Here is a 72,089-nt window from a genome sequence, read left to right as displayed (position 1 = left end):
GACAGGCGGTTTATTTCTGTTGCTGCGAACGCTCTGCGTTACATATGCTTTTTAGATTAAAGTATCGTTGGGGAGAGGCATATTATCTGCACGAGATAAAGCTCTTCCATTGTTTATTAAAAATAACCCGATTCGCGATGATACAGCTCTAGATTCCTACCGTTCAGTGAGTGCCACTGCAACTGGAGAGGACCCGTTGAGTTTTCTCTCATCGTGAAAGAGGTCAAGATTTCGTTCGTAAAGTGAGTTTTTATTCAAATTTAAAATAGCACTAGTCTGAACCATCTGTGTTGCGTCATGTGGAGGGACAATGCACACATTTCGCGTAATGTAAATGCAAACGCGCATAACCACCGCTATAGGGCGACACGAGATTCTTCCGAGCTTGTACAAACTCTTTTAATCACACAGTGGTGACCGTGTCTCTGTTTAAAGCAATTTCAGTACATTGTTCATTGTTCCGGAGACGGCTTACTCACCTGAAGATGGCTGCTTGGTGGACGGCCGAAATATTGCCTCAAGATAGTGATATGTTCCGGCTGGAGACCGGTGTGAATACCATTAATTGCTACGCCGGGAAAGTTCACGGAGCGACATTTGGACGAGTGCTAGCAGCACTTCTGCATTAGCCGGACAGGTTAACAGGATCCAGTTTTACACCCTCTGCTACGAAGCGGGAGAGGCCACCGGGGTCATTAATACGGTGGATCTGATAACATTGGTTCTAAAACTACGAAAAGAAAAAATAAACCATAGAGATGAGGGTTACATTAATTAGTAGTTCGATTCATAGCGCGTCTAGTGAGCGTAGGTAATACAGAAACTATTTTAATTTCGTCTGAAATAGCAGCTCCAAACTTAAACATGCTTCTTGTTTATAATTCCGATACATTAATGACCACAACTAAAGGTGTAGATAATCGACTGTGAAATTTTACTGCTGCCGCAAATTGATCCTGAGTCGATATTTTACTAAAGTAATTAACGATAATCATACGGTAGCCTGTCCGGACCTAGTATTAACAAGTAAGATTATTTGAAATGACAACTCAAAACACCGAGTTTTGTTAAAACAATAAGCTTACTTACTAACTATGGCCAGCTGACAGAACATTGATGAACAAACACGAATTTCAGTGGTTCGCGTCCCATCATTACCATTTAAATATTACATTCATATATATGCTACTCACTGTGTTTTTGCCAGCAAAAATAAAAACGCATATGTAATTTGAATAATGCTAAGGGATCACAGTCGCTACGAAGAAATCATTGTGGCCATTCATGGCTTTATTCCATACCTTGAAAACCTTTGGATAGCAAGGAAAGAAACGTAGCACTATGTAGCACGAAACGAATTTCTCGAAATCATCGCCGCTCGGAGTGACCGCGCGGTTTGAGGCGCCAAGTCACGGATTGCGCGGCCCCTCCCACCGGAGGTTCGAGTCCTCCCTCTGGCATGGTGGTGTGTGTGTTGTTCTTAACATAAGTTAGTTTAAGTAGTGTGTAAGTCTAGGGACTGTTGACCTCAGCAATTTGGTCCCTTAGGAATTCCCACAAATTTGAACATTCGAAGCCATATGTTCACAAACGGACAGCGACTTTTTTAAATTTCTTCTTTTGCGACGATGCTACAAAACCAAAATTTTGTTTGTAACATTCAGAGTTTCAGTTTGCTGCGACATCCGTCTCTTGTCATGATTTAATCTAAACTGACTCCACCCCAGCCGCTAGCGGGAGTCATCACAGTAAAATGGAATTCAGAATGATGGTCGATCCCCGTGTTCCGTCACTTGGCTTTCCCAGAGGTGAGGGGCGTCTTTCGGGGCCTGTTCAACTTTGTGACTCAGGTGAAATCGAGCACGATACCTTCGGAATATTGTGCAACCACCAAGCCACCAGACTTACCCGTACCTACAGAAATGATCCGCAGAAATATAGACTTCGTTTATTTTTTGAAACTGCATTTCGTCTGCTGAAATAATGTCTGACAGAGCCGCAAAGATAATTTACTCAACTTTCGTACACGTCAGTGATGACACTGCCATCTGTTCTGAACAGAAAAACTGTTTGCTCGAGATTCCGTCTATGTGCAGTAATCGTTGGCCACCGACCACCAGATGCTTGATGCCGGTCGGTGTCGGTATAGCACTCACGTCATTTCGTAGCTCTACCTGGAAATTTTTCTGGGAGTTTTAAATATTCGACCTGCACCTTTGGTATTTTTACGTTGCCACGCCCAATAAGAGTTTTTTTTGACGGTATCTTCTTTCCGACTTGTTTTATGATAAAAATAGTTATGTAGTACATTAAACTTCTGTAAAAGAATAGTCATAGTGTACGAGCGCCCCAAATTCTACCCCAACATACGGTTTGACCAAAAAACTCATTTCCACATCGCCAATGAGGTGAAACAAATTACACTTTTTGTGGTATTACCAGTAGATGTAATACAGATGTAATGCACTATTACGATTTTAGTGCACTCTCCTTCGCTTACTTATCCTACACTGGAGCGCCAAAGAAACTGCCATAGGCATATGTATTCAAATACAGAGATATGTAAACAGGCAGAACACCGCAATGCGGTCGGCAACGCCCATACAGGGTGTTACAAAAAGGTACGGCCAAACTTTCAGGAAACATTCCTCACACACAAAGAAAAAAAATATGTTATGTGGACATGTGTCCGGAAACACTTACTTCCCATGTTAGAGCTCATTTTGTTACTTCACTTCTAATCACATTAATCATGGAATGGAAACACACAGCAACAGAATGTACCAGCGTGACTTCAAACACTTTGTTACAGGAAATGTTCAAAATGTCCTCCGTTAGCGAGGATACATGCATCCACCCTCCGTCGCACGGAATCCCTGATGCGCTGATGCAGCCCTGGAGAATGGCGTATTGTATCACAGCCGTCCACAATACGAGCACGAAGAGTCTCTACATTTGGTACCGGGCCTGCGTAGAGAAGAACTTTCAAATGCCCCCGTACATGAAAGTCAATAGGGTTGAGGTCAGGAGAGCGTGGAGGCCATGGAATTGGTCCGCCTCTACCAATCCATCGGTCACCGAATCTGTTGAGGAGCGTACGAACACTTCGACTGAAATGTGCAGGAGCTCCATCGTGCATGAACCACATGTTGTGTCGTATTTGTAAAGGCACATGTTCTAGCAGCACAGGTAGAGTATCCCGTATGAAATCATGATAACGTGCTCCATTGAGCGCAGGTGGAAGGACATGGGGCCCAATCAAGACATCACCAACAATGCCTGCCCAAACGTTCACAGAAAATCTGTGTTGATGACGTGATTGCACATTTGCGTGCGGATTCTCGTCAGCCCACATATGTTGATTGTGAAAATTTACAATTTGATCACGTTAGAATGAAGCCCCATCCGTAAAGAGAACATTTGCTCTGAAATTGACACATTGTTGGATGAACCATTCGCAGAAGTGTGCCCGTGGAGGCCAATCAGCTGCTGATAGTGCCTGCACAAGCTGTACATGGTACGGAAACAATTGGTTCTCCCGTAGCACTCTCCATACAGTGACGTGGTCAACGTTACCTTGTACAGCAGCAACTTCTCTGACGCTGACATTAGGGTTATCGTCAACTGCACGAAGAATTGCCTCATCCATTGCAGGTGTTCTCGTCGTTCTAGGTCTTCCCCAGTCGCGAGTCATAAGCTGGAATGTTCCGTGCTCCCTAAGACGCCGATCATTTGCTTCCAACGTCTTCCTGTCGGGACACCTTCGTTCTGGAAATCTGTCTCGATACAAACGTACCGCGCCACGGCTATTGCCCCGCGCTAATCCATACATCAAAATGGCATCTGCCAACTCCGCATTTGTAAACATTGCACTGACTGCAAAACCACGTTCGTGATGAACACTAACCTGTTGATGCTACGTACTGATGTGCTTGATGCTAGTACTGTAGAGCAATGAGTCGCATGTCAACACAAGCACCGAAGTCAACATTATCCTCCTTCAATTGGGCCAACTGGCAGTGAATCGAGGAAATTACAGTACATACTGACGAAACTAAAATGAGCTCTAACATGGAAATTAAGCGTTTCCTGACACGTGTCCACATAACATCTTTTCTTTATCTGTGTGTGAGGAATGTTTCCTGAAAGTTTGGCTGTACCTTTTTGTAACACCCTGTATAAGACTACAAGTGTCTCACGCAGATGTTAGATCGGTTACTGCTGCTAGAAAGACAGGTTATCAAGATTTAAGTGAGTTTGAACGCGGTGTTATAGTAGACGCACGAGCGATGGGACACATCTCCGACGAACTGGAGATTTTCCCGTACAACCATTTCACGAGTATACCGTGAATATCAAGAATCCGATAAAACATCAAATCGCCGACATCGCTGCAGCCGGAAAATATCCTGCAGGAACGGGACCAACGACGACTGAAGATAATCGTTCAACGTCACAGAAGTGCAATCCTTCTGCAAGTTGCTGCAGATTTCAGTGCTGGGCCATCAGCAAGTGTCAGCGTGCGGAACATCATCGATATCTGCTTTCGGAGCAGAAGGCCCACTCGTGCACCCTTGATGACTGCACGACAGAAAGCTTTACGCCTCGCCTAGGCCCATCAACATCGACATTGGACTGTTGATGACTGGAAACAAGTCGCCTGGTCGGAAGAGTCTCGTTCCAAATTGTATCGAACGGATGGACGTATACGGGTATGGAGACAACCTCATGAATCCATGGACCTTGCATACCAGCAGGAGACTGTTCCAGCTGGTGGAAGCTCTGTAATGCTATGGGCTTGTGCAGTTCGAGTGATATGGGTCCCATGATACATGTAGATACGCCTCAGACAGGTGAAGCGTGCTTAAGCATCCTGGCTGATCACCTGCATACATTCATGACCATTGTGCATTCCGACGGACTTGGACAATTCCGGCAGGACATGCGATACTCCACACGCTCAGAATTGCAACAGAGTGTCTCCAGGAACAAGTCTTCCGCTGGCCACCAAGCTCCCCAGACATGAACGCTATTGAGAATATCAGTGATGCTTTGTAACGTGGTGAGATTTGTAAAGAGGAGATTTCCACCCCCTCGTACGCTTACGAATTTATGGACAGCCCTGCAGGATTCATAGTGTCAGTTCCCTCCAGCACTACTTCAGACATTAGTCGAGTCCATGCCACGTCATGCTGCGATATTTTTGCGTGCTGGCGGTGACCTTACACGATATTAGGCAGGTGTACCAGTTTCTTTGTCACTTCAGTGTAGAGGGATACGGTTTTGAGAGTTGAGTGTGATCAGTACCGAGCGAAACCTCACACACAGAAATTTCTTCCACGTTATCTGCGGTAGGACTATCATCTTCGTTGTAAGCCTTTTGTTCCTCGATTTCGTTACGTGTCTGCTCGAAAACTGTCTCCGTTGCTTCCTCTACATCGCTATCTTGTAGTGAAACTTGTAAATTATCGCAGGTACCTTTGCAAAATTATTCAAATGGCTCTAAGCGCTATGGGACTTAACATCTGAGGTCATCAGTTCCCTACACTTAGAGTTTCTTAAGCCTAACACACCTAAGAACATCACACATCCATGCCCGAGGCAGGATTCGAACCTGCGACTGTAGCAGCAGCTCGGTTCCGGACTGAAGTGCCTGAATCCCCTCGGATACAGCGGAAGGCGCGGTACCTTTGCAGTTCATGCAAATAATGGGCCACTTTAATCCACCCTTCTTGCGACCACAAGTTCCCGGCATCTATCTGTGCATTTACAATAAATAAGTTTTAACATGTTTTCCAGATGTAATTCTTCAGGCTTTCCCGGCGATCCAATGACATCTTGGGTTGTCGGGTGTTCCGCCGGATATCAGCGTGGTATTTGCACGATAGTTCGGTAGCCTAACGAGTTACGCTACCTAAGTATCGTGCAAGTACAACGATATTAGGCAGAACACCCCACAACCCAAGATGTGAAGGTTTCCAGAGCTAGAGACTCGAGTGTGATGACAGGAACAAGCCCATTGCTTTTTTTTTTTTTTTTTTTTTTTTAAATCCGCCCATCCTCGTCTATCTGCAGTTCAGTCGCCCCCATACCACTGCTGAAACTGATGTTAGATTCGGAACGAATGTTGTCGTACTGCTTCTGCTGTCAATGAGAGCGACGTAATTTCAAATTTAGTTTTGTATACTCCTTTTGGGAAGCATGTGCATCTATAGTTGCTTAGCGCCATACTTTCCACACATCTGTAGCCGTATACTGCATAGAGTTAGTGTTCCCCAGCTTCAGCATTGGTCTCTGGGACAGCATTTTGGTTTCTGAATACCTGGATAAATCGTTTAAGTCTGGGTTTCGTCGGAGTATATTACCATATTAAATTTTTCTTGATTTCTGATGTGTCACAGCCACTGAAGGTGTGCAAATGTAACACATTACCTGCGATTGTTTTTTCCATGAAACTTTTAGTTGAATATACTTCTTGGGAAGTTTTTCATTTTCTTGGTTTGACAATATACACATCTCAACGCGCAGATAGCCGTCAAAGGAACAAGAAGATCTACATCTTCGATGACAGCTGTCCGTAGCGGTCGCGCGGTTCCAGACTGTAGCGCCTAGAACCGCTCGTCCACTCCGGCCGGCTCTGTTTTAGAGTCTGACCTGGCCAGATCTATTAGTATACCGGTTGTGCTGCCGGAGAACTATGAAATTTTCTGTGTTGGCACGCTTGGTTGTTGTAAGGCGAGATTCCTTATCTGGTGTGTCTGCGGGTCGTCTTCCACTATTTGACCTTCGTATTATTATTAGAACCAAGATTCGAACCCAAAAGAGAAGTTTAAAATTGTTATTTAAAACCAACTTAAAGTGTGTTTGTAGCTCGGTTATATTAACATATTTCTTCTTGGTTCTCGCCGGTGTTTAAAATGTACTATTCTTGAACTTCTTAGTTAAGTTTGTTAACCGCCGGATACCAGATGTTTCTGTATCTTATTCTGGATTGATTGGCGACTCCATGGAGTGTCCTGTGCACCACGACCATATAATGGGTATACTTGGAAGGAGAGACAGCATTGGTCGTATTTTTTTGTTTTATTAAACGCAAAATCGATTTTCGGTCACTTAGTGACCATCTTCAGTGCTGTAATATATAATTTAAATTGGTAGGCACTGGTGTCAACAAGCTTACAGCGATCACATAAACTCTGGATTGCTTGTTAGGGCACCTAGTTGCTGAAAATGTGCTATCGTACTAATTGACCTGTTGGTGTTTCGAGGCACCTTCTTGTCGCATAACGCTTATTTTACGAACACCCTGCCTTGCTTGACGAGTCAGCTACCGCTCCTGCATTCTGTGCTTGCAATTGGCTCCGGCTGACTAGGGTGAGCGCACCGGCGGCACGATATTACTACTGTGGCCGGCATGAAAATAGGGCTTCAAGGTCATCTCGCCGTCTTACAGCACTGCCAGTTCTTTTTATAGTGATAACTAAAAAAAAATTGGGCAACTCTATTTTAAGTCTAGAATATGATTGAAATGACTCTAAGCACTATGGGACTTAACATCTGAGGTCATCAGTTTCCTAGACTTAGAACCACTTAAACCTAACTAACCTAAGGGCATCACACACATCCATGCCCGGGGCAGGATTCGAACCTGCGACCGTAGCAGCAGCGCGTTTCCGGACTGAAGCAGCTAGAACCGCTCGGCCACACCGGGCGGCTCTAGAATATGATGGAGTACTTTCCAAAAGCAAATCCTCACTAACTGCTGGGAAAAGAAATGAAAACTAACGTTACAAGAAATTTTGGAGGAAAATAATTTTTGACTTCAATATGTGGTAGTAACAGAATCACTAATGTAATTGGACTGAAAAAATATATACGAACATCCTCAAAGTTTACACACGCATGTGATGCGTCTTTTATTCCGGAAACATTAAATATTCCGAGGTAAAAAATTAAATATTATAAGAGGCGTGAAATTGTGCCGAATGCGTAGCGAAAAATGTAGTCACTGATGAACTTTCTGTAGGACTGCGAAGAAACTTCCCGCGAGAAAGTTGTTAAGAAAATTACAAAATTATTTTTGATAACATTTCACACATCATTATTGTATCGTATCACGTACAGAGGCAAATTACTGCCGCGATATTCCATGCGCAGCAGCGCCTGAGTCGTTGTAGGCCGTCGCCAAGAGTTTTATTCGGACTGTTCTCTTTAATATGACCAAGAATATTCTCCACTTCTACATCTACGTCTACATCCGTACTCCGCAAGCCACCTGACGGCTTGTGGCGGAGGGTACCTTGAGTACCTCTATCGGTTCTCCCTTCTATTCCAGTCTCGTATAGTTCGTGGAAAGAAGGATTGTCGGTATGCCTCTGTGTGGGCTCTTAATCTCTCTGATTTTATCCTCATGGTCTCTACGCTAGATATACGGAGGAGGGAGCAATATACTGCTTGACTCCTCGGTGAAGGTATGTTCTCGAAACTTCAACAAAAGCCCGGACCGAGCTACTGAGCGTCTCTCCTGCAGAGTCTTCCACTGGAGTTTATCTATCATCTCCGTAACGCTTTCGCGATTACTAAATGATCCTGTAACGAAGCGCGCTGCTCTCCGTTGGATCTTCTGTATCCCTTCTATCAACCCTATCTGGTACGGGTCCCACACTTCTGAGCAGTATTCAAGCAGTGGTTGAACAAGCGTACTGTAACCTACTTCCTTTGTTTTCAGATTGCATTTCCTTAGGATTCTTCCAATGAATCTCAGTCTGGCATTTGCTTTACCGACGATCAACTTTATATTATCATTCCATTTTAAATCACTCCTAATGCCTACTCCCTGATAATTGATGGAATTAACTGCTTCCAGTTGCTGACCTGCTATATTGTAGATAAATGATAAGGGATCTTTCTTTCTATGTATTCGCAGCACATTACACTTGTCTACATGGAGATTCAATTGCCATTCCCTGCACCATGCGTCAATTCGCTGCAGATCCTCCTGCATTTCAGTACAATTTTCCATTGTTACAACCTCTCGATATACCACAGCATCATCTGCAAAAAGCCTCAGTGAACTTCCGATGTCATCCATAAGGTCATTTATGTATATTGTGAATAGCAACTGTCCTACGACACTCCAGTGCGGCACACCTGAAATCACTCTTACTTCGGAAGACTACTCTCCATTGAGAATGACATGCTGCGTTCTGTTATCTAGGAACCCTTCAGTCCAATTACACAATTAGTCTGATAGTCCATATGCTCTTACTTTGTTCATTAAACGATTGTGGGGAACTGTATCGAACGCCTTGCGGAAGTCAAGAAACACGGCATCTACCTGTGAACCCGTGTCTATGGCCCTCTGAGTCTCGTGGACGAATAGCGCGAGCTGGGTTTCACACGACCGTCTTTTTTGAAACCCATGCTGATTCCTGCAGAGTAGATTTCTAGTCTCCAGAAAAGTCATTCTACTCGAACATAATACGTGTTCCAAAATTCTACAACTGATCGACGTTAGCGATATAGGTCCATAGTTCTGCACATCTGTTCGACGTCCCTTCTTGAAAACGGGTATGACCTATGCCCTTTTCCAATCGTTTGAACCCCGCTACGCTCTTCTAGAGAAGGGGGGCTAGTTCCTTCGCGTACTCTGTGTAAAATCGAACTGGTATCCCATCAGGTCCAGCGGCCTTTCCTCTTTTGAGCGATTTTAATTGTTTCTCTATCCCTATGTCGTCTATTTCGATATCTACCATTTTGTCATCTGTGCGACAATCTAGAGAAGGAACTACAGTGCAGTCTTCCTCTGTGAAATAGCTTTGGAAAAAGACATTTAGTATTTCAGGCTTTAGTCTGTCATCCTCTGTTTCAGTACCATTTTGATCACAGAGTGTCTGGACATTTTGTTTTGATCCACCTACCGCTTTGACATGAGACCAAAATTTCTTAGGATTTTCTGCCAAGTCAGTACATAGAACTTTACTTTCGACTTCTCGAAAATATTTTACTGGCTGCTAACACATATCCTTCGTCATTGTATCCATCACTCAGAACGCCAACATACGCTACACAAAAGTAGTCGCATTTATTTTTAAGCCAATATTTTCATTGAAGTCGTGCAAAATATTTGTTCAGAAGGTTTTGTGAAACCAAAGTTTTATCTAAATTTGCTGTAAGCCTATTATTCTCAGCACGCAATACGTGCTTGGTAATACATAAACCTCGTTCTTACTACTGCAATATCCCTGTGCTGTGTTACGAATTTCGCTCAATATTACAGTTTCTGAATTAAAAACCAAGTGGGCGGAGAAGACAGTGCATTGAAGTGACTGGCCACAATAAACAATTTTATCACGGACATTACCCTGCATTTCTGTAGCCACCAGATACTATCCACTATCACTCTAAAGTAATACGGTTCTATGTTCCAGCTTTTTTAAAAGTCGTCAAATATCATAGATTTCTATGCTCTTCTCGGAGAATCAGAATAGGTGCTGGTACAGGTCTGATGTTACTGCACTGTTTGCGTATACTGTCGATACAGAGGCAACACAAAGTTTTGTCATTTTATGAACTGCATTACCCTTACTACGAAACAGCCAGTAAACCCTTCTATGAAAAAAAGGAGTTAAATTTCGAATGTACAGGTAAACCGAATGCAGTATGATTATGTCCGAATGTAAACAAATCGATACAGGTTTTCAGGAAAAACTGTTGTTAATTAATGCAAAATTAACAATCTTACTTTAATTGACATTTACTGTCGAGTAAACTAATCGCACCACTTGTAATAAATTTATCAGACGTCTACTGTAAGGGAAAAACATTCGCAGTATGTCCTCTATAACTGAAGTGAATAAACAAACATTTAAATCAAGTCAGCTTTTTACGTAGACGGCACTTACCTAAACTGAAGGATCTTCTGACTCTGTGTCTTCAGATTGATTGTCGCTTGTTTCAGCTAGATGTATCATTGCAGATTCCACTATGGTGTCTCTTAAATCAGGGTCAAGAAATCAGTTTCTTGCTATGCTTCTGCGTGTTTTACGCACCTCTGCCAGTCCCTCTGAGTAACACTGTCAAAAGCTTCGTGTGTTAGCTTCTCGACATCAGCAAGTTTGGAAGTAGTATTTCTTTTCGCTACTTCTCTCTTTACTTGGGCCCCTATCAATTCATTGGGACTTTACTGGCAGTGATACGGTGGTAAACGTACCACTTGATGTCCCATTTCGTTTGTCAGTTGATCTAATTGGCAAGTCGTTTTGGCACCTACGATGTCTTCCTTAGACAGGAGTTCAGCCCTCCTTTCATCGACTGAAAATGAAACATGCTTCCTCTTTAACCACCCCATAATATCTGGCTTGCGCCAATTTGAATGTGGCAGCTGTTCTATCTGAATGGAGTGGTAGCTGGCGTTATCTATCACGATAATTGACCCTTCTTCCAGCGCAGACAACAATCTAATAAACCTATTTTTAAAAACTTCTGCATTCGTTTCTGAAGCGTAATCGGATTGGCAAGAAGTTTTCCCACCACGAAAAACTAGTTTGGCTTCTGGTACAAAGCCTGTGCTTAACGAACCAGCGAGGGCGATGATTAATCGGACACTTCTACAAGTATGCACTTTCAAACCGCCGTTTACTTTGGAGTCGTGCGACATATACTTATTGGTGTGGTTCTGTGAAACCCGAGTTTCATTTAAGTACATTACTGGCCTGGTGTCTTCAGCATGCAAGAAGCATATTGTAAGCAAAAATTTCGCTCTTGCTGCTGCAATATCTCAGCGTCCCATTAAGAATTTCCGTCCGTCATTACGCTTCTTGAAGCGGAAACCAAGGGAGCGGAGAATACGAAGAACGGAAGTCTCTCAGCCCGAGTAATTAATTTTATCACGGAGGTCAGCCTGTAATTTTTTTAGCCATTGTACACTCTGTCGTGATATCCAAGTACAGTTCTACACACGAGGTCTTTGTTAAAATTGTCAAAGTCGGTTGAATTCCGTTCACGTTCGTATCCCGGCCTTCGAGAATCGAAACACTCATTCATAATTGGAGATTCTGCCAATGACACAAATTTGCTAATACAGCCTACAGTTGACCTGGAGACATTACACGCTTTAGCAGTAAGTTTATGAATTTGTGCAAAATTCTAAGTTATTCCTCGCCTCTTCACTGTCGGCCAGATCAGTAAAAACTTGAGTACATTCGATATGATAATTTTCGATTTTTTACGAAAGTCTTTCCGCCCTTCACGCACACTGACCGGAGGAGTACTACAAGCAGGCCGTTGCTCCTGCCTTGTTGTTCACCACCAAACACACGTCAAACCACGTTTCTAAAGACAGTAAGAGAGTGAGATCAGACATGAACATATGGCATGGTAACAGTGAGCCTTCAGCTGCTCTAACCTACCGCACTGCTAACTGTACCTACATGACAACAAAGCCGAGATGCGAGTGAATCACAGCCCGCAGCCCCTGCTTGCAGCAGATAACGCCAACGACCTTGAGCACTCCACTTTCCTGCTGGTCACTATAGCTGCCATTAGGGATTCGCCACTGCCGTTACCTTGTGCAAAGCTGCTATATGACATGGTTACTGCTGTGTAAGTCTTGTCTTCACTGGTTCACGTGGGCCTAAATCATTTCAGATTTTGTGTATTTTTTATCCTTTTGGCTTGGATATCTTTGGTGCCGAGACCTTTCAGTCTCAAGTTTTCACTAGTCGGCCAGACCATTTGCTGGCCCTTGTATTTGTTTAAATTAGTCAGTTGTCTCAAAGGACCATGTTAAATATTGCTGTGTAATTTAAAACCATTTTGTTAGCTTGCAACATTTAATTTTGTTGAAACATTCTTACTGAGTTCGTGCTAGTCATTGTTAGATTTGACTTTCAAAAACCTTGCTTTAAGTTTGTCAGGTCTCTCAAAGGACCGGATTTAATTTTGGTTTGCAATATAAAACCATTCTGTTAGTTTGCGGCATTTATATTTGTTTAGACATTATATCTGCTGCTAACTTTGTGCTAGCCATTGTTTCATTTGATCTTCAAAAACTTTGCTTTCAATTTATCAGACCTCTTAAAGGACTGTGTTATATCTTTGATCTGTAAGTTAAAACCATTGTATTTTCCTGGAACGTTTATGGCATCCCATTTGTTTAAATATTTTGCTTAGTTGTTAAATCACTGTTTTCCTTTGGATTTGAAGCATTCCACTCACTGTTTTAAGAACTGATGATTTCTAATACATTGTTTATATTTTACTTTCGCTGTTTTTGTAAAACTAAATTGTGTAATAAATCTAAATCACTTGGGAAATAATAAGTGATGTCATAATCTAGAGCCTAGCCCTTCCATGAATTCCTATTAACCTGACTAGCTGGCGCTCAATTGATGGGGGAGCTAAGTCCTGTTCATACAGAAGCAGAATAAAACACAATATATGATTTAGAAGCTCCCAAAAGAATCACACACAATAGAAGTGTCGCAAAAACGTGGAAAATATTGTTTTGCACAGGATACACACAGTACATAAACATTAAGTTCACAAATTCCGGCTTGAAATCCTGAATGCACTCTAACTTTTATAGAAGCATTCTCGTATACTTGTCATAGGCACATGTTATCTCCAGACCAAAACACTTTAAAAATGTATTTTTAAAATTCGTGCTACAGAACTTACAAAGTTTTGTCACGCCACAGAGCCAATAACCAGTGCGTACCGCACTACCACAGTTACGCAACTGCTTGTGGTGACATACTAAACGTTGCATATTTCAAAGTTATGAAGAGTGTTGTAGAAGCGTTAGAAAACGGAACATCAAGTAGAAAAAGTCTAATATTTATGATACTTGGTTCGCCCTTTATATTGATGGGGCAAAGAGGGTTGTGGGGATAGAATGCTGATACTGTTCGTGACATTCGTGCAGTCCCTAGCAGTTTCGATTTGACGCGAATTATTCGGCATATTCAGTGATCAATGTCCAGAAATTTCAGAAAAGGGAAGGTAAGAAAAACAGGGTTTAACTTTCTGTGAACAACGAGGTCGTCCCAGCATTTGCCTCAAACAACTTAGAAAAATCACGAAAAATCTAAATGAGTATGGGCAGAGGATAATTTGCAGCTCCGTACTCTAATTCAAAGAAACTCTAATAGAACAAAAATAAATGTGTGACCATATATTCATCTGCTTGAATGTTATCAGCAGCTTCATCGAGCATATCTGCCGAATATCTTGACTACTGACTAGATACGGCGCCTTTATGTTAGCTGCGTTTATAAAATTGAAATGACTAATAAAAAACATCTCAGTCAATGGTCTGTGTGACTCCACAACGATAATGTTATGCATCTCGTGGCACAAAGTTTTTGTCTAACATGGACTGCTTCCAGAATTTAGTCCATCGCAGGTGGCCTTTGCTGCCACAAACTGAGAAGCTTTGCGCAGGCATCATCAGGAAAACGGCCAAGAAGACTGCATCAGATATTGAAACTGCATATTGCTGTTTTCACAGAAGGAGCTCCTGATCGTGTACCCTCAAATGTTCATTTGTTTCGCTTTTTATCCAACAACGACCTGTAAAATGAGATTCAGACGTTGTTTCGCTACGTCTTTAACTCCAGGCATTTAATCGAGAAACTATCAGGGCTTTGTCAGACTGTTTCAGATAATGTGGGAGAATATACTGTCCATGATTAATTCCTCTTATTTTTTTAAGCTGTGTTCAATAACCTAACGAAAAAATGCTGTAAAGCACTAATACAAATTATGTAAGACTTATGACGATATCTTTACGATGGAAGTCTATTTTTATGAAATAAAGTAACCAAAATAGGATGCCCATAGCGTCACGGAGTAGCAATGTAACATGCATTGTTGCCCTTGAACGGTCTTTGTCTATGTTCAGTCGCAATAATAGTTAAGTAACATTGCAGGACTACAGCGAAACTACGCAAATGTAGCGGTGGGAGAAGAAACATAATGAAACCCACTTAATAAATTAATATCTGCCATAATTTAGTCAAACTTTTGTGTTCACAAAAAGCTAAAAATTATCTTTGCGTAAGGAGAAAAATGTAGAGATTAACAGCTGAGCAATTATGTAAGTTTTTCACCTTTGGACCTACAGCTCTGCCGCAGAAGAAGTAAACACTTCTTTCTCTTCTGTAGAACCACCACCTAACGCAGCCTTCACTCTGCAGCGTGGCAACACTGCTTCTACACCAGTGAACAGCTGCGGCATTCAGCACTCCTCCTTTGTTGCAGTGACGGGTAATATGGATAATTCGTAGCATAAAAGGCGACATTAGTGGTAGTTTCTGCTTTTAACGAGCTACCTGAAAAGTAAATTTACTAACTTAACTGACAAACATTCAGAATATTAAATCAAAATAACACGAAAATATCGTGTGAATACGGACGGAAAATTCCCAGCTACTCAAGGAAGCCGGCCAGAGTGGCCGAGCGGTTCTAGGCGCTACAGTCTGGAGCCGCGCGACCGCTACGGACGCAGGTTCGAAACCTGCCTCGGGCATGGATGTGTGTGATGTCCTTAGGTTAGTTAGGTTTAAGTAGTTCTAAGTTCTGGGGGACTGATGACCTCAGCAGTTAAGTCCCATAGTGCTCGGAGCCATTTTTTTACTCAAGGAAGTAAACTGACGACCACACAGATGCCAAACATATTCTAGGATACAGAATGAGATTTTCACTCTCCAGCGGAGTATGCACTGATATGAAACTTCCTGGCAGATTAAAACTGTGTGCCGGACCGAGACTCGAACTCGGGACCTTTGCCTTTCGCGGGCAAGTGCTCTAACAATTTTTTTTAATACTCATTTTTTTGGCTTTCGTTCGTTTCACATGCTCGGGGCGGACGTCGTAAGACATCCGTTTAAGTTCGGTGTTGATCGATTAACTCAGTTCTTTTATTACAGAGGGCTGCTAACACTCTGACCGAACACGCTGAGCTACCGTGCCGGCACCAACTGAGCTACCCAAGCACGACTCACGCCCTGTCCTCACAGCTTCACTTCTGCCAGTACTTCGTGTCCTAACTTTCAAAGTTCGCAGAATTGAAGCTGTGAGGACGGGTCGTGAGTCGAGCTTGGGTAGCTCAGATGGTAGAGCACTTGCCCGCGAAAGGCAAAGGTCCCGAGTTCGAGTCTCGGTCCGCCACACAGTTTTAATCTGTCCGGAAGTTTCATAGCAGCGCACACTCCGCTGCAGAGTGAAAATCTCATCCTGGAAACACCCCCCAGGCTGTGGCTAAGCCATGTCTAAGCAATAACCTTTCTTCCAGGAGTGCTAGTTCTGCAAGGTTCGCAGGAGAGCTTCTGTAAAGTTTGGAAGGTCGGAGACGAGATACTGGCAGAAGTGAGGGTGTGAGGACGGGGCGTGAGTCGTGCTTGGGTAGCTCAGTTGGTGGAGCATTTGCCCCCGAAAGGCAAAGGTCCCGATTTCGAGTCACGGTCCGGCACACAGTTTTAATCTGGCAGGAAGCTTCATATTCTAGGATGTTTTCATGTCTCAAGCCATCAAGAGGAATAATGTTTCCACAATTGTATATTCTTGACAGTCTCATATACCTCGTTTCGCAACAATTTCAGTAAAAGTGACATCATTTTGAAGTCAGACGCTACATCGAAGACCGCGTGATCGGCTATCGACTTTTTTAAGCGTTCTATACGGGTCTCTCACAAGATTTCATGTGTGTATACCGGAGGTTCACAAAAACGTTATTGGTATAATAAAACGTCACTTACAGATTTATCGACGGTTAATGCCTTCATATTAAAGTGCTCTCTTAGGAGCGAGTTATGGTCAATAATTTACAATCTGTTTGCGTCCGAGACACACTGGACCTACGCCTGGAGTTATGGTATAGAGTATGATTTCGTATGGCAGCAGCGGCACTCTCGTGGGTATCCCACGCAACCTGATGGCACATTTGTACGTCAGTAAAAGTAGACTGCCCCCAAGTGGTACACCCCGGGCAATGTCGAAAGGTAGCTAAAAGTCTACTACTATCGTGGCGCTGCACTATGAGTGTGAAATCTCGCGGCTTAAAAGTGCAAAAGGAAGCAAACAATATAATGAATGGGTCTTCTCAAAACCCAACGACAAGAGACCTCGGCCCATCAGTCCGAGTGCTGCAAATTAACATAGAAGGTATAAGTAAGACTAAATGTGATATCCTCTCAAGACTAGCACGGGATAACAATATACCTGTCATACTGGTCCAAGAAACACATGTAAACCACGAGGCAGATCTCATGAAAAGAGGTCTCATAAGTGGATACACCGTTGCTGGAGCTATTCACCATGAAAACTATGGATCTGCTACATACGTGCGTAGTGACATTGATAACTGGGCCCCAATAAAAATAAGTTCTTCGGATAACATATTTTTAATAGAAGCACTAGTAATTAACCTCACAATAGTCAATGTATATAAGCCTCCTAACATCCAATGGCCAAAAGAAGCACTCCCTGAAACAAAATACCCTACCCTCTTAATGGGCGATTTCAATAGCCACCACAGTTTATGGGGCTATAGTGAAAACGAAAATAATGGTCAAGCCCTACTTGAGTGGGCAGATATTGAAGACCTGCAACTAATATATGATGCTAAAGAGAGACACACCTTCTGGTCAGCTAGATGGCAACGCTGTTTCAACCCAGATCTGTGCTTTCTTAGTAGAGACCACAAGGGTAAAGGTTACCCATCAAGCAGGAAAGTATTAACTAACTTCTCACACAGCCAGCATAGACCTGTCATTGTCCGCATTGGAATACTAGTCCCTCTTATAAAATCAGCTCCAAAACCAAGATGGAATTTTGAAAAGGCTGATTGGGAGTCATACGCAAAACGTGCCGATGCCACTGTACGGTGGATAAAGCCAATCATTAACAACTATGAACGATTTATTGCATCAGCTAATAAAACTATACCACGCGGTTTCAGGAAAGAATATACACCTGCCTGGAATGAAACAACTGAACGCCTCTATAACGAGTTCAAAGAACCGGGAAACAGGGAAGTAGCAGAAGAACTTATCGAGTCACTTGACAGCGCCCGAAGAGAAAAGTGGAAAAAAACCGTGGAAGGTATAGACTTTAGAAAGTCCAGTCGAAAAGCGTGGGCCCTACTCAGGAAACTAGGATCTGGTGAATACAATCCCCGTGAAAGAGCAAAAGCCACTCCCAATGCAATTGCAGGCCGTATAGCCAATATGTCCAGGGCACCTCTTGACCAAGAAACCCCCAGAAACATTAAGAAACTAATTAAAACACGGTGGAGACAAGCTACTGAAAGATCACATCCTGCAGCACCTTTCACAGTGGAAGAACTGAAAACGGCTATTTCGAACATCAAAACTAGGAAGGCAGCTGGGCCAGATGAGTTATACCCAGAATTTATTAAGTATAGTGGTAAAAATGTTATCAACTGGCTCGTGAACTTCTATAATAACATCCTTGAAGAAGGCCGAGTGCCTAAGATATTCAAAAGATCTAAAGTATTGCCAATATTAAAACCTGGGAAAACACCAGACAAGCCTGAACATTTTAGACCAATCTCTCTCCCGAGCACCTGCTTCAATCTCCTGGAGAGACTCTTGTATAATCGTATTGGGACGACTTTGAATGAAAGAATCCCCACCGAGCAGGCTGGTTTTCGACCACAACGTAACTGTTGCCACCAAGTACTGGCATTAACAACACATATCGAGAGCGGTTATGAACGGAAACTTAAAACAGCTGTTGCATTTGTAGATTTAACCGCTGCATACGATACTGTGTGGAGGCATGGTCTTCTTAGCATGATACTTGAGATTATCCCTTGCCAGACCTTGTACAAATTACTAAGTGATATGCTCAGCAATGGAACCCTTGAAGTTCATCTAGAAGGAAAGAAGAGTCGAACAATTGTTTCAAACAACGGCTTACCACAAGGTTCTGTATTGGCACCATTACTTTTCAATGTGTACATAAGCGACATACCAACAACAAATGCGCGAAGTTCTGTTACGCAGATGACATGGCCCTGGCTGTGCAACATGAAAGTTTTGAACAGTGTGAAAACTCCATTAACCAAGACCTCGGAGTAATGGGTAAATATTTCAGATCTTGGAGATTAATTCCTAACCCAATAAAGTCAGAAGTTACAGTGTTTCATTTAAACAACCAACAGGCAATCCGATCCCTTGACGTTACCTTTGCTGGTAGAAAGTTAAAGCATAACCCAAACCCAAAATATCTTGGTATTAAATTGGATAGATCGCTTAAATTCAAACCACACCCAATAGATACTGTTGCTAATATACGTACAAGGAATAATATTATTCAAAAGCTTACCAATACTATCTGGGGAGCTGATGTACATACTCTGAAGATTTCTTCTGTAGTGCTGGTGTACTCTGTTGCGGAATATTGCAGCCCTGTTTGGCTTAACAGCAGCCACACGTCAAAAGTGGATACTCAACTAAACAATACCATGAGAACCATAACTGGGACCATTAAATCCACCCCACTACCTTGGCTTCCTGTTCTCTGCAGTATATCTCCACCACCGCAAACCGCCTTAGTTAATGAATGGCGTAAAATCTCCTCCAATACCAACCTTCCAATTCATCAGGACATTGCCCCAAATCTTTCCCGACTAAGATCTAGAAGACCACCATGGAGAACAGCTCAAAGCCTTATGGCTACGTCCTACGATGCTATGGATTCATGGAAAAATGAATGGTCTCAGACTGGACTATCCAAGAACTGCAATGAAATATCACCTGGTGGAAACCTACCTGGTACAGACCTGCGAAGAAGAACTTGGGATATACTCAATAGAATCAGAACTGGTCATGGCAGAAGTGGCGAGATGCTCTGTAGATGGGGCATACGAGATTCACCACAGTGCGATTGTGGACATCCAGAACAAACGATTCAGCACAACATTCAGGAATGCCCTAAACGTGCGTTCAAAGGATCCATTCGAGAACTTTATGCAGCCTCCCCTGCAGCCGTCGTGTCGATGGAAAACGTAGACATAGAACTTTAAATAGACTCTATAGATTCCATATATGTGATTGCTGAATGACTTATAGCAACTATATGATAATTTTGTCTTACCTATGACAAGATACCTTATTGTAACAAACTGTGTATGCCTACTTTATCCTTAATTGAATGACCATAAGACGAGACATTATTTATGTGTTATAACGTATGTTGATTTATCTTTATCTATCTGTATGTATTTAAACATGAAACCATTTGTACTTGAAAGCCACATACGCTAAATAAATAAATAAATGTACGTCAGCCTCGTGATTCGAGCTGTTGTGCAGCCACTCACGAACAGCGTTCCAGGGAGTGTTTTCCAACCGGATAATGCTCGCCCACACGCTGATATAATCAAACGTGCTCTACAGATTGTCGACATGCTGGCCTGGCCTGATCGATCACCGGACTTATCTCCAATCGAGCAATTATGGGACATCACCGGACGACATCTCTAGCGTCATCCACTTAACAGGAATAACCGTCTCTGTATTGAGCGACAGGCGTAGAATTCCATCCCGCAAATTGATATCGCGCACCTGTACAACACAGTGCATGCACATTTGAATGCTTGCACTGAACATTCTGGCGGTAGCACCGGTTATTACTTCACCAGTATTTCACATGTGCTTGGCTTGGCTCTGAGCACTACTCAAACCTAACTAACCTAAGGACATCACACACGTCCATGCCCGAGGCAGGATTCGAACCTGCGACCGTAGCGGTCGCGCGGTTCCAAACTGAAGCGCCTAGAACCGCTCGGCCACACCGGCCGGCCACATGGGCAATGGCTTATCTCGCATTTACATTAACCTGTGAACATGCAACGCTAATCGCTTAAATATGTGCCGTGGACAAATGTATCCTCGAATTTATGTTATTCTACATTAATTATTTTTTCGTGATACAATTTTTTTCCATCAGTATATATTTTAGTGCTTGAAGGTTTTCCAGTGTGTTAGGAGACCTTACCGTATTTTCTGGTTCTTGCAATTGAGTTGATATTAGGTAGACGGCGTAGTCACGCAGGGGCGTCGCTAGTTGGCGGCTGTGTTGGATCACAATCTAACAGGGCCTTCACGTGTTAAAGTGGCGTCCATGTTGGCACGTGGCACTGGTTTTTAATGACTTGAAGAACCGGCCTTTGGAAGGTGTGCGTAAACGATTGTGTTATGGCATTTATCTTTTGAAAGTTTATAAAGAATTTTCAAGAGTTTTATTCTATCTGAACCAGCTTAAATTACTTTAAATTGAATGTTTCAGTGTCTTCATTTTTTTAAAAAAAAAAAGAAGTAAAAGGTAAACGAGGTTGCACTGAATTGTTGTTCGAAGGAGGTGCTCAGGAAATGTCAGACGGTACTCCACTGCCCGGGTGTTAACTGTGGAACAAATATTTAATTCAAAATAATTACATAATCCCAGCACCTTTCCTATTCCAGAAGCCTAGGCTCTGCATACCGTGGCCAATAAATATATTATTTTACTTAAAGAGAGATTTGACCGTTTCAGTCCAGTTGCGGACTAGTTTACTGAAAGTTACCTGTTACAATAAGTATTATTCAGTTACTCCAGTCCTCTATATTCCACTGAGTGTTCTGATAAATGCGGTTATTTTGCTTGGGTTATTTATCTGTCTAGTTGTCTCCGACACTACATTGGCGCAGCCGTTAATTGATGTTCCCACTATTAACCTATAGTTTAGCCTACAATAAAAAGACTGGCAGGTTATATCGGTGGCAGTTGGTCGTCGTGACAGACATGTCAACAAACACAGCAGTACAGTCGACAATTGTACAACATATGCATTGCTCACTTCAGGTGCGTCATTTATAACTTGTGTTTAACGATTTGGCACGTTGTATTCTATGACATGACTGCAAGTCATCTGCAAAATAACAACAAATAGCTGCTGGTAAATCTTTCTGGTTGTGTGGTCGTGTCCATGAAATAACAACATGGATTTAACGAAGTGCCATAGTGCTATGTTTTATGTCGTGTCTGCACGCTATCTGCGAAACAACGACAAATAATTGCTGATAAATCTTCCAGGTTGTATTATCGTGGTCCATAAAATAACCACGATCATGCGATGAGGAAGATTTACCAGCAGCGAAGACATTTGATTGTGAAAGCCTTCATTGTATAAAGACAAACAGCAGGGTTTTTCTTTTGCTTTTTTTTCACAAACAGTCACTTTCATTTTAAGGTACAACATCTACCGGGTACCAAGTTTCTTGGAAGATGAACATTCATTATAGTGCGATGTTTTATTATATGAGTGCTCGTGTGTTTGGAATTCGAGTGGGAGTAAGTGGGGCAATAGGATGCGTTGCGAGTGGAGGTAAGCAAGATCTGGAGCGGAACAGTGTAGTCATTGTGAGGACTGAAAGTCACGTAAATGTCTTCGGTAAGTAAGTAATGGAAATGTGTTATGACGAAGGACAAGTAATTCAAATTCAAAGACAGTAATGAGAAGTCATTTAGGTTATTGTATTCCAGTTTAAGTGGCTTAAGTGCATAGTGTTAACAAATGTGTGCGCATTATGAGAAAGACTAATTGTCCTATACTAGGTTTCATCTAAACTTTAGTAATTTTCGTGGCGGAAATTTCCAGAGTTACCAAACTGAGAATAGTAGTATAAAGCCTTGTCAAGTGCGGGAGCAGGCTCTTGTCACCGAGCGGTTCTAGGCGCTTCAGTCTCGAACCGTGCGACCGCAACGGTCGCAGGTTCGTATCCTGCCTCGGGCAGGGATGTGTGTGATGTCCTTAGGTTAGTTCGGTTTAAGTACTTCTCAGTTCTAGGGGACTGATGACAAACAGATGTTAAGTGCCATAGTGCTCAAAGCTATTTCAAGCGTTTTGTTTTTTTTGTTTTTTTTTCTGTGGGAGCGCAATGCAGCTTATTAGGGTTGAAAATTTTGACTACTAAACGGTGTTTATAATTACAAGTGCAACTCCTTAATTATTAATTATAAATCACTCCTTGTTATTATTTATAAAAACGAGCAGGTCATCAAACTGTAACAGAAATATGGAAACAGGGAGATGTGATGTTTGCAGGGCACACTACTGCCCACAGCTCTTAACCTTGCCCTATTTACCTGTATGTCAGTTTTGTACCTTCAATTAAACAATTTCATATGGTCTTTAATAGAATTTATGACTAATAATAACCATCGAATTACAGAGAAAGGGGTGGACGTTTACGTTGCTGTTGTTGTTGTTGGCTTTAGTTTGAAGACTGGTTTGATGCAGCTTTCCTTGCTACTCTGTCCTGCAAAAGCCTCTTCATTCCTGTAAAACTACTGCAACCGCAGTCTGCTTACTCTATTCACCTCTTGGTCTCCCTCTATTAATTTTACCCCCCACTCTTCTCTCTAATACTAAATTGGTGATCCCTTGATGTGTGAGAATGTGTGCTACCATCCGCTCTCTTCTTCTAATCAGATTGAGCTACAAATTTCTTCTCTGACCAGTTCTGTTCAGTACATCTTCATTAGGTACATAATCTTCAGCGTTCTTCTGTAGCTCCACATTTCAAATGCTTCCATCGTCTTCTCGACTAAGCTGTTTTATCGCCCATACAAATACTTGCAGAAAAGACTTCGTAACACTTAAACTTTCATTCGGTGCTAACAAATTTCTCTTCTTCAGAAATGCTTTTCTTGCCATTGCCAGTCTACATTTTATAGCCTCTGTATTCTGGCCATCATCAGTTATTTTGCTTTCCAAATAGCAAAACTCATCTCTTACTTTAAGTGTCTCGTACCCTAATCTAATTACCTCAGCGTCACCTAGTTTAATTGGACTACAATCAATTATCCCTGATTTGCTTTTGTTGATGTTCATCTTATGTCCTATTTTTAAGACGCTGTCCATTCCGCTCAACTGGTCTTCCAAGTCCTTTACTGTCTCAGACAGTATTACGAGTACAATGTCATCAGATATCTGCACCCAGAACTTTAATTCCAACTCCAAATTTTTTTGTTTCCTTTACTTCTTGGTTAATGTGCAGACTGAATAACATCTGGGATAAGCTACTACCGTGTCTCACTCCCTGGGCTGTCTTGCATATCTTCCTCGCCAGAAGGAAGAGTTTTATCATGGCTGGCTCTCGCAAGGCTGTCAGTAGCAGCTAGGATGGATTGCTTTCTACTTCTGCTCTCAAAACGTACTCGCAGTGTCACATCTCCCATCCGATCTTTATCTACGTCCTCTTCCAGTACTATAATACTACCTTCAAGTTCATTTCCCTTGTATAGACCCTCTGTATACTCTTACACTTTTCAGCTATCTCTCTTTGCTTGGGACTTGTTTCCCGTCTGAGCTCTTGATATTCATGTAGCTGTTTCTCTTTTTTCCAAAGGTCTATGATATTTCATGTAGGGGGTGTCTATCTTTCCCATAGCGATGTAAGCTTCTAAATCCTTATATATATTTGGCCTCTAGTCATTCCTGCTAAGCCATTTTGCACTTCCTATCAGTCTCATTTTTTAGACGTTTGTACTCCCTTTCGCCTGCTTCATTTGCAACATTTTTTATATTTTCTTCTTTCATCAGTAACATTCAGTATATCTTGTGTTATCCAAGGATACTAGGCCTTGTCTTTTTACCTATTTGATGCTCTGCTGCCTTCACCGTCTCTCGAAGCTACCCATTCGTCTTCTACTGGAATCCTTTCCCCTGTTCTAGTCAATCGTTGCCTAATGCTCCCTCTGAAACTTTCAACAACCTTTGATTCTTTCAGATTATCCATTACCCATCTCCTCAATTTCCTACCTTTTTGAAATTTATTCAGTTTTAATCTACAGTTCAAAACCAATAAATTGGGGTCAGAGTCTACATCCGCCCTTTGAAATCTCTTTTCTAAATTTTTGTCTCACCATTATATAATCAATCTGAAACTTTCCGGTGTCTCCAACCTTCCTTCGTGATCCTTAAACAAAGTGTTAGTGATGATTAAATTATGATCTGTGCAAAATTCTACTAGGCGGCTGCCTCTTTCATTCCTTTCCCTCATTTCATATTCACTTGTTGTTTTTCCTTTCCTTCCTTTCCCTACTGTCGAATTCCAGTCCCCCAATCACAATTAAATTTTGGTCTTCCTTAACTGTCTGCATAATTTTATCTCATCATACATTTTTCAATCTCTCTATCATCTGCAGAGCTAGTTGACAAATAAACTTGTACTACTGTGGTAGTGTGGGCTTCCTGTCTATCTTGGCTACGGTGATGTGTTCACTATGCAGTTCCTGTTTACTTATTCATTATTAAACCTATCCCCGCATTACTCTTATGTTTACACCGTGGAGATAATTTTCAATAGTAACTTCGTTTTTTTTTTACCATTTTGTGCCACTTGTTGGGTTATTTTATGTGTTCATAGACACAAGTATCAACACACCGTCTCGTGTTGTCAGTTTGCGACTCGAAAATAAATAGTAAAAGACAGCGACGATCTCAAATGGAGATTATATCACGGCTAAGGCACACTTATTCACCTTGTTGCTTTTGTCTAGTGTGATCCTAATTTTTAAGTTTGGTTTGAGTGTATGGATTCATTTCACGAACTTGGAAAAATCTATGTAAGAGTTTCAAAACTCAACAAGATGACTAGACATAGTAAAGCAGTTTCTTTTTTCTCTAGACATCCTCGTTCGCTGGTTATATTAATTACCTTGGTAGTACCCTAATGTATTAGCCTCGAGAGCAAAAATTTTGGATGATCAGATTCCTGAATTACAGATACTGTTTCTTTCACCAATTATGAAATATCACAGCAATAAAATGTATTTATTTAACTCATGGTAAAAGCAGTACAGATTTTGAGAGATTATGGACATAAATATTGGAAGTAAATCTTCGCACTGTGACGTTTAGACAGCCTTGTAAAATCTCTTGGCAACGACGTCACCAAGGGTCAGCGTCTGGAACAAAAAATAAGATTTTAACATCTAGTAATCATGCCTTCAAAGAAATTATTAAGGTAAGTAAAGTATTATAAGTTAGTGAGTAATTAGAATACGTTTCAGGACGTAGGTAAGTTTAAAGATTTATTCGAAAACAGGGCAAAATTAATTGCGCCAGAAATGCGTATGTCTCATGTTTTTTCCTTTTTTTTTTTTAATTTTGTCTACAGGAAAATCATAAATGACATGGATGTGGCTCAGTGCGATTGGTATTAGAAATGGAACTGATCGAGGTCTTTTTGAACGTAATATTCTAGTACTCAACTATTATGAAATGTGAAAAATACAGAGAACCTATATCATGGTCAACAGACCGGCAATGAAGCAGTTTTTTGCGAGCATAGTTTGTTGTTTCGCTTGACAAGGCCCCCGTAGACAATCAAACAACTTGTTTAACTCCACGTGTTTGTCAAATTACTTGGAAGTGTGCTCCCTGATTTGAAGTGTTTGTCAAATATCGACGGTGTTTGACGGCCGATTTCACAAGTTGGCAGCTTACGCAACAACAATAGCCAGTCGCTTCACGGACTATTATCAGTGACTTTGAGATATCTGTCGACTGAAACAGATTTCGAAGATTTACAGTTTGTATCGCGCATTGCACCTCGTACATTGTCAATAGTGTCAAAAATACTTCGTGCACGATATGCACGGCGTGACAGCTACGTCAAAATCGAGCTGGTACGTCTACGCCTTAGGCTGATAAACACGTAGATAGCAAGCAACAAATTCGATGAACAAATCATCATTTTCAAGGGCCTTCACACTCCAAGGAAGGCCTTGATGATTCGTTCGCTGAACACTTCCATTTAAACATGTGGCTCAATGTACTGTGTTATTTAAAGTGTGATTACAAGATACACATGCCTTACGTTACGCAATTTTTCTGCTAGTGCTCTGTAGATCATGTCCAAATCTGAAAAGACATGCATGAAAAAATAAATTCAGGAAAGCTTATAAATAGTGGCATTTAAGAAATATTAAAATTGCAGAAATTCAGATGAAATCAGTGTATATTATGACTGCTTTGGAATTTTTCTGTGTGTTTCGTGAAACGACCAGGGTGCTTACTTGGATTAAATAATGATTTTGCGCATGCAGTGACGCCTGTGGGCTGAGGATGACACGGCGGCCGGTCGGTACCGTTGGGCCTTCATGGTCTGTTCGGACGGAGTTTTTTTCCCGGAACCTGTATGAATTACGTTGTTTAAAGGTGCAGCGTCTTGACAGGACATGTATCAAGTGCTCTACAACTTAGTATAAGCAAGTTGTGAGGCGGAAGTCTAACAAATTTTGTTGGCAGTTACGTCAAGGGATTTTTTAATGCTTCAACTAAAGTGTTCACAGGCGTCTGCATGGACTATATGTACTAGTGATTAAGTTGCTGACTTTCGTATCGGGAACTTCAGTTCAGTTACCTGCTATGCAGGAGAGATGGCGACTCTTGCCTCGCCTTGCGTGACTCGTTACGATGACAGCGCCAGACTGTTCAATGACTGATACTCAAGAATACGAAATTCAGGCTGTTTAAGAAAAGATCAGGCAATTGCTTATCTGACTAGTAGCATTAAAATAGTTGCCCACGGCAGCACGTCGCAGTAAATGCGGGTACATGCTACCCAGTATAGTGCTGGTATTTCTAAAAGTAGGTTTCACTTCATGTCGGTGTTGTTATCTTCGTGTCATCAATGAGTAGATGTGATGAAACAGGAACAGCGGCAAGTATACAACCGTTCCTCACAAGAAATCGATAAAAGAGAGTTGTTTTGGACTGGGCTGATAAAAAAAATTCCCTCGGCCTATGGGGGAATCGGGAAGATTCTTTTCGTGGATTATAGGGGGCGTTGAAACACCTGGTGTGGCTGGAAAAGCCCGAAATATTCAAACGGTCGAATAGTCAAACAAAATGCGAGGGCTATTCGGAAAGTAAGTTCCGATAGGTCGCGAAATGGAAACCATTGTGAAAATAAAAAAAGTTTAATTTCCAATCGTTAGCTACACCTTCCAGCTACCCCTATACATAGTCGCCGCTCCGACTTAGATATTTGTCGTAGCGTTGTACAAACTTCCCAAGACCCTCGTCATTGAAGGCAGCCGCCTGTGCTTTCCTCCAATTCTCTAAGCTCGTCTACAGCTCGCTATCTGAGCCAAAACGTTGTCTTCATAGACAGCGGTTCATGTGGGCAGAGATGAAACGCAATACGAACCAACTACGTGCTGTGTTGTAGTTGATCAAACATTTCCCATCGAAAACGCTGCAGGAGCATCTTCGTTGGCCCTGCAGAGTGCGGCCGAGAATTGTCATGAAGAAGGGAACGCACGGCAGTTATGTTATGTGCGCTGCGCTACATCAGGCAAAACCTCTCAAAAGACACCTATACTTGGCGGGAGACACAATTTTCTAGGCTTCCTTACGTGCTCACTGTGAGCTCAGAATTTAAAAAAGTGAAGTGCCGCGATCGACGGGTATATTAACGACACTATCCAACACAGCTGTGCAAAACTTTTCGGACTTTCACGGTGGTTTCGATTTGGCGACCGATTGGAAGTTACTTTCCGAACAGCCCTCGTAATTACATTCTCAAAAAACTCGTTTCGGGACGGACCACTGCAATATATTAATTTATCGTTTTTGTATTCCTTTCCAGGTAGTACTGATGGAGAAGAAAGATGAGAGAAGTGCAGCTGATTATGGTTCAAATGGCTCCGAGCACTATGGGACTTAACAGCTGAGGTCATCAGTCCCCTAGAACTTAGAACTACTTAAACCTAGCTAACCAAGGACATCACACACATCCATGCCCGAGGCAGGATTCGAACCTGTGACCGTAGCGGTCGCGCAGTTCCAGCCTGACGCGCCTAGAACCGTTCGGCCACACCCGCCGGCAGCTGATTATGGCATGGGTTCGTTTAGAAAATGCTAATGTGTCGCGGAAGAGAGGGCCGTAGTGGCCGAGCGGTTCTAGGCGCTACAGTCTGGAACCGCGCGACCGCTACGGTCGCAGGTTCGAATCCTGCCTCGGGCATGGGTGTGTGTGTGATGCCCTTAGGTTTGTTAGGTTTAAGTAGTGCTAAGTTCTAGGGGACTGATGACCTCAGAAGTTAAGCCCCATAGTGCTCAGAGCCATTTGAACCATTTTTGTCGCGGAAGTTAAATTGCATCAACGATGTCTGATCTTACAAGAGAGGCATTTTGTGGATTACTATTAAAATTCCGTGAGTGTATGCTCGTACAAAAATCAGTTAACGTACTCTTCTTGCTACATATAGACTGTCTGAGGACAAAGGAGAAGCACCCATAGGGTACGGTCGGAATTCAGTGTAGCTTCGTACACCTACAGATCATCGGCAGTTATTTAAATGATTCGATCTTAAGTTTTCCTTGACAAGTGAACCGCCACCAGTGTACTTTAGTGTTCCTCATATTTAGTGTTGTTGCCACGACTGGTAGGGTGTATAATGGGTGTGAACAGCGTTACGTTGAGTGATAGCTGTGAGGAACGAGGAGTCTCCATTTGGCAGCCTGATCGAATTGTGAAACATCCAGATTTGTGGGAGACAATGACTCGATGTTGAACTGCATGGGAACGTGAGGGAAGGCAGAGTGGGTGTCGGGGTTCTAGTCGACCACATTTGACCACCACAAGGTACGATCCTGTATTGTGCCTCAACCACTTCGCAACACCTTCAACTCTGAGCCTGCCATCCGAGAACAAGTAAAGGACTCACTGAAACATTGTTTCGTCCCACACCGTCATTCGCAAACTGGCAGCAGTCGGTCTAGGGAATTACCGTTGACATCGCAGCACAAACGGCTGCGTCTGGATTGGTACCGTGACCGAGGAATCTCGGACTGCTCATAAATGGCATCGCATCGTATTCAGCCATGAATCGCGGTTCTCCACTATCCCGAATGACCAACGTAGATTATTATGGCTGCGATCTAGGCAGAGGTCCTTTTCTTTCAGTTTTTTGGGGAGTTACTCCTGGTGTCGTGAAGAGGGGAGCCGTCTTCTATGACTTCATGTCATGGCTGGCATTTATTGAGGGAAGCCTGACTGCATAACGTTACGTCACAGCCGTTCTACATCCTCAGTTGTTACCTCCCATGCGTTAGTATTACGGTGCCATTTTCCAGTAGGCCAATGCTCGTACACATATGACTCGGGCGTCTATAAACTGTGTGCGTGATGTTGAGCTGTGTCCTCAATAGAAGACGTGTGTGATCATCTCGAATGCCAACAGTCCCAATGCCAGTATCCGAGGTCACAACAGTTGTGGAGCAGCTTGCCTCAGGAAAGGCTACGACGACTTCATGACGCGATTCCCAACCGAATGAGTGCATGCATCCAGGGCAGAGAGGGTATAGCGCCATACCGACAAGTGGGCCCATACTCCCAATTTCTTTCTAAATTTGACTCCATTTTATAATCACCGAAATAATATCACGTGACGAGTCAATCCGTGAAGTTTCATCATTACCTCCTCCCCTCCTGGGCGTTTCACTTTTTTTGTCAGGTAGTATACATGTGCGAAAGAAGTGTGTTTGGTTAAGGAGTAATCCTCTTCCCAAAACATATTTATTTCAAAGGAAACGTGGGCAAAAAAAGCGAGCTTTAACCTCAAGATGACGTTCCCTGAAAATGTAGGGAGAAGATGACGTGACTATCCCGTTTATGCGATGCGACAGCGACTTCTCTTCTTCTAGGTGTGCCATAAGGGAAGTCTTCTCCACAAGCCACTCTACAGCGCCTGGAAGAGGGTACATTGTACCAATATTATGGACTTTCTCTGCTGTTCCAGCCGCTTATTGAGCGAGGGAAAAATGACTGTACGCCTCCGTATGCACCTTAATAGCTCTCATCATATTCGCATGATCGTTACGCGAGACATGCGCTGTTGGCAGCATAGTGGTCGCATAGTAATCTTCGTACTGGTTCTCTCAAAATTTACTCAACAGGGTTTCGCGAAAATTACCTCATCTTTCTTTCAAGGATTCCCACTTTTGTCTCCCTAGGATTTCTGTTGCAATTTGGTATCGACCACACGACCTGTCCCGTAACTGAAGTGCGATGTCTGCTGTGGTGACTACTTGATATGGACTCCAAACACTGGAACAGTATTCCAGAGTAAGTCACAGATGCCACGACTGAAGAGGAATTCTTGAGAGAAATGTCGTTATCTGTGACGTTGCTCAAACAACGGCAGATGTTGTTCGAACTGGAATAAAAGAACTTTGTGCGACGGTGTCGCTCTGAGCTTGTGTTGTGAAGGTAAGCCTTATGCAAGTTTCGTGGACGAATGAAATTACTACACGCATGTGTTTACTTGCATTTTTTATTACATTCGACTCAGTAGTTTACCGACACCAGCTCCCTATCTCGAAGTGATACATTTCCCTGTCTGCTACATCGTTGCAAGCTTGTATCAACATTACACTGAACATGAAATGAGGATTCATTTATAAGTGACGTCATACTGTACATTCCGGTATGCTGCGTATTGTGCATATGCCCCAGAATTGCATACAGTTACCAACAAAGCTGCGCCAAACGTTACCAAAATTCGTCCAAGTGAAATAACGCAACCGAGGCTGTATTAATCACACGATTCATCAGCACATTTGTAAGAAGTGCCTCTAAAAGTAGGACACATCGGACGAAGACATACTGGCTGATAGACAACTCCCTGAGAGGGTACAAGATAAACAGCATTTTACCCCTAATATTTACAGAAGGATTATCTCGTACAAACATAAAATGTTGACAGACGTCTTGAGCAGAACACTGCCGGATGCTGTCGTAATAAACAGCATTTTATCTCGCGCACAGAGTGTTACATAACGCAACGGCAGTGAGTAATTGTTCAATGCAAACAGAAAGTTACGCTGAGTGATTTTCCTAAGAATTACCGTGTGATGGAAAGTATGGAGCGGACGTTTCTTAACCTCTTTTGTGTTCTTTGCAAGCAATACAAATACAAATACAATACAAATTCCTTTTATTAATAATAATTTCCTCTCGAGTTGCAGCGCTGGATCAATTAAAATGATAGTCTTCTTCCCCCTTACTTCACCGCCTAGGAGAAGCTTAATGGTGCGTAATTATTTCACTTCTTACTCCACAGATCAAGGAGGTACGCTACTCGGTAATGACCGAAAGTTCAGATTCACTTGCTTTGCAGCTCTGAAGATAACGCAGATAATTGTTGGGATGGCGGCCAGTTTCCGCTACAAATTACGGTAATTACAAGATGAACAATGGGACACTGGACACATACACAGCCAAATCGGTCGTCATTAATTTTAACGTAATTAGACTCAGGGAATAAGCTAATGCGCTCAGTGGCGTCCATAAAAGACAGCATCAAAGGTTGTACTTCATTGGCAGAGTTTTAAAAAGACATTATCATATATATATGAATCACTGAAAGTAGAACAAAACTAATGGAATGTAGTCGAGTTAAACGAAATTATGCTAAAGGAATTAGATTAGAGAACGAGACACTAAATGTAGTAGGCGAGATTTGTTATTTGGCCAGAGAAATAGCTGACACTCTCATAACTAAAGAGGATGTAAAATATAGGCTGCAAAAAGCAAGAACTTTCGTACTGATAGCATGCTTGACAAGCAAACCCAATACTTTTCCCGCTTTGTATTACCTGATACGCTAAACGGTATCTACGGAGACGATCGTTGTACATCGTGTAAACAAGTGAATCACCTATGAACAATTGGGTAAAATTTCTTTACCCCATACACTTCTAAGAGAACCTAATTTTGAAATTAAGACTATAGCATGATCCGCTTTTTGCTCCGTATAGACGTTGAGTGGAAGGATAATCTCAAAAGAACTATCTATGGACTTTTTTTAAATGGTTGAAGCCACAGATTTTTCGGATGTTATAATATTGTACAACTAATGGGAGATAAACCTATGAAAATATATGTGGCTTTTCAGTGGTTATGATTATAGTTGCGGTTATATTGGCTGTCCTTCTGCCGCTTCGATGAAATTTATTTGTATTGTACAGTCGTTTCATGACATGCTGCTGTTAGTATGAGACAAATGTTATTTCTAAGTTCAAGCATTGATTAGTGAGTTTGTCCTGGCCTGCTTTGAAGCACTTCTAAATTTAAAATCTTTTACACGTTGGTTAATTAAAGACGGTTTGAATAAGGATCGAATAGGAAATGCCATGTCGCCTATGGTCGCTAATATCCAGCATCGTTTTCTGGGAACTTGGATAAAATCAGTATGAACAGCCGAGAATTTAAATAGCGTTCCACTCCAAAACGAGTTCAGCGCCTTAATCACTCACTTCTGTTTCGTAGTCATCAAGGTGAAGTACATCTTTTTGTTTTTTCAAAATCCCGATGTGGTTCAACTGCATGCTATGGTCGTTTCCACTGTATTGTTAGTAGGAAACAGTTACTTCCTTTTAAGTGAAAATATCAGTGGATGACCTTAGAAAGAAACCTAGAATTAATATTCCGTCTGCGACGAGGTAATTACAGACTGTGTACAAGTTTGTTTTGGATAACGCTGGTTTGGCAATCGGTCGTAAATTATCAAAGAAACAATCTGGACATCATCCGGAACTGAGCTTTGGGGATTAGCAATGCAGGATGTTCATCTGAACGCCGCTCCTGTTTCGTAACCGCTGAATCAACTCTCTCATTGTCTTTACCCATTGCTTTCGGACAGTGCATACGCATGTAATTCAGGTAAGTAATATTTGACGATGTATCTAACACCAAAACATGCCGACTGTATTTCTCGCACTGAAAAAAATTAATGTTCCTGTTGCGAATTAAAAGAAAAAAATTTTCTTCTGTGTTATAGAACCAAACGAAGCGATTATAGTGAGAGCTGCACGAAAAGTTGTATTCACGTCTGGGCAGCCTGCATTGGATTTCCCGTGCCTTTCTTAAACCCCATTAGCAAAAAGTGGGGATGGACCAAAGATCCCGTAACAAGTTGGGAGAAACACGTTTGCTTAAAATTAATTAAAGAATGTGAGGGGTCGTTCTAGATGTTTAATTATCACCTTGAGAAAAACAATGTAAGTAAGTAATTTTTTCGTATTTGCAGCCTGCCGCGGTGGCCGTGCGGTTCTACGCGATACAGTCCGGAACCGCAGGACTGCTACGGTCGCAGGTTCGAATCCTGCCTCGGGCATGGATGTGTGTGATGTCCTTAGGTTAGTTAGGTTGAAGTAGTTCTAAGTTCTAGGGGACTGATGACCTAAGATGTTAAGTCCCATAGTGCTCAGAGCCATTTGAACCATTTTTTTTTTTCGTATTTGCAGGTACACGTATGCAGTCCTGGTACACATCATAAACTCTGCGCCACAGTTCCGCAGCACGCCGAAAGGGGACCGAAACGAAACATCGCAGCTAACTGGAATATCGTGCAGTAATTTGGCGGAGCTGTCATTTCCACTCAGGTGATTCAGACGTGATTGTAGCCGCACGATGGGAATTGAACACTAAATGGTAGTTGGAGCTAGACGCATGGAATATTCCGTTTCCGGAAATAGGGAATTCAATGGTCCGAGATCCATAGTGTCAAGATTGTGCCGAGAATACCGAATGTCAGATATTACCTCTCACCAGTGACAACTCAGAGGCAGATGACCTTCTCTTAACGACCGGTAGCATTGGCGTTTGTGTGGAGTTGATATTGCTAACAGACAAGCAACACTGCGTCACCTAACAACAGAAATCAACGTGGGACTGTATCTGCTAGGACATAGCGACGAAATTTGGCGTTAAATCGGCTACCTCAGCAGACGACCGACGCTTGTACCTTTGCTAACAGCACATCACCTGCAGCGTCTCTCCTGTGTTCGTAGCCAAATCGGATGGACCCTAGACGAATCGTAAACAATGGCCTGATCAGATGAGTCTCAATTTCAGTTGGTAAGAGCTATTGGTAGAGTTTGAGTATGGCGCATGTCCAACGAGGCCGTGGACCCAAGTTGTCGACAAGGTAATGCGCAATCTGGTGGTGGCTCCATAATGGTGAGGAATGTGTTTACATGGAAGGGACTGGGTCCTCTGGTCCATCTGAACCGATAATTCACTGGTTTGAAGAGCGTTCTGGACGATTCTAGCGGATGGTTGGCCGTCCTGGTCGCTCGACATGAATCCCATCGAACGTTTTGAGACACAATCGAGTGGTCAAGTCGTGCACAAAATCCTGTACAATCAACACTTTCGCAATTATGGACGGCTATAGAGACACCACGGCTCAATATTTTTGCAAAGAATTGCCAAAGACTTATTGTTTTCATGCTACGTCGAGTAACTGAGTTAATCAGGGCAAAAGGAGGTCTCACACGATGTTAAGAGGTTTCCCACGACTTCTGTCACATTAGTATTTGATATAGTTGTTAGGCGGTGCAGCCGCTTCATGTGTGGTCAAGCAAGTCTGAACGACGAAGAATGAAGTTCCAAGATGCTACTCCAAGCGGGTGTAAAATGAATGTGCGCAACGGAGAATAATAAAAGCTAAAATGAAGATTGGGCCCTTTCTGACTACCCCCTGAAGCAGATCTTAGGATCTCTTAATTCTATAAATTACAGTATAAACATAAATGAATGATGGAGGCAACTAATCCTACTAAATGATAAAAGTTGTTCCTGCTTATATATTTATTGTAGATTAAAAAAAAACTTTATATTACACAGTTTACATTTCCTAAGTAAAATTACTAATCAGTTGCCCAACTCTGCCCCTTATTATGACTGCGCGGTCTAAAATCAATAACGTGAAATGACTGACATCATCTACGTACCAAACACTAGAAGACACTACTTTCAAAGATGATCTACGGTGGTGTGGAACCTCAGTGGAAATAAACTAACGTGATCACAGCTGTTTAGCTTTTTTAGCCCTAATAAGCCGAAGCAATTTGCGATATCATCGTATGTACTGCGTCCGGTGCGTCGAAGTGATGGTTCTCGTACGCGTCTGCGACGATGGAAGAACTCCTGCCACAAATAAACTCTTTGAAACACTAGGGCGGCAGAAGGCGGTCCTCTGACTAATATGCTCTAATACTGTCTTCTCCTCTCTGTGTTCTACAGACGAGAAACGTGAACTCCCAGCCACAAAGACGGAATCCAGATAACGTCTCAACGCAAGTATAGGCAGAGGAAGTGCTCTCAGTTACTGAACGCTGCGTTCTCAGCGACGCCTTCCAACCCGGAGGTGAAGTCCAGAATCGTATAGCTTCGCAACAGTACAGTACCTAACTGTTCTAACGGTAAACCCTCCTCAGAGCAGAAACAGCAAATCCGCCTGTACCAACAAAGAAGATACCGAGCGACCGTCACACACGGGAGCTCACATCGGGAGACCACGTCTCTCCAACGCTGGCTTCGCAGCAAGGCTTGGCTCCCCAACGTTGTAATTCCGAAAACGAATCATGTTCCCGAAACCACGGAATATTCTCCCTCTCTACAGAGAAAAACCTATACTTGTACAATGGTACGCTTCTGAGTAAAAATCCTTGGAAACAACCCAGCCTGCGTGGTTTCCGAGGTGCCGCTTCTTCATTCCCCTCACCTGCGTCCAAGATTTTCAGCGTTCGGAAGTATTATCCGGTTATCCTTCAGGCCCCTACTACAATAGCGTGTGGACGTCGCCTTATTGTGCTCCAGAGCTCAGGTGCCACGACGTCTGTCTAGCTACTTCCTGTGTTTAAGCAGGACCAACACCTGCGCGGGCTTTCCACCCAGAGCTTGAGTTCCGCCTGCCGTTTCATCTCCACTGCCGTTCCAACCTCTACTAGTACAGGCAATCATTCATTACGCCGTTTTTATAATAAAGCCACTCAGTCACCTTTCATGCAATAAGAGTTAACAATTATTTATAAGACGTACGTGTCAATGTCAGTCTCCTTTATATATTCATATATACGATGTACAACCTGTCACATGATACCTAACTGTGTTTGTAGATCACGGCAAAGTATGGGGATGAGTTCTTGTAAGGTGCGAAATTACAGACACCTTACAAACTGGCTGGTCGTTTCCCTTTGAACAACCGGAAATCGCAAGGGAAGTGGAGATTATGGTGCTCGAAAACGGGCGTGGCACAATGGAGGCGATAGTGTAAAAAAGGTAAAAATCACTCTGGGATGATTTGTCAACATCTTTCACGACATTTTGAATACATCAATTAGCCGACCACTGGCTATTGCGACTGCTTACACCCATTCAAAACTCCCTCAAGTGGCTCTGAGCACTATGCGACTTAACTTCTGAGGTCATCAGTCGCCTAGAACTTAGAACTAATTAAACCTAACTAACCTAAGGTCATCACACACATCCATGCCCGAGGCAGGATTCGAACCTGCGACCGTAGCGGTCGCTCGGCTCCAGACTGTAGCGCCAAGAACCGCACGGTCACTCCGGCCGGCTCAAAACTCCCTCCAAACCGAGGTAGCAGTGGGGATGTTGCAGCCGTGTCAGGCCGATTCAGACGACTTCTTTAGCCGCCTAACCACCACCGACGAGTGGTGGGTGTACCACCATGCTCCGGCAGAAAGGAGCAAAGCAAGCAATGGTAACGTTAGACTTACTACTGTCGAAAAAGGTAACGACCTAACCATCATCTGGCTAGGTGGCGCTGTGCGTTTTTTGGGATACCATGATGTGCTGCTAACATATTTTGCACTTAAGGGGCAAACCGTTTCAGGAGCATAGTGCCGCAAAGTCCTGCCAAGGTTATGGGAGTTTGTCAAGGGAGACCGTAGTGGGAAGGCGTGTATTTGCTCCACGAGAGTGCTTCAGTCATTTTGAACAGGACACGGACACACATGTTGCCTCTCTGGGCAATCAAATTTTGCTTGGACCCTGATATTCTCCTCACTCAGTACTTAGAGACTTCTTCCTCTTTCCTTTGATGAAGGAACCACTGTGGGGCAGGCATTTCCTGTATGACGCTGAATTGACTATAGAGATCGAATATTTCCTTAACGGCCTAGAAGGAAGGTTTCCGTCTAGTGACCCATCGTTGGAGAAATGTGTCGCATTGAAAGTAGAATATGTACAGAAGTGCTAACACCAGCACCAAGTTAAATAGTGACACTCTGATGTTTCTAAAGGTGATAAAAATTGTAGAAGACCAATGAAATACAAAAATGTTTATATGTTATTATTAAAAATGTTTCATTCATGAATTGTACTTTATGTTTCTATCCTACAGTATGCGAACGCTTGTGTTTACAGTTTCGTGTTACGTCATTGTTGACTGTGTAGGTTTCCCCTAAAGCTAATTCTGTTATATATAGTATGGCACACATCTGTTAATGTATGTAATATATTGTGTCATCGCTACGTCACAAAAGTTTCCACGTTCTATCTGATGACGTAGGCACCTACCCGTGACACTTAACAGCATGGCTTGCCTCCTTTATATAAAATTTGTGTAAATTTTGCACGTTATGATTGCTTGGTGTATATTCCTTTGATGGTTACATTTCTTCTGATAATTTCCATGTTAAACAAATGTGTGGCCTTGATACATTAACTAATGAGCCCATCCAGTGCAGACTGCCATCTGGTGGTACCTCTCGGCGCTACCTTCCGTTGTACTCCAAATCCAGTGGTCAGTTACTCTATGGGAGCCCATATGGCATTCCACCACGAAGAGGCAAGATGTGGCTTGTATTTGTCTCGTTCATGCCACTAGTACTCAAAGTTGTACATACATCATGGTAGTACCCCTGTTATATCATTGTATTGCATCGAATTCCTTACGGTATATTTTTATTTAATGTTTGTTTATTAGATGTTTTCAATATTATGTTTTGACTCCGGACTGTATACGTCCACATTGGACGAATTTTATGAGGGAAATTATTTTACAGCATATTGCATGTTTCTAATGTGACAGAGTGGTTCAAGCCAAGGGAGCCCGTACCAAAGAGCAAGGGTGGCCATAACTCCTGTCAACACCCCCTCCCACTAGGTGTCAGAGAAAGGAAAAAATATAGAGTAGTTATGTGTTTTTCTTTCAGTGAAATGACTCAAAAGTCGATATTACGAAGGTTTTTAACAGAGTTGGAACTGAAACTTTTTGTGCCTACTTACAAGTCGCCATTCGTCTTCCAAAATATTAAAAATACTTCATATCCTCATTTTGAGCTTCCCCCCACCCTTCTCCCACACACTAGAAACTATCGTATGGGCGCCCTTTGTTTAAGCTTTGTGTGATGTAACTGCCGCCACCCAGTCTTATGGGGCATATTTTCTTTTCATAGAGCTGAAGATGGCAAAACGTGTTACCGAAACTAGTAATAATTTAATTTTGGTAACATAGAAATCTTGGGAAATAAACTGATTTTCACGAGAACATTACAGTACAAATGTAGAGATTGACCACAACCTCGAACATCTTGAAAACAGCTGAATATTGATGTTCTTCAGCTCTACATCGAATATACGGTTATGGAAGACACACTTGTAAGTGTGTGGCTGGCCTTACCGCGATCATCTGGGTGTCGCTGAACTTCCTCTCGGTGGTGACGGTGGGGCCGGCTGCGAGCTTCTGCACCTGCACCAGAACGTCGTCGCCCTTCAAGGTGAACGTCGTCTGCGCTTTGCGGCCGTCCAGCGTCGTCTCTTCGAACTCTGTGTTCAGCTTGAATGGGATCTCCGTCTTCCTCGAGCCGATGTCGAGGATGATCTTGTACTGGTCGCCGTCCACGGTCAGCGTCGTCTTGGTCGTCTGCTTGAGGGCTGCCTCCCGGTGGCCGGCGTCACTCACGCCTGCACATAAAAAAAAAGAAAGTTGTCACTAGCAAGTGTCGAACATGGAGGAACCTTAGGTTTCGTATAGGAGTATACGATACACAGTGTATTAACCAATAAACTGTATCTAGTATTATGTTACCACACAATTATGATTCAGCTTAATCCTTTCACATTCATTATTCATTATTTAAAACTATCTGGAATAACTGCAGATCGTCTGATTATCAAAGTTAGATACACCATTTCACTATCGAGACTGTAAACCTGGACAACTTGAAACGTCAGGCATACGCATTCCCATCCAGTTACAAAAACAATTTCAAATCCTGAAATGCAATAGCTCAGTTATGTAACGCAGTTTTTGAATAAAATACTGGAAAATTATGGAACAGAAAGTTCTAGAAAATCACTGTGTGCAACTGAGACCAATTATTGAAATTGCAAACAAACCTGTAGTTAAGTAACTTTAACATGATTTACAAGGTAGTTGATTGTGTCAGGTAGTGTAACATCAGAGTTTAAACGTGCATAAAGTAATCAAAATATTTGAGTGATTCAGAAGAAATTTGTGTATTAAAACAGTAATTGCTTAACGTTCAAAGTTTACGGAATTTTGCATAAAAAATTCCTGTCAAAAACAACCAGTACGAAATAATTGCTTCATTATTGTAAAATTTAGTGGTACACTTTAATTATTGTCAAAAATTATTCTTTTATTACAGATTTGAAAAGGTAGTGATTTCAGTAATGAATTTTTCATAATGTACTATAACGTTTTTATGAAAGAGCTGGTGCAAGGCCAAGTGAGTCAGCTCTTGTTAGTTAGACTCAGTATGCAGTTAGTTATAGTTATTTGTCAAAGCAGTATGCAATATGCAAGCCTGAAACAGAGATAGGTAGAAATTTCTATGAAGATGGTCTTTAAAAATTTGTGCAATAAAGAATTTCGTGACCTAAAAATCAGTGTTTCATCGATAGCTTCGGAATACGATTTTGATTTCTTGCAAACCCTAGACGTGGAACCAGTTCCGTAAGTAACTTTTCACTAGTAATTCAGTATATTCCTCTTGTCGTAATATTAAGTGTTTAATAAGTTAACTTCAGTAAAACTCGAACATTTCTGGCGTTACGCATGTGATTGTAAGAAGAAGGGAATATTTTAGAACACATACTGCGTTTTAGTCCATGGCTTTGCTTGGCTTCATCGTATTAGTTGACCGCAATACTATTACAGCTGGGAGTGAGAGCATGTCGGTCGGCTTATCGTGAGGTCACGCTGAATTGCTTAATAATATATGCACAACTATGCTAAATGCATTCATAGTGCGATTTGTTTTTCTTAGTCACACCTGTACTTGTTTACTCTAAAGTTACCGCATTTTCCCGATAACGGCCGCGGAAGGGCAAGAGAAATATTACAGTGGTCGGGTAGTATTGTGCTGATGTTTTCACCCCTTAAGACCTGCTTACACCCACACCCTCGATAAAATTGTTTTAGTAAATGTAAATCAACAAGGATTCCGCAAGCAACGTGCGTATAGAAAATAGTTCACTCTTTTCACCCACGAGACGTAGAAGGTGTTAAACACCAGCGTCCAGGGTTATGTCGTTTCCTTGATTTCTGGAAGTCATTCGGTACAGTTCTGGACTGTCATATAATGAACAAAGTACGTTGGTATGGAATATCACACTAACTTTTTGATTGGGCTAAAGAGTTTTTTGCAAATAGAACACTACACCTCATTCTTAACATAGGGAAATTTTGGGATGTAAAAGTGACTTCGGGCACACACCAAGCGAATGTTATATAGGACCATTAATTTTCAATACATATATATATATATATATATAAATGATCTGGTAGATGACGTCGGAAGCACCACGAGACTGTTAGTGTGTGATGCTCTTCTATTTATGGGACTTAACTGCTAAGGTCATCAGTCCCTAAGCTTACACACTATTTAACCTAAATTATCCTAAGGACAAACATACACATCCATGCCCGAGGGAGGACTCGAACCTCTGCCGGGAGTAGCCGCACAGGAGAAGCTAGCTTAAGGAGATATGGAAGTAAACTTGTCTATCGCTTTGTCTATTTACAACTAAAGTGTGTACAAGTTTACGCGTACGGTGCTGTTTATTTACATGTACACTCTTTGTCTCCTGCAAGGAAACAAGCAGGACGTGCCTGATTACTAACAAGACATGATGCAGGTTTTGTTTACTTTACTTGCCCACAAGGTAGCCCTGTTGGATCGAATTTAGATTGTGCCATGACAGAACGTGTTATGTACCAACGAGAGGCCCATTCACTACTCAAAGCTATTCAGTGACGTACAATACAATACGATAGAGCGGTATAGGTACAGTTTCGCAGAACTCACCGACATGCACCTTGAGCACGGGGAAGTACGTTGCTATACTCTCCCTGCTGAAGAACTGTACAGGAGACGATTTCCTAATAGGCACCGTACGTCACGGCGAGTGTTTATTTCTCTCGATCGACGAATGTCAGAATTGTAGCTGCCTGTGATGTGACTCGAAACACATCAGGGATATTTGACAGGATGCGTCATAATCTTGTTCGCCAATGTCATGCTTGCACTGAGGTTGACGGCCGTCAGTTTCAGGACATTTTGATGCAGGGATTGGCAGTTGACCCTTAGCATAAACGGATGCGACTTATTCCAGACAAACAGGGGAAACACAAGCTATTGTATGATTATACTGCTGTAGAATAATTATTGTGAGCAGTAAAACCCGCTAAATATCTGAGACTATGGACACGGGGCAATTTAAAGTGGAGTGATCGCATGACACTAATCGTAGGAAAGACAGAGGCCACACATTCATTTTCAGAGTCCACTGGAAGTGTAGTCCACCCACGAAGAAGTAGCTTACGGAACCATCGTTGCGCCGATACTTGAATATTGCTCGTCAGTCTTAACGCTCACCACACACGATGGTCAGGTGAAACACAGAAGAGCCAGAGGAGAGAAGCGCGTTTCGTCACTGGTTCCTTTAGTAACCGTGACACGGAAATACTTAGCCAGTTCCAAAGGCGGACGCCTCAAAAAAGGTGTTGTGTAACACAGTTCTGTTTATTGTAAATACACTCCTGGAAATCGAAAAAAGAACACATTGACACCGGTGTGTCACACCCACCATACTTGCTCCGGACACTGCGAGAGGGCTGTACAAGCAATGATCACACGCACGGCACAGCGGACACACCAGGAACCGCGGTGTTGGCCGTCGAATGGCGCTAGCTGCGCAGCATTTGTGCACCGCCGCCGTCAGTGTCAGCCAGTTTGCCGTGGCATACGGAGCTCCATCGCAGTCTTTAACACTGGTAGCATGCCGCGACAGCGTGGACGTGAACCGTATGTGCAGTTGACGGACTTTGAGCGAGGGCGTATAGTGGGCATGCGGGAGGCCGGGTGGACGTACCGCCGAATTGCTCAACACGTGGGGCGTGAGGTCTCCACAGTACATCGATGTTGTCGCCAGTGGTCGGCGGAAGGTGCACGTGCCCGTCGACCTGGGACCGGACCGCAGCGACGCACGGATGCACGCCAAGACCGTAGGATCCTACGCAGTGCCGTAGGGGACCGCACCGCCACTTCCCAGCAAATTAGGGACACTGTTGCTCCTGGGGTATCGGCGAGGACCATTCGCAACCGTCTCCATGAAGCTGGGCTACGGTCCCGCACACCGTTAGGCCGTCTTCCGCTCACGCCCCAACATCGTGCAGCCCGCCTCCAGTGGTGTCGCGACAGGCGTGAATGGAGGGACGAATGGAGACGTGTCGTCTTCAGCGATGAGAGTCGCTTCTGCCTTGGTGCCAATGATGGTCGTATGCGTGTTCGGCGCCGTGCAGGTGAGCTCCACAATCAGGACTGCATACGACCGAGGCACACAGGGCCAACACCCGGCATCATGGTGTGGGGAGCGATCTCCTACACTGGCCGTACACCACTGGTGATCGTCGAGGGGACACTGAATAGTGCACGGTACATCGAAACCGTCATCGAACCCATCGTTCTACCATTCCTAGACCGGCAAGGGAACTTGCTGTTCCAACAGGACAATGCACGTCCGCATGTATCCCGTGCCACCCAACGTGCTCTAGAAGGTGTAAGTCAACTACCCTGGCCAGCAAGATCTCCGGATCTGTCCCCCATTGAGCATGTTTGGGACTGGATGAAGCGTCGTCTCACGCGGTCTGCACGTCCAGCACGAACGCTGGTCCAACTGAGGCGCCAGGTGGAAATGGCATGGCAAGCCGTTCCACAGGACTACATCCAGCATCTCTAAGATCGTCTCCATGGGAGAATAGCAGCCTGCATTGCTGCGAAAGGTGGATATACACTGTACTAGTGCCGACATTGTGCATGCTCTGTTGCCTGTGTCTATGTGCCTGTGGTTCTGTCAGTGTGATCATGTGATGTATCTGACCCCAGGAATGTGTCAATAAAGTTTCCCCTTCCTGGGACAATGAATTCACGGTGTTCTTATTTCAATTTCCAGGAGTGTATTTTCAGAGCGTACGTTTCTAAAAGTGTCAACCGATCTATTACTTCGTCCTACGTAATCTTATATCTCGCTAAAAGGCCAAGAAGGTAAGATTACAGAGATTGGAGCTCTTGTGGAAGCTTACCGACAATCAACCTTCCCGTGCACCATTCTGCGAGGTACGCATCTACGTATACACGACTACTCCGCAGTTCACACGTAGGTGCTGGACAGAGGCTTCATAGAACCACTATCACACTATTTCTCCACCGTAGCACTCTCTAATACCAAGTGCGAAAAACCGACATCTAAATCTTTGGGTGCGAGCTCTGATTCCTCTTATTTTATTACAATGGTCATTTCTCCCTATGTAGAGAGGAGTCAGCAAAATATTTTCCCATTTGGAGGAGAAAGTTGGTGGCTGAAATTTAACGAAAAGTTCTCGTGCAACGAGAAACAACTTAGTTTCAGTGATTTCCACATCAAATGGCGATAATACAAAACGAGCTGCACTTATTTGAACTCGATGACCGACGTCAATCTCGTCTCGCAAGAATCGCAGCACAATACCGCGCAGCAACAGACAAGTGCAGTGCAAGCAGCCTATATCGTAGACCTGTTGCATCTTCTGAGCTTTGTACCGGTAAAGCGCAGTCTTTGGTTTGCTTTTCCCACAACAGTCCCTTTGTGATCGTTCCACTTTAGGTTGTTCGATATTTTAATACCTAGCTATTTAGTTGACCCGACAACCTTTTATTTGTTTGATTTATCGTGTAAGCGAGATTTCACTGATTCAGATGCGTATTCGTGTGGAGGACTCCACACATACTGTTGTTTACAGTCAACAGCCGCTTTTCGCACCATGCAGATATCCTGTCAACATATTTTTTCAATTGGTTTTAATTACTGATGATTTTACTAGAGGGTACAAGAGAATGGAAAAACTGAGAGAAGTCGACCTTGGGGAAGATCTGTTTGGATTCCGTAGAAATATTAGAACACGTGAGGCAATACTGACCCTACGACTTATCTTAGAAGCTAGATTAAGGAAAGACAAACCCACGTTTCTAGAATTTGTAGACTTAGAAAAAGCTTTTGGCAATGTTGCCTGGAATACTCTCTTTCAAATTCTGAAGGTGGCAGGGGCAAAATACAGGGAGCGAAAGGCTATTTACAATTTGTACAGAAACTAGATGGCATGAAAGGGAAGCAGTGGTTGGGAAGGGAGTGAGACAGGGCTGTAGCCTCTCCCCGATGTTATTCAATCTGTATATTCAGCAAGCAGTGAAGGAAACAAAAGAAAAATTCGGAGTAGGTATTAAAATCCATGGAGAAGAAATAAAACATTTGAGGTTCGTCGATGACATTGTAATTCTGTCAGAGACAGCAAAGGACTTGGAAGAGCAGTTGAACGGAATGGATAGTGTCTTGAAAGGAGGATATAAGATGAACATCAACAAAAACAAAACGAGGATAACGGAATGTAGTCGAATTAAGTCGGGTGATGCTGAGGGAATTAGATTAGGAAATGAGACGCTTAAAGTAGTAAAGGAGTTTTGCTATTTGGGAAGCAAAATAACTGATGATGGTCGAAGTAGAGAGGATATAAAATGTAGACTGGCAATGGCAAGGAAAGCGTTTCTGAAGAAGAGAAATTTGTTAACATCGAGTATAGATTTAAGTGTCAGGAAGTCATTTCTGAAAGTATTTGTATGGAGCGTAGCCATGTATGGAAGTGAAACATTGACGATAACTAGTTTGGACAAGAAGAGAATAGAAGCTCTCGAAATGTGGTGCTACAGGAGAATGCTGAAGATTAGATGGGTAGATCATATAATTAATGAGGAGGTATTGATTAGGATTGGGGAGAAGAGAAGTTTTTGGCACAACTTGACTAGAAGAAGGGATCGGTTGGTAGGACATGTTCTGAGGCATCAAGGGATCACCAATTTAGTATTGGAGGGAAGCGTGGAGGGTAAAAATTGTAGAGGGAGACCAAGAGATGAATACACTAAACAGATTCAGAAGGATGTAGGCTGCAGCAGGTACTGGGAGATGAAGATGCTTGCACAGGATAGAGTAGCATGGAGAGCTGCATCAAACCAGTCTCAGGACTGAAGACCACAACAACAACAAAAGAGAATATCATCTATAAACAATCTAAGGAGGCTGCTCTGATTGTCTCCTAAGTCGTTTACACAGATTAGAAACAGTAGAGGCCCTATAACACTTGCTTGCGGAACGCCAGATACTCCAATAACCCAAAACATTACGACAAATGCCCGCTGCGGCGCTGGATGCAGCCTGGTGGCCCTGAGAGCGCGTGAGTCGATATCAAAACCATGTAAGCGGAGCAGACACGGACGGGAGATCAACCTAGAGAAGATTATTATTACATAGCGACTGCGAACGACTATCTCGAAACCGGCGAAGCAAGATCGGGAGCCATGACCCCGTACTCAAATCAGCGATCCGTTATTTACAGGAATTACATGACCTGTGCGTAGACATTTAATGCCACATACCTCCACAAATGTACCAACAAACTGGTAAATCCCTGATAAGCATAAACTGTGATGTATTTCGTTCCAAAGACGGACAAAGAAGCTATTAACCAGCCTGATGCCCTTCTGATTATGCTATTCATTTGATCTGTTGCTTTAATTCCTTACAGAAACTAAAACTCTTCCTAAAACGGATCGCTGTTGTAGGCCTCCTATGACAACATCCTGGGGGATAGGAGTCATCTGACGACTTCATAGTCTAGTTCTTCTGTAGGCTAGCCTCAAAGCAGTGGCTCTGAGCACTATAGGACTTAACATCTGTGGTCATCAGTCCCCTAGAACTTAGAACTACTTAAACCTAACTAACCTAAGGACATCACACACACCCATGCCCGAGGCAGGAGTCGAACCTGCGACCGTAGCAGTCGCGCGGTTCCGGACTGAGCGCCTAGAACCGCTAGACCACCGCGGCCGGCTCAAAGCAGTTATTGACGAATTAAGCACGTTACTTCCTGCACATACCATGCAATCATTTCCAAACAAAGGTATTCCTGTTCTCGTATGTTAGGTTACACATAATTAAGGTGCATATCTCCGAAACTCCATTTCTTTCGGCGAAACATGTTGTGGCAGTACCAAAGAAGGTCGTCAGAAGCTAAATGGGGCTGTTCGCGGGATGATGCCGAGGTATACAGAGAAGTGGCAACGCTATAAAATCGTTGGATAATACAGGAAGACCGGCAGAGGTTCGACGTTTGGTGCAGGGACTGGAGCTCGACTAAAACAAATGTAACACGTTGCGCCTAAATAGATGTAAACTCCTGTTGTTGTTCGAATACCTCATTGCGAACAATCATGAAAACTGTAACATGCGTCACATATCTGACACTTTGTGCACGGAGCTATTTACCATGGAAAGACCAGATAAAACTGTTGGTAGAAGACAGATGCAGTTTGAAATTCATCTGCTGATTCTCAAGAAGTAGAGGTCCACCAACGAAGAAGGTAGCTTACAAAAGACATTACTTCGATCTATATGTGGTTATTGCTGCTCAGTTGGCTATCCACAGCCTGAGGAAGTGACAGAGGAGATAGGGAAGATCTAAAGAAGAGCAACGGGCTTCGTCACAGGTTCATTTAGTAGGTGCGAAAGCATCATCGCGAGGCCCATTCAGCTTCATAGTCAAAAGCTTAAAGAGGGATGTGGTGTTGTTTAGTAGTGAAATTTCGAGAGCGTTCGTTCCTAGAAGAGGCGCGAAAGGACAGTGAAGGCAAATTTATAGAGAATCGTCCTCATACGGAGACAGAAACAGTTCGTTTTCCCACGCATCATCGGGACTGCGTCAGGAAAAGGGAGAAGCAACAGCAGTGCACACACCATAATGTGATCTTCGTGGCCGGCTGGAGTGACGGCACTGTTCCAGGAGTTACAGTCTGGAACCGAGCGACCGCCACGGTCGCAGGTTCGAATCCTGCCTCGGGCATCGATGTGTGTGATGTCCTTAGGTTAGTTAGGTTTAAGTAGTTCTAAGTTCTAGGCGACTGATGACATCAGAAGTTAAGTCGCATAGTGCTCATAGCCATTTGAACCATTTGATCATCGTGATACACGGTAGATGCGGATGCAGAATTTCTGATGAGAATAAACTAGTCACGTGTAAAATAAGCCCCTGCGAGATAAGGTTGAAAGAGTACTAAATGGACAAGGATATCAGCGAGGAATATTAGTAGTAACTGAAAGCTCCTAAGAAACGTATTATGGAATGCAGTAACGAATCAGCAATAAAATGGTAGTAAAATTGAAGTGATTGACAAAAAGTCAAATTATCGAGCTGTGTGTGTGGGTGTGGATGGAGCGACACTGAGGCCTTATCGAAATAAATTTTCAGTGTTTTTTAAATCTGTTTTGATCTTCTGGTCTATTCAGCTATTTAGTGCATTTCTTGTGCGAGTACTAACCGTAAGCGATGAGGTAGTTGTCCATGTTCTCCATTTTCTCGATCTGGTAGGTCTTTCCTGCGTATTTCTTCACCATGGTGGCGGCTAAAAGTCTTCTGGAACGAGACGGCGAGAGCAGCTTGTTCAAACCTAGCTAAACAAGAGCATTAACGGCCGTCTTTATATATTTCCCCTGTGTGAAGAAAACCGGCCACGTACTGCGTGATTATCTGTAAGCAGATATCACAATCTCTGCCTCATATCTGGCAACGAGGTCAATTTACAGTGAACTGACAGCTCATTATTCGCTATATTTCCGTTTTTGGACAATAAAATCATTTGCTTCTTCAGCATTAAACGAAGTTGTATAACAAAAACGAATGGTTTCTTAAAGTTCAAGTGGAGGCAATACATTTCCGTACTTTTCGCAAGAGTGAGATACAAAAATTCGAATGGTGATGGCATTTTCTCGAGTGAAAATAGTCAATCTTCGTTTGCAAACCGCCGTAAAGCAGGGAATTTGCATTTTCAATGAGCAGGTGTCGTATCCAATGCGCTCGTAACGTATTTCCTTTTCGTAATCTCCTTCGATATATTAGGTCGATATACTCTTCTACAATGACGGCTTCGCGCCGGCCACTGTGGCCGAGCCGTTCTAGACGCTTCAGTCCTGAACAGCGCGACTGATACGGTCGCAGGTTTGAATCCTGCCTCGGGCATGGATGTGTGTGATGCCCTTAGGTTAGTTAGGTTTAAGTAGTTCTACGTTCTAGGGGACTGATGACCTCAAATGTTAGGTTCCACAGTGCTCAGAGCCATTTGAGCCAGTGACGACTTCTTAACTCCACGTTGCACACCTGAGCTATCCCTTCATCTTCAAGGACCACTGGACTCAGATAAATCATGAACAGAAGATTTTGTCATTATGGGGGACTGCAATCAAATGTTGCAAGTTATTCAGAGCGATTCCATGATGATGTTACAAACTTTCATGGATGATGGAGAAGAGTAAATGTACCAACTTTAAGCGACCTTACTCCGGTAGCGACGGGGTGGAATGTTACATACGAAAATCGTCGGGTCCTCTGACAGTGGACTACTTGTGCCAGTACAGTTGTTGCCAAGATTATAGGGCAGGAAACCTTTACAGGTGGTAGTATAGACAAGAGCGACGAGTTCTTATTCATCTCCTATCTTGTGAAACATATCCGTTCTACAGGAAGCTCTTTGGGTTCCATATTTTTGGACCAGGTAGTATGGACCAAAGCAGGAAACAAATTCCAAGTAAACAGGGGCTCTAAAATGCATACCTTAAGACCTAAGAATATTTGTTCAGTAGGATACATGTGTTTCACAGTAGCGAAAATAAACAAGTGCTAATAGCCCTTAGGGTATGCACTTTAGAGGCCTTGTCTGCTACACATTTCTTTTATTTTTTTTTTTTTTTTTTTTTTTTTTTGTCCGTGCTACCACCTCCAAAAATACAGAAACCAAAGATCTTATATTATGAAAAGAAGTGTTTCACAGTATTCACAGTACTGAATATGAAGAGGTGCTCTCAGCACATAGATATGTATTTGGGAGCCTACGTTTACATTTTTTCTTATTTTGGCCCATACTACGATCTCTGAAAGTTGCCTACCCTAGAGTCTTTGCAACAACAATACCGGTATGTGTATTACACTGCCAGAGGTATCTCAACGGTTTTCGCTTGTATCTTTCGACTTACTGGTTTCCCGACCAGAGTCCCTTGCCTCAGATTGAGACATTTACTCTTTCCATCATCCCTGGAACTTTGTAACGTCATCACAAAACACCCTGTATACATTAATGGTACAAAATACACATTTACATATTTTTTCATTTGACTGAATAACTCACATAGAGGATGTGATAATTCAACTTTGGCTTTGCTTCCTTGCGTGTATGCATCAATGATACAAAATATACATTTATTTATTTTTTCATTTGACTGAATAACTCATACAGAGGATGTGATAATACAACTTTGGCTTTGCTTCCTTGCATTGTCGATTTTATTTATTCTCATATTTCGTTCATCCTTCGAGAGGGTCGTTCCTTATCTATATAAATCCACTTCCTTCCATCTGCTGACCTCTTTTTTTCCTGAGATTCTGTCTTTTGCGTTGTCTCTCGAAAATGTGTTGTGTCATATATTAAGTCCATTCTAATTCCAGTGTTTTCCATACCTCTGTCAATTTCACTGAACCATTGGGTTTGGATTTAGTAAGCTGAATATCTACTTGATTAGTCCACTCGATGTATGTCTTCATAAAACTGTAGTCTTCTTTTCCTCATTACATGAGCTAGCTTTTCCAGTTTCAAACGGAGCTATCCATTTGATTTTAATTATTATTAACCATTACTACTATTTTTAGGTCCCAGAATTTTTATTTGACGTTCTTCCAGTTTTTCCAAGATTCCCAAATCATGTTAGTTTCAATGTTTCTGCTGTATGCAGTAGTTTGGACCTTGCTACTGTCTGATATCGTCTCAGTTTTGTGTTCCTGGACAAGGATTTTTGCTATGTGTTTTGTCATATGATCTTTCTATTCAATACACTCTATTTTATACTGCTATCTTTTCTTTTGTATTGCTCATTACACATTCCCCTACGTGTCGAATACAATTAAATTTAAATATTCTGTAGTTATAAATTTTAAGACTCCCGGGGTACTAATAACAATTGTCATGAAGTTTTTTTTTTCAAATACTCCTATTTAGTACTGTTTTTATCTGCACTTCTGTGATTTGTTCTTTGGCACTATCCAGTGAGTCAGTAACAAACGCCATGTCGTCTACGAAAGCTAGACAATCCATGATGACCTTTTAATTAATAGTCTCATATTAAACTTCAATTGACTATCTACATCTGTTAATAGTATTAGAATACTAAACAAGGCCTTTCTTGCATCATTAGTCTTTTGATTGGTTCGATGTGGCTCGCCACTATTTCAACTCCTATACCAGTCTGTTCATATTTGTCATCACCGATCTAAAATCGCCACGCTCCACTATTCCCCTTTAGCCAAACGGCATCTTCCAGAAGGATCGTGTGCTACCGCACTGGAACTTAGATGTTCGTGGCTTTCTGGACCGAACATTTCTGCAGTGACGGCTAGGATATGAAGGATCAACGAAGCAACCACCGCAATCTCCGGACGTAACCCTTCTAGGTCTATTCTTGTGGTTCTATGTGAAAAATATAAGGTATGCCTGGCCTGTACGTAACCTTCGCATCTCTGCAAAAAATTTATGGATGCAACATCTTCCATCACTTGACACACGCTTGTGAGCACATGGGTAGATACTGTATGTCGTCCAAGCATTTCACGGCCTATAGAGGACTCAGTGAAGAAATGTATCAATTTTTATACAAAATTTTTTGAGTTACTTTACATGACGCCACAATCCACAAGTTTCCGTGCCTCATAAATTTTTTAATCATGTTTCAAAATCAGATAGTTTTCATTTAGGCATAGTGAACCAGTAATGGTTAAAACATATGGACATTCTGTCCAACAATATTAATGCAATTGCTATTCGTAGTTCTTATTTTGAACATTATTTCCTGAGCCCACAACATGTATTACTGTCTACATATAGTGGTTTCGTTGATACAATGCTAAGAAAATGAACTAAGTCTACACAGATTATTTACACCGCTCACGTGACCAGTCTTATAAAATACGTGACAGTCACGGAAATGTGGAAAAACCTGTACTGGCAGACACTTGAAAATACGCTATAGCTATGCCACACTCCATAGGTGAAGGTAGTGCGATCTCGTGGTCGTGCGGTAGCGTTCTCGCTTCCCACGCCCGGGTTCCCGGGTTCGATTCCCGGCGGGGTCAGGGATTTTCTCTGCCTCGTGATGGCTGGGTGTTGTGTGCTGTTCTTAGGTTAGTTAGGTTTAAGTAGTTCTAAGTTCTAGAGGACTTATGACCACAGCAGTTGAGTCCCATAGTGCTCAGAGCCATTTTTTTTTAACGTAGTGCGAAAAATCATAGTACCAGAACACAATGGTAAGTACGCTTTGCTATGCACTTCACAATGGCTTCCAGTGTATGGATCTAGATATTTATTTATAGTACCTAAGAAACTACGTAAAGGAAAAGCAGCCTTCTAAACAACAACACTGTTAGAGTGGTCTTAAAGCATACAATCACAGCGTAAGTTTCGTGTTAGCGATGGTTCTAAAGCTGAGATGGCGTAAGAGGATTCTCGACCACTTGAAGCGGTGTTTTCAGCTTTCAACTGTGGAGCACATACGATTTCAGGTGAAAACATAACCGTTCTAAAGCTACGACACCGGTGAGGCATTGCCGTAAAGGCGGTTTCAAAATCATGATATATGATTGGTACAGACAGAGCCATGTCGACTGTAGCTCAAAACAAAAACCAACTGAATATCTTCGCCTGCCGGGGATCGATGAAAGAAGGATAAAATATCGCTCAGTAAGACTAACTAGGCCTGTTCTGTCAAATGGCTCTGAGCACTATGGGACTTAACTTCTGAGGTCATCAGTCCCCTAGAACTTAAAACTACTGACGCGTTTCCTCCATCTGCTGCGGTTTTCGGCGAGTTCATCCAGTATGTCTCAGTGTACATTAAAAGCGTTCGTACCGCGCTTAGAGCAGTTCTTTAAGCGCAGTGCAGGTCTTAAAGTGCGATCTCGCTAAGTACGTGCGTCGGGGATGATTGAAGTTGTCCATATATACGGTTAAGTGCCCCAGCCATCGCAGGCGTTGTTCCTTAAGAATGGCCGTGGTACTCGGTAGCTTTGCAGTATTCATGACCGTCTCTTTTGTGACATGGTTCTTCCTTGTTATGCCTAGAATACTTCGTAAGCACCGCAGATGGAAAATGTCGATACAGTATAACAAATGGTTCAAATGGCTCTAAGCGCTATGGGACTTAACATCTGAGGTCATCAGTCCCATAGACTTAGAACTACTTAAACCTAACTAACCTAAGGACATCACACACATCCATGCCCGAGGCAGGATTCGAACCTGCGACCGTAGCAGCAGCGAGGTTCAGGACTCAAGCGCCTAGAACCGCTCGGTCACAGCGGCCGGCTACAATATTACAGAGCGTGCTTTTGTGCTCCTAAGAAGCACGATGCGATGTCCTTTTGGACATGCGCGCATGCCCGAAGGAACAGGCTCTGCAGCGACTTCTGCTGTTATGAAAATGGTTCAAATGGCTCTGAGCACTATGCGACTTAACTTCTGAGGTCATCAGTCGCCTAGAACTTAGAACTAATTAAACCTAACTAACCTAAGGACATCACACACATCCAAGCCCGAGGCAGGATTCGAACCTGCGACCGTAGCGGTCACGCGGTTCCAGACTGAAGCGCCTTTAACCGCACAGCCACACCGGCCGGCTTGCTGTTATGAAACACAGGAAATGTATTCGTAGTTGCGAGTACGGATAAGCTCCTAGTGTGGAATGGAACGACGACATTGAAAATCTGTGCCGGACTGCCACTCGAATTCGAATTTGTCGCGTGTCGCGAGCGGTCGCCTTAACCATTTTGACTACCCATTCATGCTTCACGACCGGTCCCAAACTTCCATGTGTTGTCGTCCGTATGTCGTTAACCTTCACCCGTACACTTACTGAACTCATCGGCGTACGAATACGCAATTGCAGTGTCTGTGTTTGTACGACGCAAATACGAGCATACATGTCCGAGGCAACACTGCGTAGTACTTTTCACAAGCATAAGCACTGCAGTATCATATTTATACGCCGGTAGCAGGTTAGCAACATTCGATTAAATGTTCCACCCTTGTAAGTGTACAAGTGCACGTTCATGTCGCTTGGGCGACGACATAGGGGAGTTTGAGTCTGGTCGTGAAGCGTGAAGTGGGATTCTGGGTTCGAGTCCCAGTCGGGCACAAATTTTCAACTTCGCCACTCCATTCTTCTGTTGGGGGGTGCTCGTATTCGCAACTGTGAATACATTTCTTGTAAAGATGTTGAGCTTACGTTCTTGTTTAGCAGATGATGCCCGAGTCTCGTACACATGGTAAGTATTTTTGTGACGACTGTCTTGTACATAGCTTCAAGAAAATATTCCCTGCTATACCAATTTTGGCACTTATTTCGTCATCTAGACACTAGCAGGTCGACGTAGCAGAATTTTTTGGCTACTTACAACAAGAGCCGTTCAGTCCCATGGCAGGCTGATCCGTATATCCTTGCGCCATATTCACGGTCTTCGCGTTCACCGATATAGAGAAGAGCTTTGAACGCAGCAGAAAATTTGTCCATAAGCATCTGAAGGTCGTCCTGACTGTGTGCTACGAATGCTGCTCGCCAACGAATTAAAAGATTACTTACAGTCAGTCCTCACGATATCACTTGGGTGTGAGTAGCGAGATGTAAGGTTCCCTGTCAGCCCTGGTATGTAGACGGATGCATCGATTCCCTTCAAAAATATTCAGATGTGTGTTAATTCCTAACGGACCAAATTGCTGAGGTCATCGGTCCCTAGACTTACACACTACTTAAACTGACTTACGCTAAGGACAACACACACACCCAGGCCCGAGCGAGGACTCGAACCTCAAGAGGGAGGGGCCGCGCGATTCGTGACATGGCACCTCTAACCACGCGGCCACTCCGCGCGGCCGATCCGCTTCGCTGAAGGCAGCTTTGAGGAGTAAATAGAAGAATATACCAAACAAGATAGGTGCCAGTACATGGCCTTGACGAACCCCTCTTAGTACAGCAAACGAATTAGATTTACTTCTTCCATATAACAGCACCCTCCACATCGTAGCGAAAACCCATGCTCATCATCAGACGTCTGGGGGGACACCCTACCTTCACTATAACTATATTGTGATAAACTTACACAAGCTGCTACGAAGGTTGTTCATAGGGTGGAATGTCAACTTCTATTTTTCATTTCAGCGACTTGCGCTTCGAGGGGGATGAGATGAAATGATGAGCACAGCACAAACAACCAGTTCCCGAGTAAAGAAAACCTCCGAACCGGCCAGCAATCAAACCCGAGAGCACGTCATCTACAGGCAGTAGTGCTATCCACTAGACCACTAGCTGCAAACATTAAATTAGATAAACACACTAATTTAAGGCTTTTTCTATTCAGGATGATAAAATAACATTACGTAATATTACAAGAAAGCGAAGATGACCTCCAGTTAGCTATACATCGGCTAAACCAAGTATGTACAGAATACCATTTACAAATTTCGTTGCACGAGACGAAAGTTACGGCCTTTCGTGGTAAATAACAATTACGGTCGAAAACAGTAATTAACTACACAGTACTCGAACAAGCGCCACATTTTTAATATTTGAGCTGCGATACGAGTTATGGTTATGACAATGTCAAAAATGAAAACTGCACAAATTTAAAGCAGTATGTGTAACAATATACAGAACACTAAATAAAAAACCCTAATTGTATTTTATGATAGTATGGATATTTTATGAAATTATTACTATTGTACAGAAGCGAGAATTGGATAAATAAAATGAGAGGTGACAGCAAAACACAAGCAGCAAAGCTGAGAGTCTTGAGGAGAGTAATGGGCTGCACAAGGAAAGGTTTATAAAGAATGAAAGTGGTCGAAATTATTTGAAATGAGGAAATAATTGAATACAGAGAGACGTGTAAGCAACGTCTCAATCGAAAATCCTGAACTACTACCCAAAAGCAAAGAGAAATTTATGTTGACCAAGCAAACAATTGACACAAACCGCCATATGCCTGATCCCTGTAGGTAAGACGACGACGATGGCAACGACATGTATTTCTAGTAGCTTCACATTTCTTAATGTATCGACCAAACCCACATCGCTGTGGGTATTCAATACCAAAGAAGAGTAACAATGATAAAATCATATCATTTTTTGAAAACAGCTTTTCGCATAAGATAATCAGGAACGCCATAAAACAGCCATGTAAAAAATAAAAAGAAATGAATCACTAAACGGGTTAAATTATCTTCCGAAAGGAAAACGGAAGCCTATTTGCTGCCAACAAACAGTATAGATCCTACAGTGGCACAACACTATAAAAATTACTCAAAATCACTAAGAAAAATTATTGAATTAACATGTACATTGTGTCAGAAACCTGTAACTCCGACAACGAAAAATTGTGCAACATGAGATATGACAACAGGCCACAGAACAGGACAACATCGCTATTGAATCAAACAGAAAGGCTATAAATCATCAGCCACAGGCAGCAGATATGTTTAACCATCATTTCTTAAATGCAGTATAAAATATAGGTACAAACAGTTCAAGAGAAAAATCACCGAAGTATGTTGAAAAAGCCACTCTCATAAAATTCAGTTACGTGAATGCATCACCAACTGCTCCTTCTGAAACTAAGAAAAATATATACTGTCTCAAAAAGAAAAGTTCATTGTGATTTGACAATTTCCCAACATAGCACTAAAGATTTCTTTCCATAAAATTAGTCCTGTCTGAATTGAATATGTAATGCATTACAAACTCAAGGCAGTTTTCAGACAGACTGAGATATGCTATTGGTAAACCTCTCCATAAGAAAGGTTCTGGGAGAGATGTCAAGAGCTATCGACCTGTTTCACTACTGACACCATTTTCCAAAATTTTTGTGAAGGTGATACAATCTGGAAGAGTATCCCACCTAAGCAACAGTAATATCCTCAGCAAACCACAGTCTGGATTTCAGATGACTGTTTGACGGAGAATGCAATTAACAAATTCACTCACGCAATTTTTCGAGAATTAAATAATAGAATAGCACCATTTGTATTTTCCGCTACCTATTCAAGGCATATGACTGTGTGAATCACATTATGTTCCTAGATCAACTTAGATTTTATAGAACTGATTCTGTAGCCAACCAGAGGATAAAGTCATATGTAACAATACAAAAGTCTGCGCTTGGCAGTTCAACAAATGTAATCGGGCGACGTTCTTATAACTAGGGAGGAATGACGTATGGGGTTCCCCGAGGCTCAATCTTAGGTCCACAGTTGTTCCTCATACATGTAATCGATCTTCTGTCTAATATAGAACAAGAAGAATCAGTTGTTTTTGAGGATGGCGCTAGTATTGCAACCAACCCAGGCATACATACAGCACAGAAGAAGTGGTAAATAATGTTCTTAAAAGTATCGTTGACTTTTTTCTGCAAATAATCTCACTCTCAATTTCAGAAAGAGGCATCATATTCAGTTCTGCCCATGTAGAGGTACTACACCAGTGATAAGTGTGGCACATTTTGAGGAAGCAATAAATAGGGAGGAAACTTCACAAATCTTAGGTATTCGGAAGAAGCGCGTTTTGGAACTACTAAAACAACACAGTTCAGTCTTATTTGCACGTACAGTCATCGAAAATCTTGGAGAGAGATAAATCAGTATGTTGACATATTTTGCATACTTTCATTCCATTATGTCATATGGAATAATGTTCAGGGGCAACTCATGTTTGAGAAAGCAAACCTGTTTAAGGAGTTAAACAGTTTGACTGCTGCTTCACAGTAATTTATTCTCTCCTGAAGCTTGTTGTAAATAATACACTGCGGTGTAAAAGGAACAACGACGTACGTAATTACAATAGAAAAAGAAGAAATGACATTAATTGTTTCAAATTAAGATTGTCTTTAGTGCGAAAAGGGGTACACAATGTTACAACCAAAATATTTGATGACATACGCAGTTGTATAAAATGTCTGATACACAGCAAAGTAAAATCTGAAAACAAACTGAAAAAGTTTCTCCTTGACGACTACTTCTATTACGCGGAAGAATTTCTATTATTTTATTATATAAAAGCTGCTGGGTATGAATTAATGAGTCATATCCCTATACACACATTTTTAAAAAATTAAAAAAAAAATTTAAAAATTTAATGTTTCTGAATGGTCTGCATTAGGCACATTTACAAATTAATTTGTTACGTGAATGTAAAATGACTCGTTCCACATCGTTATGATTTAGAATCTAAATCATTCATGGAACACGTAACTAAGTAACGTGTTATTGGTTTGACCTACAAACTGTGGAACAATGGCTGCAGACGTTAGCAATGTGGAGTAGGTTCTGTTAATGACGGTACAACCACTCAATTCTGAACGCGTTAGTCTAGAGTGCTACTTAAATAGAGCTCTGCAGCCCTGTGCAAATTTGCATCAGTTGCCTAGATCGGTCCTGGTTAACACGGAGATGGCTCCTAAGAATCGTCACGTTCTATACTTTCGTCATCTTTTGTCTAGCCCAAAAGAGACTGTTCGTTGGATGTCTCATGCGACGGCCAGTACATAGGCAAAACATCATGTTCGCTTTACGCACCTCTCTATAGAGCGACTTCCGGCGGTTAACTGGTGCCATGTTCTGTTCAGTTAAGCTCAGCGATCAAAATATTAGTCACCCACTTGGAAGATAATACTGGGCGCTTTGGAGTGCTGTACATGGTGAAGATCTGGTAGCAGCTATAGTACGACCCTCAGCTGCTAGCACAAGTCATGACAGAAATGTCATGTACATTATCTGCCAGTCGGTGGTGTGGAATCAGTGCAGTTAGATGGGTCGTCGCAACCTTGTAAAACGACAGGGGTCGTAAAAATATAGTAACCGACACGGCCAGAAAAAGAGTCACGTCTTTTCAAGGACAGTCGGATTCGAATCAGACAGGATTTGCTGCTGTCAGTCAATAAAGGACCGTCTCAAACAGTTCCCGAGAGACCATTGTGAAGGGAACTGCAGGCAGTGAACATTTGGAGTCACGTATTTCGAAAAAGGCCAATGTTTACGGCGCTACTTGAAGCTACACGTCTTCACTCCTCCAAAGCAGAAGGATACTTGCTGACTGGAGGCGTATAGTTTGGACAGACGAATGTCGATTTCGCCTCTTTTCAAATGATGAAAGGTGTCGAATGCACCGACAGTTCAACGAGGCGTTTACCTTGCAGTATGTGGACAGTGTAGTTAAGGCAGGAGGTGGTTCTTTGATGTTTTAGTGGTAGTTTCCGTACCATGACTTGGCCCCAATTATTCACGTCACCGTCAGCATGAGCGAGGATGCTTGTTTCAATACTATCGGTGACGTAGTGTTGCCTTTTCATGTACATCCTCATGACCGATATGCTGAGAGCACTTCCACCTTCCAAGACAACAGGGATGTTAACAGATCTATACGCATGTGCTGTTCCTGGTTCGATGGATACTTGGGCACCCTATGTCACTTCTGTTGCCGCGCAAAATTACTTGATCTTAATCCCTTAGAAACCGTCTGGGGAAAACGTAGTGAATAACATGCCAGCAATTTGGAAGTTCTTCGTGAACTATTCGTCCACGAATGACATGAGTTGGATCTGGCATACCTGAAAAATCTCGTGGTCTCTCTTTCTCGCTGAACCGTGGCCATCATCCAGGCTAGAGGACGTGTTACCCGGTATTAATGTTACGTCTCTTGGCGGTGACAATTTTTTCCCTGTCGGCTTACACCACTATTCCTTCGCAACGAAACAGGAAGAGAAATTGGTACTGATATCTGTGACAAGCAGGAATACTGCAATATGCAAAGGTTTGAAACTCGCAGCACACCTCGTGTACCAATGTAGCAAGATATGAGGAAGGATATTTGGCTTGCGCCTAGCCATTTCCTTTTTCGGTAGTTTGCTAATATAATGAGGTATGTGGGAGATCATTCGCCTTGTGGGTAGGTTATTACCAATCACTTCCTTTCTCACTAATGGGCAAATCAAGCAGGGTGTGTAAGTGACTCTCAGCTTCTGACTACGTCATTTGCTTTCTCGCTGATGAGCCACTCAGACATGGTATACGGGAGATCTGTAATTTTTGGAAAGTGGTTGGTGTGTTTCTGCCTTAAAACCTTGAGCCAGGTTGCAATGAGAATCTGGACAGTTCGGTCGGGAAGAGTATTTGCCGCAATAACTGAGGGCTTGACCAAGAGTACTACTGTAGCATACAGCTACAATGTGTCAAAAAATGAACATTCAGTTTTTTGCTTGTTACTTACTTACTTGTTTTAAAAATTATTTTAACGATTCCTTTTGTCAAAACTATGTGAAACAAGTCATTAACGATGATATTATTGTTTAGTCTTATACATCTCAATACACTTAAAAAGCATTTCGCTTTTTTTAATTAATAATAGATGATAAAATTCCTTTTTCCCTCTATTCTTGTAGGTGTGGACATCACTGTTCTTCCCAAATTGCGGTGGATTATTATGAATTATTAATGACGAATTTCATTAGCGACTATATGTTTTGTGATATAGCAGTTAAAATGTCCAACTCCTTGAAGAAATACGTACAAGACGACCATAGGTGAACACCACATATTATTCTTATTGTTCGCTTTTCTACAATCAATATTTCCTTTCTAAGTGATGACAAAATCATTCCATAAGACATTACTAAATGGAAATATAAAATAAAATATGTCAAAAGGTTTCCAAGGTTTGTTTCCAAGACTAGTAATGATAGAGGGAGCAAAACAATCTCAGCATCATTGTTCGAGAAACTCAGAATTATGTTTTTTTTTTTTCCACTTCATCCAGCTCAAGTTTTCACCAACACGTACACTAAAAATTTTGGAACATTCCACCCTGTTTACTGAATTGCGCTTATGTGCTACATCAGTTGTTGATTTGACTCAATTTGTTCGACAGAACTGAATATAGTATGTTTTCTCAAAATTTAGAGATAGTTTTCAGAAAACCACTTCATAATTTTTCGTAAAACGTCATTAACAATCACTTCTGTTGCTCCCTCTCCAATGGTACTTACTATAACTCTAGTACCATCAACAAAAAGTATCAATTATTCTTACTGAATGTTAAGTGGGAGGTCACTCACTTTAATAAGGAGCAGGTCTCCCTTTGTGATTTATCCCCAATAACTAAAATTTTTTAACTTTCCAAAATCCTCTAAATCCACATTATTTTACTCATCATTTTTGCAAAGTATGATTCCAACTGGTTGGGTGCAAGGCCATCACTTCCACAAAAAATGTTTTTCTCAGTTTTTCTATGAGTGTAAATTATTTGTATAAATGCTGGAAATGTATTCGTAGTTGTGGATATGAACCACCACCAGTTGTATATTGGAATTATAACAACGAAAATTTGTGCCAGGCTGGGACTCGAATTTGGATTTCCTGTTTTACGTATGAGTCGGCTTAACAGCTTTGGCTATCCGTGCATGAATCACGGCCAGATCCAAACTTCCGCATGTCGTCATCCATGTCTCATAACCTGAAATCGTACGTTATGTACATTCCCGTCCAGGAAGGACGTGCATATTCGAAGTCGAAGGCCTAGTATTGGCGAGTAAATACGGAATAGTGGTTCCTGTGTTACTAAGAAGTACGATGCAATGTTCCTTCGGACATGCATAACACAGGCACTGCTATTCCAAGCAAAATGTCTTTGAAAGATCACAGAAAATACCAACTAGTGATATTTTGTTATTTCAATTGGTGGGTGAATGAGCAAATAGCATTCTCATTTGAGCAACCCTTCTGGAATCCAAACAGTGACATGCTAAGTAATTGTTTCCATTTAAATGTGAGACCTTGAGTACATTACTTTTTCGAATGTTTTGGAAAAATATTTCTGTTAAGGAACTGAAGGATAATTATTTAAGTCATTCCTTAAACCTTTTTTGTAAAGAAGCTTAACAATGGCATATTTTAACGTTTCTGGAAAAGTTCCCTGTGCCAGTGATGCATTACATAAGTTACTAAGGACGTTACTTATTAAGTTAGAACAACTTATCAGAACTCTGTCTGAAATTCCATCAACACCATTTGAGCCTTTGTTTCATAGAGTTTTGATAATTCTGCTAACTTCAGTGAAGGAAGTTAGTGCTGCTACTGGTTGCTTAAAGTTTTGTGGAATGACATTTTTAGTATATTCTCTTGCTACTTCAACTGAACCATTTAATCCTCCTTTTGCTGCAACATTTAAAAGGAGATTGTTAAAAGTACTTGCAACTTGTGAATTATCAATCACAATATTGTCATTTAGTTTCACCGTTATGGTATCTTGTTCATTGACTAGCTGTCCTGTCTCCCACTCGACGATAGCCCATATCGGTTTAATCTTATTATCTGCACTATTAATTTCTCTCAGGATATGAATACTCTTGTGCATTGTAATTACTTCCCTTAAAATATAACATTATACAACTAATGTCGGATCTTAATTGATTCTGGCCTTTATATAAATTTCATTCTTTCTTTTGCATAAGATTTTTATTCCCCTAGTTTTCCATAGCTTATTTTCATGAATTTCCTGGTTAACTTTCTAGGAACGCTATTTTCTAATATGGACAGAAATTTACTGGGAAATGGACTGAATTTGGCAATGGCATCTCTTTCTATACCTGTCATCCCAGTACACCTCTTGTAACTTCCTCTTAAACCATTGCACCTTGTTCTCATTAACAAGCCTCCCTGTTTTGTATGAATCGGCCTCAGGGATGCAAGGGGCATTGTTTATTTTCATTACTTGAGCATCATGATCAGGTAGTCCGTTAACTGCAGGACACATATTAACTGTCCCAACTTGAGCACTTTCTATAAAAATGTTATCGATCAAGGTCCTACTATCCTGCAAACGATTTGGAAAATCAACTACTGAAACTAGACTGATACCCAAATAATTATTCCAGTTCAGTTTTGCTCTCTGTATCACTTAAATATCCATACTGAATCATACCGAATTGTAAGTAAGTCGTAGGGACAGTATTGCCTCACGTGTTCCAACATTTCTACGGAATCGAAACTGATCTTCCCCGAGATCGGCTTCTACCAGTTTTTCCATTCATCTGTAAAGAATTCGCGCTAGTATTTTGAAGCTGTGACTTATTAAATTGATAGTTCGGTAATTTTCACATCTGTCAACCACCTGCTTTCTTTGGGATTGGAATTATTGTATTCTTCTTGAAGTCGGAGGGAATTTCGCCTGTCTCATACATCTTGCTCACTAGATGATAGAGTTTTGTCAGGATTGGCGCTCTCAAGGCTGTCAGTAAATCTAATGGAATGTTGTCTACTCCCGGGGCCTTGTTTCGACTCAGGTCTTTCAGTGCTCTGTCAAACTCTTCACGCAGTATCATATCTCCCATTTCATCTTCATCTCCATCCTCTTCCATTTCCATAATATTGTCCTCAACAACATCCCCCTTGTATAGACCCTCTATATACTCCTTCCACCTTTCTGCTTTCCCTTCTTTGCTTAGAACTGGGTTTCCTTCTGAGCTCTTGACATTCATACAAGTGGTTCTCTTTTCTCCAAAGGTCTCTTTAATTTTCCTGTTGGCAGTATCTATTTTACCCCTAGTGAGATAAGCCTCTAAATCCTTACATTTGTCCTCTAGCCATCCCTGATCTGCCATTTTGCACTTCCTGTCGATCTCATTTTTGAGATCCTTTTTACCTGCTTCATTTACTGAATTTTCGTATTTTCTCCTTTCATCAATTAAATTCATTATCTCTTCTGTTACCCAAGGATTTCTACTAGCCCTCGTCTTTTTACCTACTTGATCCTCTGCTGCCTTCACTATTTCATCCCTCAAAGCTACCCATTCTTCTGCTAGTGTATTTCTTTCCCCCATTCCTGTCGATTGTACCCTTATGCTCTCCCTGAAACTCTGTACAACCCCTGGTTCTTTCAGTTTATCCACGTCCCATCTCCTTAAATTCCTACCTTCTTGCAGTTTCTTCAGTTTTAATCTACAGTTCATAACCAGTAGATTGTGGTCATAGTCCACATCTGTCCCTGGAAATGTCTTACAATTTAAAACCTGGTTCCTAAATCTCTGTCTTACCATTATATAATCTATCTGAAACCTTCTAGTATCTCCAGGGTTCTTCCATATATACAACCTTCTTTCATGATTCTTGAACCAAGTGTTAATCATAGCTAAGTTACGCTCTGTGCAGAATTCTACCATGCCGCTTCCTCTTTCATTTCTTAGCGCCAATCTATATTCACCTACTATGTTTCCTTCTCTCTATTTTCCTACTATCTAATTCCAGTCACCCGTGACTATTAAATTTTCGTCTCCCTTCACTACCTGAATAATTTCTTTTATATCATCATACATTTCATCAATTTCTTCGTCATCTGCAAAGCTAGTTGGCATATAAACTTGTACTACTGTAGTAGGCGTGGGTTTCGTGTCTATCTTGGCCACAATAATGCGTTCATTATGCTATTTGTAGTAGCTTACCCGCATTCCAATTTTTTATCCATTATTAAACGTACTCCTGCATTACCCCTATTTGATTTTGTATTTATAACCCTGTATTCACCTGACCAAAAGTCTTGTTCCTCCTGCCACCGAACTTCACAAATTCCCACTATATCTAACTTTAACGTATCCATTTCCCTTTTTAAATTTTCTAACCTACCTGGCCGATTAAGAGATCTGACATTCCACGCTCCGATTCGTAGAATGCCAGTTTTCTTTCTCCTGGTAACGACGTCCTCTTGAGTAGTCCCCTCCCGGAGATCCGAATGGGGGACTATTTTACCTCCCGAATATTTTACCCAAGTGGGCGCAATCATCATTTAATCATACAGTGAAACTGCATGCCCTCGGGAAAAATTACGGCTGTAGTTTCCCCTTGCTTTCAGCCGTTCGCAGTACCAGAACAGCAAGGCCCTTTCCTTAGTATTACAAGGCCAGATCAGTCAATCATCCAGACACCTTTGCAACTACTGAAAAGGCTGCTGCCCTCTTCAGGAACCACACGTTTGTCTGGCCTATCAACAGATAGCCTACCCCTCCGTTGTGGTTGCACCTACGGTGCGGCCATCTGCATCGTTGAGGCACACAAGCCTCCCCACCAACGGCATGGTCCATGGTTCGTGGGGGGAGACCTATTTCCTAAGGTCACCTTCAACACTATTGTCTAGGTTGTTGCCAGGCCACTTACAGCTCCTCCCACTATAAGTATCTGATCCTCTTCATCAAAATTTTGCTGAAAGCCGCTGTGTTGCCTGTCACTTGGATACGTTTGGCACTAGGTTTGACAATGCTTGTGGCCATGCATTCTACACTTTGCTTTTCCAGTAACATTTGCCCTACACACCTTCCATAATTGTTAACTAGCAGAAGGCTCTTTTCTTCTAACTTGTTAAGGATCCTGTCTGTGTCGATTGATATGCTGCCGATAAACTGCAACACACTTTAGGTTTTTTAACCACTAGACTCATAAACGTTTTAGTTTATAACTGTAGGTTATTAAAATTATCCACAGCAACAACGAATTCTGTTGATGGTGATAATGTCATCACTTTGGATTTTCGTTATCTGCATCTAAAAGCGGCAGTCAAATGAAAACGGGACGGATGGAAAGAAGTAGGTAACTGTTTATTATTTTAAAACTAATCACCATAGCTCTTGACACATTTATCCCACTGTCAGACAAACGGCCAATTAATTCATGGAAAAGTGATTGCGATTGCCTGCGGACCCATGATTGTCCCCAGTTTTGCACGTCTTCGTCCGAAGCAAATGGATGGCCATGAGTGTCTTTCTTCAGGGGTTCAAAAAAGAAGAAAAAAAAAACAGAAGAAAATTTCCGTAGACAATGTGTAAGGGCTTTCCAGCAAAACTTATCTCGCTCAATCGAAAAAAACTTTGCAACTTGTGGGCGGGCATTTTGTTGGCAGGTCGTTTTGACTACGTCGCTGGGAAGCCCTTACAAATCCTCCACACAGTCTCGATCTCTCCCCATGCGAATCCCATATTTTTGGAGCCCTTTAATAAAAGACTTCGCGCGGAGAGCTGCACATCTGGGCACAGTCACGGTTCCGTAGGAAACCGCAGACATTTCCCCATCACGCACAGACAGCCTTGTCTCACAGAGGGATAAGTGTATTGACAGTTATGGCGATTACTTTTGAAATAATAGACAGTTTCTTAATTTTTCCATGCCTCCATTTTCACTGGAATGCCCCTCATACACGTACAGTCTGCAAAACACTGCAATGTGCAGGGTACAGGGTGGTTGGAAGGCTACCATCTTCAATGTTTCTTCCTGTTCCAGTCGTGGATGCAGCTCGGGAAAAATGGCTGCTTAAATGCCTCTATCCGTGACGCATTTAGTCTGATCTTGTCTTCGCAGTGCCTAAAGCAACGAAATGGAGGGGGCTGTAGAGTTCATGACATTTTCTATATAGGCTTTCGGGAGATAATTACCGTCTACCTTCAGAAGGCTTACACTGCAAATAAATCTAAATAATGCTCAGTATACTGTGTTTACTCATATTTTCATAAAAGATATAAAAAGGAAAGGCAAACGAAAACTTAGGACTGCAAATAAATGAAGGGATTGGAAGGGATTGTAAGACGTACACAAGAACTTCGTATATAAATTTAGATAATTTTATTGGTTTACAGTTGATGATTACACGTGTTGAGTTAATATTCATTGTCAATGAATATTATTGTTTACATGCAGCTACAAAGGCTACTTGAAAGCCTACATGAAACTAATGGAATACAAAGTTCTGTACGTGTTGTTGTTGTTGTTGTGGTCTTCCGTCCAGAGACTGGTGTGAGGCAGTTCTCCATGCTACTCTATCCTGTGCAAGCTTCTTCATCTCCCAGTACCTACTGCAACCTACATCCTTCTGAATCTGTTTCGTGTATTCATCTCTGGGTCTCCCTCTATAATTTTTACCCTCCACGCTGCCCTCCAATACTAAATTTGTGATCCCTTGATGCCTCAGAATATGTCCTACCAGCCGATCCCTTCTTCTAGTCAAGTTGTGCCACAAATTTCTCTTCTCCCTAATTCTGTTCAATACCTCCTCATTACTTATGTGATCTACCCATCTAATCTTCAGCATTCTTCTGTAGCACCACATTTCGAAAGCTTCTATTCTCTTCTTGTCCAAACTATTTATCGTCCACGTTTCACTTCCATACATGGCTACACTCCATACAAATACTTTCAGAAATGGCTTCCTGACACTTAAATCTATACTCGATGTTAACAAATTTCTTTTTCTCAGAAACGCTTTCCTTGCCATTGCCAGTCTACATTTTATATCCTCTCTACTTCAACCATCGTCAGTCATTTTGCTCCCCAAACAGCAAAACTCATTTACTACTTTAAGCGTCCCATTTCCTAATCTAATTCCCACAGTATCACACGATTTAATTCGACTACATTCCATTATCCCCGTTTTGCTTTTGTTGATGTTCATCTTATATCCTCCTTTCAAGACACTGTCCATTCCGTTCAGCTGCTCTTCCAGGTCCTTTGCTGTCTCTGACAGAATTACAATGTCATCGGCGAACCTTGTAACCTCCCAACAAAAAAATTTAAAGATATTTTATTTTAAATGGTAATGGACATAGTGCTAAGTGTAACCTTTCCGGAGAATTTTTAAAAGACAATATTTAATAGAAATGGGAGACAAACGTAACCTCCCTGCAATGAAATGTACTGACAAAGGCAATAAAAATGTGAAATTCGCAATCTGACTCTGGTGTAAGCTTCCACAAAAAATATAATAAAAGATAATTCAGTGCTAATGAAACTTCAGTGACAATGAAAATTCAATTAAACCGAAATATCGGTCTTTGGCCCTGTGCAAAAAATCATAATTAATTTCTTACCTCAGTATAACTGGATGTCAAATTTCTGCTCTTATTGTTGGCCACGGCTTGGAGGAACTGCATCGCAAATAATATATATATTTTTTTTTTGAAATTTAACTGAAACTTTTCTTTAAGGGAAATGGAAGGAAATCGTTGGTTCAATTAAATGGTTTTTTTGTAAAAAATTGCTTTTAAATCAAAATTATTATTGGGTCGATTATTGCACAAATTATTTACAATTAATTTACATTATTAGCTAAGGGCATTGCTGATTCATTACCTTGTTTAAAAAAAATAATATACCTCGTGCTGAATCTTGACCAGAATGCCATGTCGACGCCCGCCGACTCCTCACACACAACTGCACTGGGCTGCTACTACCGACATACTGCACTGCTCACAGACTGCCCACTGACAGACTGCTCGCAACTGTACTGCACGACTACTACCGACCGACTACTGGACGCAACTGAACTGAGCTACTGCTACCGACAGAGTGCTCTGCACGACGACTACTAGAGTACTGCTCGTAACACTCGCGCGGTCAAGCGCAGACTAACCACGATAAAAGGCTCTCTGGTCAAAGATTTTATCATGCCTCACCATCGCTGCTACGTTACATACGTGTTTCAACCTCAAAGTTTTCATTTCTTCCCCATGGATTTTAATTCCTACTCCGAATTTTTCTTTACTGCTTGATCAATACACAGACTGAATAACAGCGGGGAAAGTCCTGCACGTATTAATTACAATCCCTTCTTGGAAAGTTATCTGCAGAATCCCCATGGATGCTGTAATTATAGTTCTTACTTGGAAATTTATTTTCAGTTTCAAATTTTCCTTTGCCTTTTCTTTTCATGCCTTTTTGAAGATGTACAACATATTGAGCATCACGTAAGATTATTTGCAGTGTAAATAAAGTAAAAATTGAAAAGAAAAGAATAAAAAATTCCGCGTAGGGACCTCAAGACCCTCAGATTACCTTTCCCGCTGCCATAAACACTGCCTGGAAATAACGCTAACATAAATGGTTCATACCTCGCCCGCCCCGCACCAAAAATGGTATTCTATTGAAACGATCAGCCATCTGGAGTTTTCACTTCTGTCCCTTTCATTTCTGGTCAAGCCCTCCATGTACCATAAATTTGGACGAGATTGGTAATGAGAAGTAGGAGCTGTCCACTTGCGAGTGAAATGCTTTTCGGAAGTCATGAGATATTTCATCCATCTGACTGCCTTCATCCATGGCTTTTGAGATGTCATGTTGCCAACTTCACTGCACAGCAGATTTTGCTGTCATTATTAGAAAGGGATTCTTGACTAAGCACCAGCCCTATTACTTCCTTCACGCGTCAGATCGTAGCGTGCAGCCCGTGACATAGTCTTAGCGACAGAGAGAACTGTGGCCGGCTAGACCGAGTGCTGAGAAGTGTCGACTGCCCGATTACACTATCAAATTACGTTGTTTGAAAGTAGGATTTTCCAGTGAGTGTCGGGTGGCTTGTCCTACTATGTTACGGTATCACCAGGTTGGTACCATATCGGCACTTGAAAAGTCAAATACGTCTGGTCGATAAGGGACACATCGATCAAGGCAGCAAAAGGCAAAACTAAGCAATTAATAACTGCGGACTTTGTATCGATATCACGCGCTTGCCTGAAATGAATCACGCTTATATCGTTTGTGGAGCTTGGCTGTGACTTGCAGTCCACACTGAAGTGACTAAAACTTATAAATTTTCCCTCGTCTGATTGACTTTATGTTTCAAAGAAACGAACTGCTTATCGCAGTTTAATTATTTACGAAAAGTATTGTCCAACACCCTCGCTTCACCAACGTGGAACCACTAATTCTGCATATGAACGGAATGGGACCATTTGTTCTTTCTCAGAGGTGCACTTTTAATACTGACCGCAAACATTTATGTTTAGTAACTTTTTCCACTGGAAAATCAACTAAGACTACTCGAGAAGAATAAGGCACCAGACCTTAATGGAATTCCCATCAGATTTTACGTTGAATTCTATGCGGCATTACACTCTGTTCATCCTAAGTTTAACACGAAAGTAAACACTACACCATGCATTCCTCTGCGTTTGTTGTCACCTCACCGAAGTCTCCTTCTCGGCCTTTCGAATGTAGTGGTGTCCGTGCGGTATCACTGTATGTCTAGTTTGTGTTGCAGTTTTGCAGCTCATACACACTGTTTACTTGCCGGCTGATGCATTTAGAGTCTGCAACTGAAGAAAACTAAGCTTCCATCCGAGTCACTGGGATCCGTTCTATACGATGAATTAGGCTGCAGGTGCTGCTTTAACATATAACATACAACAAAAATCGTAAATTCTTCGTTTGTGTGGCTCGCAAAAACGATATACAGCACACAACCAAAATACACTGACTGATAAAATCGCAACACCAAAAAATAATTGACGTAGCGTAATGAAATTTCTGGAAAAAATATGTTTGTCTAGGTAACACATTTAAGTGATTAACCTTGCAAGAGTATATGTTAACGTTAGCTCGAGATAACGCACTGTTAATGTGAAAAGCTGGTGCATTAATAACTGCTATAACCGCACTAATGTTTATTTCAATCATGCAGACGGGCATGCATTATGTTGAGCAGGTACCGGCCCGCGGTGGCCCAGTGGTTCTAGGCGCTTCAGTCCGGAGCAGCGCGACTGCTACGGTCGCAGGTTCGAATCCTGCCTCGGGCGTGGATGTGTGTGATGTCCTTAGGTTTGTTAGGTTTAATAGTTCTAAGTTCTAGGGGACTGATGACCTCAGATGTTAATTCCCATAGTGCTCAGCCAATTGAACCACTTGTTGTGCAGGTGCCGGATGTCAGTTTGTGGGATAGAGTTGAATGCCTGTTGCACTTCGTCGGTGATGCAGGGACGGTTGCTGCCTGATGGGGATGAAGCCGGAGTTGTCATCCGTTGATGTAGCATATGTGCGCGATTGAAGACAGTTCTGATGGTCGAGCGGGCCAACGCAACATGTCGTCACCATGGACCAAGTTGCGTTACAACAGCAGTATGTGGGCGACTGTTATCCTGTTGAAGAACACTGCCTGGAATGCTGTTCATTAATGGCACCGCAACAGATCGAATCGGCGAACTGACACACAAATTTGCAGTGAGGAAGGGTGCGATGATCCCGAGAGCGCTCCTGCTGTCATACGAAATTGCATCCCAGTTCAAACCTCCAGGTATAGGTCCACTGTGTCTAGCACATAGATGTTATGCAAATCACACCCAACTTGGTTTATATTGAATCTTCGCAGTGTGTAATGCCAGCTTATAATGGCCCTGATATAAATCCTACATGGGGTGACCAACATCTCATATAATTTATTCACTTTCCCTTCAAAAATAATAGTGGAGAAGGTTTATGGGGAGTGTGACTGTTTAAAGGGTAAATGCCATACGTAAAATTTACAATTACATTTTTTTTATTTAAATAGAACACAAAATTGATTGGAAATTTGTACAAGAAACGAACATGTATATTAACGTAAACCCAATATATAAATTGTCCTCACTTGGTAGTAATATCGGCAAGAACCTAGTACAAACGAGACTGCTTGGAATCAACGTGCTTTCTATTACGAGAGGAGGCGGCAAAGATAACAGGTGAAATGTAAAACATCGATAAACAAGTAGGTCATCGG

The 72,089-nt window shown here is 42.1% G+C and overlaps 1 protein-coding gene across 1 annotated transcript; it reads right to left on the bottom strand.

The window, feature by feature from the left end:
• Positions 1 to 25,828: 25,828 nt before the first annotated feature.
• On the bottom strand, positions 25,829 to 48,921 carry LOC124545387 (fatty acid-binding protein, muscle-like). The gene is made up of 3 exons (XM_047124298.1): positions 48,773 to 48,921; positions 39,526 to 39,809; positions 25,829 to 25,983 (listed from the first exon to the last, which is right to left on the bottom strand). The coding sequence occupies exons 1-3, from the start codon at positions 48,846 to 48,848 to the stop codon at positions 25,933 to 25,935; spliced, it is 411 nt and encodes a 136-aa protein (XP_046980254.1). The 5' UTR covers positions 48,849 to 48,921; the 3' UTR covers positions 25,829 to 25,932.
• Between the last annotated feature and the right edge of the window lie 23,168 nt (positions 48,922 to 72,089).

This window comes from Schistocerca americana, chromosome 8 (genome assembly GCF_021461395.2).
Source record: "Schistocerca americana isolate TAMUIC-IGC-003095 chromosome 8, iqSchAmer2.1, whole genome shotgun sequence".
Lineage (NCBI taxonomy): Eukaryota > Metazoa > Arthropoda > Insecta > Orthoptera > Acrididae > Schistocerca > Schistocerca americana.
The sequence above is the reverse complement of the archived record's forward strand: the minus strand, read 5'-3'. Positions and strand labels throughout refer to the sequence as shown.

What these genes read in the sequence shown, in the direction of transcription:
- LOC124545387 (XM_047124298.1), bottom strand. Translation starts at nt 48,848, where the DNA reads ATGGTGAAGAAATACGCAGGAAAGACCTACCAGATCGAGAAAATGGAG. An exon ending in CAACTACCTCATCGCTTACG is followed by an intron (nt 39,810 to 48,772) that starts GTTAGTACTCGC and finishes TTTTATGTGCAG; the next exon opens with GCGTGAGTGACGCCGGCCAC. An exon ending in GCGACACCCAGATGATCGCG is followed by an intron (nt 25,984 to 39,525) that starts GTAAGGCCAGCC and finishes TTTTTGTTCCAG; the next exon opens with ACGCTGACCCTTGGTGACGT.